This window comes from Salvelinus namaycush, chromosome 8 (assembly GCF_016432855.1).
Source record: "Salvelinus namaycush isolate Seneca chromosome 8, SaNama_1.0, whole genome shotgun sequence".
In the NCBI taxonomy this organism is placed as follows: domain Eukaryota; kingdom Metazoa; phylum Chordata; class Actinopteri; order Salmoniformes; family Salmonidae; genus Salvelinus; species Salvelinus namaycush.
In genome coordinates this window covers 46,868,331-46,940,419 of record NC_052314.1, presented here as the reverse complement: position 1 = coordinate 46,940,419, position 72,089 = coordinate 46,868,331, and the positions used below count along the sequence as shown (strand labels likewise).

Genomic DNA, 72,089 nt, shown 5'->3' with positions numbered 1-72,089 from the left:
CCTGTGGGTTGGGCGACCTGTGTTTGAGGACTCTCCCGGTGTTTCTCTAGAACATTGCACTCTCCTGCCATTTCCTGCTGTATGTTGAACAACACTGTACGTGTGGTGGTATTTTGATTTAATCTGACTTTTTTAACTTGACGCTTTTTCCGCTCTTCCCTTTCCTCTTGCAGAAAGTCCAAGTGTTGATCACAGTGTACGATTACGACAAGCTGGGCAGCAACGACGCCATCGGGAAGGTTTGGATCGGCTTCGGTGCTTCAGGGGTGGGCCTTCGCCATTGGTCAGACATGCTGGCCAATCCAAGACGTCCCGTGGCCCAGTGGCACTCCCTGTGTCCTGAGGAGGAGGTGGATGAGGCCCTGAAGAAACCCATCCGCTAAACGTACACTGACACGTCACTGAACATTCTTGTACATGTTAAAACAAACAACATAAGACCTGAAAACTACACAACAGTGGATAAGCTTCACCCAAAGACCACAATAGTGCTGATCATGACATTACGCACTACTGACAGTAGAAACTCCAAGAAAAGCAAATTTAACTACCACCCAAACACTACAACCCACCTGATATTTCTGATAATTTTTTGGGGGTACTCTCTCCTTCTTTATTATTCTCCATAGAAAATCAAAAGAATGAACTTTTTTTTGCGTATTAACTAATTCTACTGTATGTTTTCACTTTTGTGTCCATTTTGACCATTTTGATGTTAAGTTATGAGTATGGCTGACTGTTTTGTGCTTTTTGTGAGCGAGAGAAGGCAGTATTGTGTTTATGAATGTGTGTGCGTGTGTCTGTGCGTGTGTGTTCGTGTCAAACCATAGTACATGAATGCTTTCTCTGATTTATCTCCTGAATGTAATGTGAGTGGTTGTAAATAACAAAATAAATAATTTCCCAAATTACCAGATGGATGGTCAGATAGATTTGCAAGCTTAAGTATTTATTTATTTAACCCTTATTACAGATGAGCCCTGAATTACATTCGATCACACCGACAGCGTCATTGCATTTTGGTACACCAGAATTACATTTATTTCCAATTAAACGCTGCGTTTGCCTTGCAGCATTGCTTTGCAGAGGCAGTTGCAGTGTCGGTGTGGTGCATACGTTGGATTTATCGAACGTATGTGTCAAACTGTATATGTAGACAGCTTGACAGAAATGGTATCAGATGTTGAATGTTGAACTTTTGTTGCATACATATCCAGATGACGCTGCGTACTATTTTTCGCAAGGAAGCTGTCGGTGTGTTCGAAGCGTAAAGCTCACTGAAATAGAAATGGCATTCAAACTTAAATTTGATCCAATCCCATATCATCATACTATTACTATTTATTTTCTATTTATACAAGTAATCCCACTTAGATCAAAAGAGGGATACCTCACCCAAAATGACAGCATACACATTGGTGGTCATTAAAACAATTTAGAAAGTGTGTTCAGTACTGTATCTTGTAGTATTTTCTATCTTATTAAAAAAGGGGGGTTGAATTTTCCAAAGTTGTCAAGTTATATTTACAATTTGAGCAGCTGAGCGAAATCTGTGGGATGGCTGGATCATTTCTACGTCCTCTACCCCCCCCCCCCCCCCCCCCCCCCCCATGAATGAATTAAGTTAGAGGGCAAACTTTCCAAGCTCTAACAAGTCATTCAACAAAATCACTGCTACTAGCATTCAGCAGTGGCAGTTTGGTGACAAGAGTTAAGGCTCTATTCAATCAGTATTGTGGAAATTCAGTGTTACAGCGTGATTGAAATTTAAAGACAATGTTCTTGCGTTAGCGGAAACCGCATTCACGGTAAATGCTGCATATGTCGGCTCAATCAGAAATTACCTTTACATTTCTATCGCAGAATCTGTTATGCTTCAGTGATACAGATTGAATGGAGCGTGAGTTTATGTGTTCCTCCACACATGTGAGACAGTGTCATTACTGAGCTCACTGCAAGTAGATCAGGCCTATAATTCCCTTCTGCCTGTCTAGTATGTAGTGATGATTACTAGTGTCTGCTGTAATAATGGTTTCTAGTGTCAGGTAATATGTGTGTTGTGTGTTTAAACCAATGAGTGTGTCTAATTAGTGGTTACACATCTCTCCAGCAGATGGCAGCGTTTCCTAGTTGAGTAATGTGGGAGCAGGATGACGTTGGCCAGTTAGACACTGATACAAGGTCGATTTTGAGTCATTATACTTTCTCCCATGCTCCCAATAAAGTAATAAAAGTGTGTGTGTGTGACAATTTCCAGAGGAACATCAAGCTAGCAATCTCACAATTTTATTATCAATACATTATTATAACTTGTATAATATTACATTACATTATTATAACTTGTATTTTTCAAAAACACATTAGGACATGCAAAAGAAGAGGGTGGCCATAATAAGAGAGGAAAGAGGGAAGAGGGGATGGTGGGATCTCCCTCCTTTCTTGTTCCCTCCAAAGTTGTCTTCTCCCTTTGGCCCTATGAGAGCGGGAGCTTCTTTACTTCCACCGACCGCCAACCTTCCCCTTACCATGGACCTTTTTACTACAGGGGAGCGAGATAGGGAGAAAGAGAGCTAAATTCAGAAACAATTACTTGTAGATAAATGCACATACCATACAAACACATGTTACTGAAAAAAGTGCCTACAAAGTTCATATAACGAAACCAAGAATAAGGTTACTGTACTTACATTTGCTGGGCACTCGTGATTCTATTCAAGAGAACGATAATCTGCACACCAAAAAATTATACAAGAGATCACATTGCATCAGTGACTTCACGAATACTACACAACAGACGTACACAGTCGCTCACACACAAGCCTAAACATCTATGGATTCTGCCTTTGGTACATGTGTCCAGGTCTTACCACCTGATATTTCTGTTTCTTCATGTGATCAATGAAGTCAAACTTATCCGACTCCAGCGAGTAGATCCAGTTCCACATCTCCTGAGCTCGTTGCCTGGGAGACCAAGAGAAGTTGGTAAGGGGATTACAGCTGGTAACCATAGCAACACAGTTGGAAGCCAGGTGTGTGGGCTTTGGACATGAATTGTAGAAAACTCTGATGTGGTGGTGTGAGGAAGATTTAGGCCCATGTGTATTTGTCTTGGGGAGGCGTGTGTGATCGGCCGGGACTCACTTCAGGGCGTCCTCTCTCAGGTTGTCGATCTCCAGTGTGGGTCGTCTCTCAGCCAAGGTCTTCTTCTTGATCTCTCTCCCCGTTAGACGCTTCCCCCTCCCACGATGCTCCGCCTGAAACATATGTCAAACACAGCTAGAACTTCACAAACTTAAAACCATATAGAATGTTGTGATTCTATTTCTATGTTTAAAAGTCTGACAGAACATTTGGCCCGCAACTGTAAGTTGACCAACAAAATAGATATTTATCTTCATGAAACACATTTACTGTATGAATCCAAAAATCTGTTCCTAAAACTAACAAGCAAATGACAGTGGACATAAGTACCTTTTGCAGGAAGCCCCCAAAGTTGGCCCCCATGTTGGAAAGAACCTTCTTCTTCTTGGCCTCGTCATCGTTCTTCTTTTTAGCCTCCTCATCTTCCTTTCTCTGCCGTTCTTCCTGAGCATGAGAGAATGATGAAGTTAGAAAGGAAAAATACATTCTTAACCTCTTTGGGCTCAAGGGGCAGTATTGAGTAGCCAGATAAAAGGTGCCCATTTCAAAAAGGCCTCGTACTCAATTCTTGCTCGTACAATATGCATATTATTATTACTATTGGATAGAAAACACTCTCTAGTTTCTAAAACCGTTTGAATTATATCTGTGGGTGAAACAGAACTGGACTTAGAGCAATTTTCCTATGTGTATGTCAGAATGCAGAATATTGCTGGCTGTTCTGAGACCTGTGTATTAATTTGCCTGTCCTCTATTGGTTGAGATGCACTGCATACGCCTTCCCCTGGGTGTCAGCGAATAGGGAGACTTGAAATGGAGTTTCTACGTAGTTCCCAAAGGTTATAAATTGCTTGGAATCGAGGTGTCCCATCTTTCCACTCTTCGCTCTGACGCAGGGAGGGTCTTGGCATGTCATGTTAGAAGCTCTTGTTTTAGCTCCTAGATATATCCGGCTCTGTTTTTATTCGATATAGGTGTTAAAGACATCGTAATGTTGTTATTTTAAACCGAATTATATCAGTTTATGTCAGTATATTGCGATTTTCGGGTATTTATTTTCGTGACGTTGTAGGAAGTTGGGTATCTCTGGCCCACATGGCTATTGTTTACTGCTAATTGCAACGTTGAAGACGACGTTCTCCAACCTAGCAACGATTCTTTTGGACAAAGGACACCTTTCCCAAGATTCTGATGGCAGTTCATCAAAAAGTAAGAACTATTTATCCTGTTTGGGCTGCAGCCCGACACCGGTACACTTATGACAACATCCAGCTCAAGTGCAGGGCGCGAAATTCAAAAGATATTTTTTTAAAATATTTAACTTTCACACATTAACAAGTCCAATACAGCATATGAAAGGTACACATCTTGTGAATCCAGCCAACATGTCCAATTTTTTAAATGTTTTACAGGGAAGACACAATATGTAAATCTATTAGCTAACCACGTTCGCAAAAGACACCACTTTTCTAACTCCATCAGTTTCTTACTCCATCACTAGCTATCACAAATTCGACCAAATAAAGAAATAAATAGCCACTAACCAAGAAAAAACTTCATCAGATGACAGTCTGATAACATATTTATGTATAGCATATGTTTTGTTCGAAAAATGTGCATATTTCAGGTATAAACCATAGTTTACATTTCAGCTACAATCAGAAATTGCACCGAAAGCAGCCATAATATTTACAGACACCAACGTCAAATACCTAATTACTCATCATAAAACATTTCAGAAAAATACATAGTGTGCAGCAATTGAAAGACAGGCATCTTGTGATTCCAGACAATATTTCCGATTTATTAAATGTTTTACAGCGAAAACAAAATGTAGCGCTATATTAGCGTAGCCACAATAGCCAGAAACACTTGGGCGCCCACGACCAGTTCACATGCACGACAGATATATGAAATAACATCATAAATTAGGTCTTACTTTTGCTGATCTTTCATCAGAATGTTGAACAAGGTGTCCTTTGTCCAGATGAGTCGTTGTTTGGATTCAGAATGGCAACTTTCCCTCTTCATTTAGCATGGGCACTAGCCGAGTGGCACGGATCTCTCCAACGTAAATAAAGTCACAGAACGGAACACGGCAAAACTCCCGAAAAAATTTCAATAATCTGATTAAACTATATTGAAAAAACATACATTACGATGATATGGTCACATGTATCAAATAAAATCCGAGCCGGAGATAGTTGTCCTCCATAACGGCAGCAAAACAGAAGGCAATCCGACTTCCAAGTCGCGCGCTTCAGAGTACCGGAAGTGGACGGTCACGTCAAAGAAATAGCTTTTATTCCACCTCAGACCAAGATAAACACAAAATGTATTCTCTCACATCCTCTTGACACCCAGAGGAAGGCGTATGAAGTGTACGTAGGCTCCTACGTGTCATGACCATGTATAGGCAGGAAGTTGAACAGAGCATAGATTTCTGACATTCCACTTCCTGGTCAGGAAAAGTGCTGCCAAATGAGTTCTGTTTCACTCAGAGAAATAATTCCAACGGTTTTAGAAACTAGAGAGTGTTTTCTATCCAATAGTAATAATAATATGCATATTGTACGAGCAAGAATTGAGTACGAGGCCGTTTGAAATGGGCATCTTTTATCTGGCTACTCAATACTTTCCCTTGCAGCCATAACAGGTTATGCTGATAATTCATTGTTCTGTTGGAAAAAGTAAAATGCATAAGACGCCATTACTTGCAGTGTAGCCTTGCTTTATCGCACCCTGCATTGCGCAGTAACGTTAATTTAAAAAATGTAATTCAGCGATTGCATTAAGAACTAATTTGTCTTTCAATTGCTGTCCAACCTGTATTTTTTTAGTCAAGTTTATGAATAGTTTTCGATAAGAATAGGGGCCTTTCCAAGATGGCGCCGGACAGATTGCTTGAGTATTTGGACACTATTTTCATTGTATAAGCACGATTTGTGCCGCTAAATATGCACATTTTCGAACAAACTCTATATGCATTGTGTAATATGATGTTACAGGACTGTCATCTGAAGAATTCTGAGAAGGTTAGTGAAAAAATTAATATATTTTGGTGGTTTCTACGTTATCGCTATTTTTGCCTTGAATCAATGCTGTTGTTATGTTTGCTATTGTGCTAAGCTAATATAACGCTATATTGTGTTTTCGCTGTAAAACACTTGATAAATCGGAAATATTGTCTAGAATCACAAGATGCCTGTCTTTCAATTGCTGTACACTATGTATTTTTCAGAAATGTTTTATGATGAGTATTTAGTTATTTGGCGTTGGTGTCTGTAATTTTTCTGTCTGCTTTCGGTGCAATTTCTGACTGTAGCTGCAATGTAATGTTCGAACAAAACATATGCTATACAATAAATATGTTATCAGACTGTCATCTGATGAAGTTGTTTCTTGGTTAGTGGCTATTTATATCTTTATTTGGTCGAATTTGTGATAGCTACTGATGGAGTAAAAAACTGTTGGAGTAAAAAAAGTGGTGTCTTTTGCTAACGTGGTTAGCTAATAGATTTACATATTTTGTCTTCCCTGTAAAACATTTTAAAAATCTGACATGTTGGCTTGATTCACAAGATATGTACCTTTCATATGCTGTATTGGACTTGTTAATGTGTGAAAGTTAAATATTTAAAAAAAATATCTTTTGAATTTCGCGCCCTGCACTTTGAGCTGGCTGTTGTCATAAGTGTACCGGTGTCGGGCTTGCACGCCAAACAGGTTAACACGACACAAGTCTATCTGTTGCTTAAAACCAGGGGTACCACAGGTGTTTTCCCGGCCCTACCATAATCTGGAGGTATAAGAGGGGTGTATATTCAAGCCTACCGCAATCCTGGGGTACCACAGCGGTGTCTATTTGTCTCTACCACCACAGGGTTGTGACGTTGACCCTATCACAATCCTGATGTAACACAACGGTGTGTTTTGGGCTACCGCAATCCTGTTCTGCCGGTCCCGCTCCTTCTCCGCTCGAACTCGCTGCACCTCTGCCCTCTCAAACCGACGCTTCTCCTGTGGGGATGAGAGAGTGAAAGGATAAGAGGAAAGGACTTTGGACTTTTTCATATCAACGTTTTTGATCATGAGCTTGTGCGCTCCTTGACCAGGGTCGTGTTCTGTTGGGACGAAGCGTAATAACAAAACATGAGCATTGTTATTGGACAATTTCAGGTAGTTAAGGTTGTACTTCCTCTGTTCTATTTTAACACTTCAACATGAAGTAAACAGGGAGTTAACAATTCGGTCCTTCAGCCCAATGAGCTCCTCCTCCTCCTTCTTCCTCTGGTCAAAGTGGACATCAATCAGACTCTGCAACTCCAGGAGGTCCTTCTCCATCCTTTTCCTGTGGATGTCCTGAGAGAGGGAGAGAGGGAAAGAGAGAGGATTGAGATTAAATAGATTATTATTCAGAGATGTGGTGTAAAGCGGAGCTGCAAGCTGCATCTTACAAACATCTATATTAATGTTCAGTAGTGAATTTGAAATGGAAGGGGAACATCCAATCAGATAGTGGGCCAATTCCTTGATATGATATGGCATCACTCACATCAAAGTCCACCCTATCCCCCTCTGGAATCTTGGGAGGGGCTAGCTAGGGCACCATGGGCCTTAGAGAAAGAGAGAGAGAGAGAGAGAGAGAGAGAGAGAGAGGAGAAAGGATGAGAGAAAATAAGTGAAACAGAGAATGAACAGAGAAATAAATGTTTTGACCTATTTGTCACACATGCACACAAAGCAAAATTGCCACACACAAAAGTGAACATACTTGGGTATGGGGAGTTTCTCCTCTGTATAGAGAGAGAGAGAGAGAGAGAGAGAGAGAGAGAGAGAGAGAGAGAGCGAGAGAGAGAGAGAGAGAGAGAGAGAGAAAGAGAGAGAGAGGTATTAACACATGAAAGCACAGAAACATATATTCTTGTTCTCATTCTAAAGACCGTCCTGAAGAAAATAGAGGACACAATTCTCAAACACAGGACAAAAAGACAAGACAATATGTTTTGCATGAATCATAAATTGTACCAAAAAATATTAGAGTTATTCCTACAGATCTGAAGTTAGTATTTGACCTCCAGAGTACAACAGGAGCAACAACATGCACTATCATCGTCATCACCATCATCATCAATGAAGTGTCAGTGTGTGCAGCTACAGCAACAGTACAGCTTTGTTGATGAGGCCATTATTTTTAAATCAATAAAACATCTATGTTTGCCTCAGATGTGTTAGAATCACTCCCACAATCACTCTCACCTTCGTCCTCCTGAGCTTCCTGCTCTGATGTGCCGAAGGCAGAGAGAGCGAGAGAGACAGCGAGAGAGAGAGATAAAAAGAGAGAGAGATATACAGTAGATATTGAGAGAGAGAGAGAGAGAGAGAGAGAGAGAGAGAGAGAGAGAGAGAGAGAGAGAGAGAGAGAGAGAGAGAGAGAGAGGGGAATGGTGAGAGAAAGATAGAGATGGGATAAAAGATTGAAGAAGAAAATTGATAAAAGAAGAAAGGAGGTAAAGACAAGTGGAAATAGGAAAAACAGAGGGAAGGAGGGAGGTGCAAGAAGGGATATATGGAACAATTGAAGAGAGAGTAAGTTTAATGCAGTGGTGCCGACAAGCTTAGGAAAACTCACATTTCCCATCACGCATAGAGGGCCACATCATTGACTACAACTGTGTGACCCCAACAGCTACTAGAGGGAAATGCAGTTTTCGGAGAATTGTACTGTACAATCTTTCATAATTATCTATACACATGTTCACACATGTACATGCAAGAAGTAATTGCAAATGTTCTACATATGAGGATATACACTGAGTGTACAAAACATTAGGAGCCCCTGCTCTTTCCGTGACAGACTGACCAGGTGAATACAGGTGAAAGCTATGATCTCATATTGTCACTTGAAGTTGAAGTTGAAGTTAAATCCACTTCAAGCAGTGTAGATAAAGGGGAGGATACAGGTTAAATAAGGATTTTTAAGCCTTGAGACAATTGAGACGTGGATTGTGTATGTGTGCCATTCAGAGGGTGAATGGGTAAGACATAATATTGAAGTGCCTTTGAATGGGGTATGGTAGTAGGTGCTAGGCGCACAGGTTTGAGTGTTGCAAGAACTGCAAAGCTGCTGGGTTTTTTACTCCTCTTTAGTGTCCAAAGTTTTCATAACTGTGACCTTAATTGCCTACCATCTGTAAGCTGTTATTGTCTTAACGACCATTCCACAGGTGCATGTTCATTAATTGTTTATGGTTCATTGAACAAGCATGGGAAACAGTGTTTAAACCCTTTACAATGAAGATCTGTGAAGTTATTTGGATTTTAAGAATTATCTTTGAAAGACAGGGTCCTGAAAAAGGGATGTTTCTTTTTATGCTGAGTTCATATGAAAACAACAAGAAAATAAAAAATGTTGGAATGAATCCAATTAAGAACCCAAATAGCATTATTGTACTACCTTTAGCCAAAGTCACATGGAGAAAGGCACATGGTTCTAGTCTAAAGGGGTGTAGTGTTATACAGGATATAGGGTGTAATTTGAGACAGCCATTGTTAAGTTAAAGTAGTAGAGTGTTGTAGGGGATATAGGGTGTAATTTGGGACAAGGACAGTTGAAGGTAGTGTTGTGTTGTAGGGGATATAGATTGTCATTTGAGCCACAGCCAAAAGTAGTGCAGTGTTATTGTACGTACAGGATGTCATTTGAGCGACAACTAGTCTTACCTCCTCCATCCTCCTCCTGCAGTTCTTCTTCTGGCTCCTCCTCTGGCTCAGCCTCCTGCTCCTCCTCTGCCTCCTCTCGAGAGAGCGAGAAAGAGAGAGAGAGAAGGGGGGGGGAAATGGAGAGAGAAAAAGTCAGAGAGCAGTTCAGAGGACAAGATAAGGGACATGGGGCACTGACGAAATCAGGGCAATGTGGTAGACAGGGAAAAAATTAAGAAAGACAAGTGTGGAGAAGAAAAATACACAAATGAGAAGGGGATGGAGAGACATTAGAATGATGATTAAAGAGATAGAATATTAAAGGAATGGAGGGAGATGGAGAGTGAAAAGTGAGATGGAGAGTGTGTGGCTAATAGAGGGCAGAGGATTGGGGCTTTAAAAAAAAAATTGTCAGCAGTGTGCTGAAAGCAATAGGAGCTGAGAGAATAGGCTAATAATAACAGGGTCATAGACTTCCACATGCAAGGCCAAGTATGGTCCAACAATGACAACACTAACACCTCAGCACAGCAACCCACTCACCTTCCGTCTGCTCCCCCCTAGCAGAGAGAGTGGGGGAAGCAAAAGTGTGTGTGTGAAAGAGAGAGAGAAATTCAGTTACCAATTCAGTTGGCAATAAATGCCAAATTTAAAGTGGCCATCCCAGCATTATATGTATATTATTTCCATACTCACTCGTATTCCTCCTCTACATCAGACATGGCTGCACTAAAAGAAGACCAAAAGGAGAGACAATATAAATGTCATATATAAATCACCAACCTCTTTACAATACAATACTCTGATTGATTATCTAGCAACTATCACACACTACCACGATACAAAATCAAATAGGTGATTTTCTTTTTTTGAAAGTCAATTTGATGGCTTAATCATTTTTCCCCTGTGCTCGGTTAGGTTTAATTCAGTTCACAGAACTCACTACATCAAAGCAAAATATTTTCCCAATAAACAGATGATGCGTGAAGGATGCTCAATTTCTCCTGCTGATCACACATACAGTTGAAGTCATAAGTTTACATATACTTAAGTTGGAGTCGAGGACAGAGGGCGCTGTTTTCACTTTGGGGGAAAATCGTGCCCAATTTAAACGGCCTCGTACTCAATTCTTGCTCGTACAATATGCATATTATTATTACTATTGGATAGAAAACACTCTCTAGTTTCTAAAACCGTTTGAATTATACCTGTGAGTAAAACAGAACTAATTTTGCAGCAAACTTCCTGACAGGAAGTGGAAAATCTGAAATCGATGCTCTGTTCTAGGGCCTGCCTATAAATGTCCTTGATATTTATTAGTATACATGCACTTCATACGTCTTCCACTAGATGTCGACAGGCAGTGAGAGAAGAAATGGAGTGTATAACTTGATCTGAGGTCGAATAAAAGCTCTTTGTATGACGTGTCACCAGTTTCCTGTTTTCTGGAGCGTGCGCGAAGGGACCTGGTATTGCCCTCTGAAAGGCTGTCGTTATAGACGACTAATATCTCCGGCTTTGATTTTATTTGATAAATGTGACAATATCATCGTAAAGTATGTTTTTTCAATATAGTTTTATTAGATTATTGAAATTTATTCGGGACGTTAGGCGTGTTGCGTTGTGTGCCTTTGTTCAGGAAGGAGAGCTTCGCGCTACTTTGCTAGCTTTCCGTGCTAATTGACTGGAGAAGAGGACATTCTAAAACCAAACAACGATTGTTCTGGACAAAGGACCCCTTGTACAACATTCTGATGGAAGATCATCAAAAGTAGGACCCATTTTATGATGCTATTTCATATATCTGTCGAACATGTTGTACTAGTAGTTTGCGCCCAGATTTTGGGCACGCTCTCGCTATAACTAAGCTGGATGTCGTATTGAAGTTATTTTTAGAATTCTAACACGCCGATTGCATTAAGAACTAGTGTATCTATCATTTCCTATACAACATGTATTTTCTAGTAACGTTTATGAATAGTTATTTGGTCAGAATAGTTGAGTGTCATAAAAATATCCGCACATTCTGGGAAAAATATGCTACGTTAGCACAATGTATAACCACTGATTTCAGCTCTAAATATGCACAATTTCGAACAAAACATAAGTGTATGTATAACCTGATGTTATAGGACTGTCATCTGATGAAGGTGTATGAAGGTTAGTGAAAATTAATATATTTTGCTGGTTTATTCCCTATCGCTAACGTGCCTATTGCTATCGCTAACGTGCCTTGATGAATGAATGCGGTAGTGTGGTAGGCTATTGTAGTAAGCTAATATAATGCTATATTGTGTTTTCGGAAATATTGACTGGAATCACAAGATGTTTGTCTTTAATTTGCTGTACACCATCGATTTTTCAGAAATGTTTTATGATGAGTATTTAGGTATTTGACGTTGGTGTCTGTAATTACTCTGGCTGCTTCAGTGCTATTTCTGACGGTAGCTGTGATGGTAGCTGCAATGTAAAACTGATGTATACCTCAAATATGCACATTTCTCGAACAAAACATAGATTTATTGTATAACATGTTATAAGACTGTCATCTGATGAAGTTGTTTCTTGGTTAGTTTGGTTGGTTCTTGGTTAGTTAGGTTGGCTTTGTGCATGCTACCTGTGCTGTGAAAAATGTCTGTCCTTTTTTGTATTTAGTGGTGAGCTAACATAAATATATGTGGTGTTTTCACTGTAAAACATTTTAAAAATCGGACATGTTGACTGGATTCACAAGATGTGTATCTTTCATTTGCTGTATTGGACTTGTTAATGTGTGAAAGTTAAATATTTCTCAAAAATATTTTTTGAATTTCGCGCTCTGCCTTTTCAGTGGAATGTGGGAGGAGTTCCGCTAGCGGAACCCCGGTGCCAGACAGGTTAAAACTCATTTTTCAACCACTCCACAAATTTCTTGTTAACAAACTATAGTTTTGGCAAGTCGGTTAGGACATCTACTTTGTGCATGACACAAGTCATTTTTCCAACGATTGTTTACTGACAGATTATTTCAAATATAATTCACTGTGTCACAAATCCACTGGGTACATAACTACATAAAAGTTGATTGTGCCTTTAAACAGCTTGGAAAATTCCAGAAAATTATGTCATGGCTTTATAAGCTTCTGATAGGCTAATTGACATAATTTGAGTCAATTGGAGGTGTACCTGTGGATGTATTTCACGGTCTACCTTCAAACTCAGTGCCTCTTGCTTGACATCATGGGAAAATCAAAAGAAGTCAGCCAAGACCTCAGAAAAAAAATGGTAGACCTCCACAAGCCTGGTTCATCCTTGGGAGCAATTTCCAAACGCTTGAAGGTACCATGTCCATTTGTACAAACAATAGTACGCAAGTACAAACACCATGGGATCACGCAGCCGTCATACCACTCAGGAAGGAGATGCGTTCTGTCTCCTAGAGATGAACGTACTTTGGTGCGACAACTGCAAATCAATCCCAGAAAAACAGCAAATGACCATGTGAAGATGCTGGAGGAAACAGGTACAAAAGTATCTATATCCACAGTAAAACGAGTCATATATCGACATAACCTGATAGGCAGCTCAGCAAGGAAGAAGCCACTGCTCCAAAATCTCCATTAAAAAGCTAGACTACGGGTTGCAACTGCACATGGGGACAAAGATCGTACTTTTTGAAGAAATGTCCTCTGGTTTGATGAGACAAAAATAGAACTGTTCGGCCATAATGACCATCGCTATGTTTGGAGGAAAAAGGGGGAGCCTTGCAAGCCGAAGAATACCATCCCAACCGTGAAGCACGGGGGTGGCAGCATCATGTTGTGGGGGTGCTTTTCTGCAGGAGGGACTAGTGCACTTCACAAAATAGATGGCATCATGAGGATGGAAAATTATGTTGATATATTGAAGCAACATCTCAAGACATCAGTCAGGAAGTTAAAGCTTAGTCGCAAATGGGTCTTCCAAATGGACAATGACCCCAAGCACACTTCCAAAGTTGTGGCAAAATGGCTTAAGGACAACAAAGTCAAGGTATTGGGGTGGCAATCACAAAGACCTGACCTCAATCCTATAGAAAATGTTTGGGCAGAACTGAAAAAGTGTGTGCAAGCAAGGAGGCCTACAAACCTGACTCAGTTACACCAGCTCTGTCAGGAGGAATGGGACAAAATTCACCTAACTTATTGTGGGAAGCTTGTGGAAGGCTACCCGAAACGTTTGACCCAAGTTAAACAATTTAAAGGCAATGCTACCAAGTACTATTTAGCGTATGTAAACTTCTGACCCACTGGGAATGTGATAAAAGCATAAATAAATCAGGAAATGTGAAAAGCTGAGTTCAAATGTATTTGGCTAAGGTGTATGTAAACTTCCGACTTCAACTGTATGTTTGATCACACTCATTTGTTTGGTCATGAGTGTGTCATGAGTATTGTTCATCCTTTTTTGCTACCCTCTCTAATGTTATTGGTCTTGGCCTGTTGCCTTGTCCTTTGATAGCTACATTTGGAGTTCCATCTGTGCTGCAGTCTCACCAAAACTAAAGCAGATGTTTTGTGCATACTGTAGCCCACCGACAGATCTTACTTCACTTGATGTCCTCCAAACCACCCACTGTATCAGCCTGGTTGAAAGACCTAATGTATTTTCTTCATTTAGAAAAAAATTAATACACAGAGCATGTACTGATAACTTTTTCCTTAGATGGCGACCTTTACTTTCCTTTTTTAAACAATTACACTCTGTTGATCAGGAGTAAGAATTTGGGCCGACAGGGGAAGGGAGGGGACAATATATTGCGATGTGTTTTAATATTATTTTCATATTGTATGTTTGTTTTTTTGGGGGCTCCTTTTGTTTGTTTTCACTTTGTTGTTTGTTGGGGGGGAGCGCGGGGTGGGGTCTTGTTCCAATTAGAAAATTATGTGTTTGTAGTTATACCACAAATTGTAAATTGTATGCCTTCATATTTCCAATAAAAATCGATATATAAGAAAATAATGGGTGTTCGTTGTTGGGGATGAATCAGAAATGAGTTGGGTAACATAGATAAGATGTTTTATTTTCATAATATGCTTGTGAGATACTTGTCATTAAAATATTTCCCTTTGTCTATAGGGTTGGCAGTTGCAGTTATCACTTCTGAGCTAGGGCTTAGTCACTTGGGGCCCAGAGAGGGGAGAGGTCAGGCTTGTCTTCATATGTCAATGTATCTGTTAAACCATGTGGTGCTATGTAGAATATCAGAAGGGGAGGAGGACAGAATGGAACATTGTCTTCTTATGGGAATGTGTCTGTAACTATTCCTAAACCATGTGAAGGGATGGCGTTATTAATGGGGAACCAGTTAGTTATCTCATACAATGTCTGTACGCCAGTCACTCCCTACTTTTCTCATTGGGGGAAAGAGTATGGCAGTGTCTGGAACCATTGTATGTCCCCTCTGAGGTTGCCCTTATCTTGACATAGTATATGACCTAAGAGGCTCACTGTCTTCAGTGAGTTTGTCCAGGTTTGGGTGTATTTGAGATGGGAGTATCTAGGATGGACAATTGATATATGCCATTGGATGAGGTAATGTTTTAGTACTATAAAGTACCAAGAATGAGATAACAACCTTGTTTAGGAGACCAAACTGAACGATAATTTATAGCGAATGCTGTCTAGCTATGGGATACTCCTCTCTCAAGTAAACGTCTTTCTTTGTGAAGCAGTTCCTATTATCTGTGGTTTGTCATGTCGACAAGGGGGTGGATCTTTGCTATAAAAGATCTCAGTTGCCATTATGTTGGTCACTCTCAACTATTTCATTTGAGATACTGAAATGTTGAAAGTCAAATGCTATTGCAAAAGCTTAATGATTATTAAAGGTGGAGTTTAAGTATAACTCTGATTAGTGTTTGGTTTGCTCTCTCATCATTTGGTAATACAGGAAATTGCCACGACATTGTTCACATGACATAGAGAAAGACACACACACTCACAAGGGGATTGTTTGTGTTGGACCATGGGGGTTTCTGCTATAAATTGTCCCATGGTGCTGACATCTTCCTTGCTGACAAGCAGAGAGATTGACAATGAAATTGAAAATGTTATGGCCCTAAACACAATGGGAGATACAGTTTCTAGCACTTTCTTCAGTTCCCCTTCTTTATTTCTCTCCTCTATTTCCCATTCATATTTGTCATCTTGAACAATAGACCAATAGATTACTTTGTTGTGAAGTAGAGTAAACTTGATGGTACACAGCAAATTGGCTAGTGTTCATTTTTCAGTGTAACATTTCTAGCATTGATTCAGGAACTAATTTCACTCTATAAGAGTGAAATTAACACTCAGTGGTGCAAAATAATCTCCTGCGTTGGTGTTGATAGCCAAAATTAAAACAGTCCCATCAAAACCACCACCATCATTATCATATTTCCCAGCATGCTCTAATGCAGGTAGCTTTTTTAGGATTGTTTTTAATATCTGTGTTTTTGCATGTACATTGAATAATCAATAATCTTATGCTGGACAAATATAAATAACATGTTTTTCTAAATTAATCCAGTCAGTTAGTAGGATTTATTGCACTTGTTACTGAAATGGTTGTTCTGGTTTAAATGGTTTACGTAGTCTTTTTTTTAAATCAAGCTTCCTAACCCTGACAGTCATTCCGAATGCAGGTTAATAACTGTAGGATATTCTGACTTTGTCTGGATTCCAAATAGGAATTACACATGACTTTGCCAGCCAGCATAATATGATTTAGGCCATCAAGGTAAGGCCTTATAATATATGTAATGTAAAGTCATAAAGTCTCATTTGTAAAATATTCACCTGGGTACTAATTTGGTGAAAGTCACAGGCCTTTAAATAGAAAGGTTTCAACAAGAATTTAACACTAACTCTAGATTAACACTGAGTATTAATTACCCCACATTTGAGTAATACTGGCAAGTGTAATACGAAGTGTGTAATTAACATGCAAAATGTAACTGTCACGGCCGTCATCGGAAGGAGACCAAGGTGCAGCGTTGTGAGCGTACATTTTCCTTTATTATTGTAAATGTCGCCAACAAAACAAGAAATAAAGAACGATAGACAGCTGTCCCTGATTGAGAATCATACCCGGCCAAAACATAGAAATACAAAACATAGAAATAAAGAAACTAGAATGCCCACCCTAGTCACACCCTGGCCTAACCAAAATAGATAATAAAAGCCTCTCTATGGCCAGGGTGTGACAGTGACACTATAAACAGAGTTCTTTTTACACTCTGTAGAGTTGGCCCATATGTTATTGGAGGTAGTGTTAAAATGTACTCTAAGTGTTGATATAATACTGCAAAATGTACTGTGATAGTCATGGTTGGTTATACTTGGGTTTGTATAATCAAAACCTATAGGTCTGGTCCTCAGCAATACATTTTGTCATTGAATATAAGGGCTTTATAAAACTTGAAACTTGTGGCCTGGGGTTGGTTTCAGCACATAAGAGTTAATTAGATTGAATTCTGGTCCTTCTTTCACCAGTACTTCTTTCTCATTTTGTCTATCAACCCCTATTATTTGTGTCTATCAACCCCTATTCTCTTCCTCGTCTGTCTATTAACCCCTCTTCCCTTTTCCCAGTGACGTCTCTCCACAGTGGTGTCAGCTGAAAATGTATAGTATAGCATTGCCCAGGAAATATTTATAGTGCACATAGCTGTTGCCACGCCTCTCCCTCACTTGGTTTTGAGCCTGAAACAATGTTGGTCATCCCCCTTTCCAACGGGTGTCATGGGTAATGAGTTACTCAGTGTGATTACCTAGCCAACAGAAGGGACAATGAGACGCACTGACAGATGGACGAAGGGACACATGGTGGGTGACAACATTGGTGGAGGTCCAGTGCTGATAGAGTTGGTCCTGTCGTTACCTTGCTTCCAAAGCTCCACGCCACTCCACTTCTGTTTGACTTCTCGTGATTGTTTGTGGTACTACATTGTCATGAGTTGACTGACGTTTTTTCTTCAGTAGACTGTTTTTCAATGTATTAGGTTAGTTATATGATGTGCTCCTAAAAGCTAGTCCTGGATCTGCTTCCCTCTCCCTAACCATTACCATATTCATTTTAAGACAATTATCAATGCTAGATCAGTACTCCCTGTTTTTACCGGCCTACATATGAAATCCACCAGTGTTTAAGACCGGACTTATGCTAGATCTAGGCCTATACCCAAGATAATTCCACTCTAACCAGGAACAGGGTCAGGTTCATTAGGCACCAAGGTAAAAAACAAAAACAACAGACAAACGGGGAGAGACAATCTGGAATTGTCCAATAAGAAACATCATTTTGTTTTTCTGTTGCAAAACATTTAAAAACATTTTCCATTGTGTGCCCCAATGACCGACCCAGGAGAAGCCAGCATGGATAAGGAAAAAGGGTGTGAACTCAAGCTGAGGGAGGGTTAAGAATGCCGGCCTAGCAATAGCAAATTTCAACTTTATTTAACCAGGTAGGCTAGTTGAGAACAAGTTCTCATTTGCAACTGCGACCTGGCCAAGATAAAGCAAAGCAGTTCGACACATACAACAACACAGTGTTACATGTGGAATAAACAAACATATAATCAATAATACAGTAGAAAAATCTACATACAGAATGTGCAAATGAGGTAGGATAAGAGAGGTAAAGGCAACAAATAGGCCATGTTGGCGAAGTAATTACAATATAGCAATTAAACACTGGAATGGTAGGATGTGGAGAAGATGAATGTGCAAGTAGAAATACTGGGGTGCAAAGATAAATAAATAAATAAATACAGTATGGGGATGATGTAGATTGGATGGGCTAATTACAGATGAGCTATGTACAGGTGCAGTGATCTGTGAGCTGCTCTGACAGCTGGAGCTTAAAGCTAGTGAGGGAGGTAAGAGTCTCCAGCTTCAGAGATTTTTGCAGTTTGTTCCAGTCATTGGCAGCAGAGAACTGGAAGGAGAGGCGGCCCAAGGAAGAATTGGCTTTGGGGGACTTCATACTAAATGTCATGTAGCTTGCTCATTCTTGAAGTTATCAGTCTGAAACTTTGTACATACACTGTTGCCCACTCGTGGACACCATCTAAATTACCTCCAGTTTCTTAGTTGAATGTGGGGCTTTTCTTTTTCATGTAAAGTTGATGCAACAAAAATGGAAAAACAGAAATAGAAAACATTCTTTTCATTGTATTATCTTTTACCAGATCTATTGTGTTATGTTCTCCTTCATTCATTTCACATTTCCACAAACAGCAAAGTGTTTCCTTTCAAATGGTATCAATAATATGAATATCCTTGCTTCAGGTCCTGAGGTACAGGCAGTTAGATTTGGGTATGTCAATTTAGGCAGAAATTGAAAAGGGCCTGATCCTTAAGAGGTTTTTAAACACAGAGTATAGGGGGAGAGGGATGTGTTTAGGACTGGGCTTGTGTCTCAAAACTCCAGGCAACTGTATCTCTGCTATCAGAAACTCTGGATCACCTAGGGGGTTCCACTAGCAGACAGAACTCTGGCCTGGAGATGGATGGAGATAAGAGAGGAGACGAGATGGAGACGGAGAGGGAGAGAGAGGTGGGTTAGAGCAAGAGGGAGAAAGAATGAGAAAATTAATATGTTCCAGTTTGGAATGTGACAATCAAATCCACAGTGGATAACTCAGACAGACCTACCATTTGGCTGGTTCTGGAGGTGTGTTAGTATTTCTGTGGAGAGAGAGAGCGAAAGAGAGATTGAAGGGGAAGGGAGGGAGGGAAGGAGAAAAGATTGAACTCTTCCACATACAGACTGTAGTTCGCTCTAGTGGTGAAGTATTGATAACAGAAGTGAGTTTTGTGTTTTGTGAGTTTTGTGTGGTGTGTGTGTGAGTGAGAGACAAGAAAGAGTGAGAAAGAAAGAGCAAGCAAAAACATACTTAGGGTCTATTTCCTGAATCACCGGTTTGCTCTTGGTGTGAATATTCTGTTCATTCACAGAGCACAGCAACTTCCTGTTCTTCAGAACCTTCCAGTCTGGGAGGGAAGGAGAGGAATACACATGAAGTAAGGAGAGAAACAGAGGAATATTACGTCATCTGGAGCAGAACACACAGAACACGTGTCTGATTAATGCTCACACACACACAAAATGTTTTAATAAAATCCATATTCAAGCTTACACACACACACTAAAGATACAGGCACACACACCTAGGCTGAGCTCCAGGTTGTATTTGTTCTCCGGCCCCTCTAATGACACAGCAATCAGAAACCTCTGGAATAGAGGATCATTCTTCAAACACACAGACAGGAGTTACACACACACACACACACACACACACACACACACACACACACACACACACACACACACACACACACACACACACACACACACACACACACACACACACACACACACACACACACACACACACACACACACACACACACGCACACACGCACAAAAACACACACCTGGCATTTCTGGAAGAACCCTTCACTGATGACCACGTCGTAGGCTGTTCAGCCTTGGGAGTCTGTGGGGACAGGACACAACCAGAGGTGGGCCCAAGTCACTTACTTGAGTTACAAGCAAGTTCGAGTCTCCAGTTGAGTCCCAAGTAGAACGGGTCGAGTATCGAGTCAAGTCCAAGTCATGCATTCTATGAGCAAGTCAAGTCAAAAGTTTTTTCAAGTAAAAAAATTATCTATACCTGCAATGACAGAAAATCTTTATTTATTGAGGCTACCAGACAGCCATTTTCATTATTTTGATGACGTAATTGTAAAATAGGGACCTTGTAGCCGTCAGTAATAAGGGCAGGAAATCAGCAGAAGGCAAGGCAGGTAGAAGTGCTCAGAGTGTAGATATTATTTACAGGTCTTGGCGATCCAATGGTAAGAGGTCCATATCATACAAAATATACAAGACGATTTACCAAATATACACAACCAAAAAATATTGCTTCTGTATCAGGCTTGACCTGTCCTATCTGAACAGACACAGGTAGAGGGAAAAACAGCACAGTCTCCCCTTGAGAAATCAAATCGAATTTGTCTAACAGGAGCTCAAACAGGTAAGTGTCTTCAGAAAGTATTCACACCCCTTGCCCTTTTCCACATTTTGTTGTGGTACAAGGTGGGATTCAAATGGATTTAACTGTAATTTCTTTGTCAACGTTGTACACAAAAAAACACAAATATATCTTTATTACATAAGTAGTCAACTCCCCAAGTCAATACATGTTACAATCCCCTTTGGCAGCGATTACTGCTTTGAGTCTTTCTGGGTAAGTCTCTTAGAGCTTTGCACACCTGGATTGTATACTATTTGCACATTATTCTTCTAAGAATTCTTCAAGCTCTGTCAAATTGGTTGTTGATCATTGCTAGACAGCCATTTTCAAGTCTTGCTATAGGTTTCCAAGCCGATTTAATTAAAAACTGTAACTAGGCCACTCAGGAACATTCAATATCATCTTGGTAAGCATCTCCAGTGTGTATTTGGCCTTGCGTTTTAGGTTATTGCCCTGCTGAAACATGATTTCTCTCCCAGTGTGTAACGGCAGTCTAAGTCGTCCTCCTCCTCAGACGAGGAGAGGCGAGAAGGATCTGAGGACCAATGTGCAGCGTGGTAATTTTCCATGATTTAATTAACACAAAACAAGACACTATACAAAATTACAAAACAAACTAACCGTCACAGTCCTAGCTGGTGCAGACAAAACACAAAGACAGGAAACAACCACCCACAATCCCCAACACAAAACAAGCCACCTATATATGATTCTCAATCAGGGACAACGATTGACAGCTGCCTCTGATTGAGAACCATATTAGGCTGGACACAGAAACAGACGAACTAGACACACAACATAGAATTCCCACCCAGCTCACGTCCTGACCAACACTAAACAAGCAAAACACATAAGAACTCTGGTCAGGACGTTACAGTGTCTGTTGGAATGCAACTCCAGTGCGTATTTCCTCTAGGATTTTGCCCGTGCTTAGCTCTATTCCTTTTATTTTTAGCCATAAAAACTCCCTATTCCTTGCCGATGACAAGCATACCATAACATGATGCAGCCACCACCATGCAGCCACCACCATGCTTGAAAATATGAAGAGTGGTACTTAGTGACATGTTTTGTTGGATTTGCCCCAACATAACACTTTGCATTCAGGATATAAGTACATTTCTTTGCCACATTTTTCCAGTTTCCCATTAGTGCATTATTGCAAACAGGATGCATGTTTTGGAATATTTTTATTCTGTAAAGGCTTCCTTCTTTTTACTGTCATTTAGGTTAGTATTGTGGACTAACCACAATGTTGTTGATCCATCCTCAGTTTTCCAATATCACCTCCATTAAACTCTGTAACTGTTTTAAAAGTTAAAATTGGGAATTTTACATATTCAATTATGTGTGGGGTACAGAGATAAGATAGTAATTAAAAAAATAATGTTAAACACTATTATTGCACAGTGAATCCATGCAACTTATTATGTGACTTGTTAAGGACAGTTTTACTACTGAACTTATTTAGGATTGCCTTAACAAAAGGTTGAATACTTATTGACTCAATATATTTCAGCTTTCCATTTTTATTAATTTGTAAAAACATTATTCTACTTTGACATTATGTAGTATTGTGTGTAGGCCCCAGTCAAAGGTTGTTTGCACTATGAAGCAAGTCGCCATCAAGGATTTGCCTGTATTTGGCTCCATTTATTGTTTCCTCTATCCTTACCTTCTCCTTCTCCAGATATATGCCTCATCACAATTCTCTCGGAGCTCTCCAGACAGTTCCTTGGACTTCATAGTATAGTTTCTGCTCTGACATGCACTGTCAACTGTGGGACCTTATATAGACAGGTGTTTTTTTTTCTAAATCATGTCCAAACAATTGAATTGACCACAGGTGGACTCCAATCAAGTTGTAGTGACATCAAGGATGATCAAAGGAAATTGTATGCACCAGAGCTCAAATTGGAGTGTCATAGCAATGGGGTGTGAATATTTATGTAAATTTGATATTTCAGCGTTTCATTTTCACTTTCATTATGGGGTATTATGTGTAGATGGGTGAGATACAACATATATTTAATACATTTTGAATTTGTGCCTACGCCGATTTTGACATACCAAAAGACCAGTAGGCCTACTTGTTGCTTGCCGCTCCATTGATGGTGAGCTTGCAAAGTAAATAGTTAATATTCTTGATCACCAAACTATTTTTGGAACTGCATATTACTTTGTTATGGCAATCCGCTCTCCTTACAATTTGACGTTTGTGCTGCACCCCATCCTATAGCTGTGCAGCAAATCAGCAATCTATTCGCTAGCTCACCCGACCTGTGTTGATTGACAGTTTGCTGATCAGTCAAAGGGCCATATGTGCGTTTCACTAGCCAATCTGTTGCAAGTTTTTTTGCAAGGATGATGCTGCGGCTGTCTCTGGCTGCGTGGAGAGTAATCCACGGAGACACTGTACCACAAAATACGTGACAAAACCTGGCCAGATAATTTCAAGTCATCAGTCTCAAGTCAAAGATGAGTCCCGAGTCTTATAGGAGAAATGGCGAATGAAACGCATCTATGTGCAAATTAGGCCCGACCCCATTTAGTCGACTGTCGGTCCACCAATATTTTTTTAATGTAGCAGTCGCAAATAGATATTTTTTTTCATGGCACACGAGACATCGGTCTGATTTGCACCTGTCTCAGTGGACTAATCCATTGCGGAGGCAGTGGGGATGGCACTGTCCAAGAACAAGAGGAGTGTGGCTAAGATGCACAAGGCATGTCTCTCTCTCCCGCCATTTTGTGCGCATTCATTGTTTCATAACTTGTGAATTGTTTGTCCTTTGATTGTTAGTGGTTATCAATTCCCCATTACATATCACCAGCAGTACATTTACCGTTAATTCCCATAATTTCTCATTTACAATGTTTGTTTGGTTGCGGTAATTTATGTTAATGCATTCAATATATTATTATTACAGGCATTTACCAATCTCATTGTCGAAGTGGACACATTGTTTGCAGAGCTATACTTGTGAGAAACAAGTTTTGGTTTATTTCATTCCATTTATGAATTTTGTCAATTTTTTATTGATCTTTTGTTTGGATTGCTCCTGTCAATGTTGAGTATGCATATAGAAGTAGGCCTAGGCTACCAGGCCTGTGTGCAAATGTAGGCCTATAAAATGTGCCCATTTGGGGATGTCTAATAGTATTTCTGATTGTCTTAACCCCCCACGTACTAATGAGTTGTGGAGCTTTTCAAACAGCTTCTCGAAGTATTTTTTTCTTCACCTCAAACAGCAAGTAAACAAAGTATGTTTAGAATCCATTGAGAATGACAATAGTTCCTTAATAGTTTTGAAAAATATTTGAATCTCTCTCCCTTTCGATAACGATTCGGCATGAGAGAGAAAAATGTAATGCTCTGATCCAGTGGAAATGTCTTAAAAATACCTGATTACTTCTTATCGCTTGCACGGAAAGCCTGAGGGCCCCAGAACATTTTATACAATGTTGCAAGTTTGCTAGGGCAAGAACCATTTGATAATTTGATAATTGCACAGCCCTACTGCAAATATTGATATGGCATATAATATTATTGATATAACCATCATATCGAAGTAAACTTGGAAGTGACGTGATATGTTGTGTGGTCCTCCAACTACGACTCGGAAAAGCATGCAGTTTATTAGGCTACACATGAAATAAGTTATTTAAAAAATGGTGGTGACATGATGATTGATGCTTGGCTGCCGTTTGACCAAAAAATATAATCTCACTCTTATCCATAATGATCTTGTAGGTAGACTACCCATGCCAGGACCAGAATGGGCATAATTGTGTATATAATGCAACAGTTTTTGTGACAAAACCATTAGTAGGAGTTGATAATGCGATGGAAACCGATTTAACTTGTATTTTTTATTAGATACAAAAATACAACCAGGAAGTGGGAAATCTGAGGTTTGTATGTTTTCAACTCATAGCCTATCGAATACACAGTGGGATATGGTCATTTTGCACTTCCTAAGGCTTCCACTAGATGTCAACAGTCTTTAGAACCTTGTCTGATGCTTATACTGTGAAGGGGGGCCGAATGAGAGGGGATTGAGTAAGGTCTACCATGACCTGAACATGCGCTGACCATGCTCGTTCATGTGAGAGCGAGCTCTGTTCCATCGCACTTCTGAAGACAAAGGAATTCTCCGGTTGGAACATTATTGAAGATTTATGTTAAAAACATCCTAAAGATTGATTCAATACATCGTTTGACATGTTTCTACTGACTGTTACGGAACTTTTTGACATTTCGTCTGCTTTTAGTGAACGCGCTTCGTGACTTTGGATTTGTTTACCAAACGCGCTAACAAAAGTAGCTATTTGGAAATAAATGATGGACATTACCGAACAAATCAAACATTTATTGTGGAACTGGGATTCCTGGGAGTGCATTCTGATGAAGATCATCAAATGTAAGTGAATGTTTCTAATGTTATTTCTGACTTCTGTTGACTGCACAATATGGCGGATATATTTTTGTCTTGATTGGGCTCTGAGTGCCGACCTCAGATTATTGCATGGTTTGCTTTTTCTGTAAAGCTTTTTTGAAATCTGACACAGCGGTTGCATTAAAGAGAAGTGGATCTAAAATTCCATGTATAACACTTGATCTTTGATCAACGTTTATCATGAGTATTTCTGGAAATTGATAACGCGCATAACGCGCCAATGTATACTGAGATTTTTTGATATAAATATGAACTTTACCGAACAAAACATACATGTATTGTGTAACATGAAGTCCTATGAGTGTCATCTGATGAAGATCATCAAAGGTTAGTGATTAATTTTATCTCTATTTCTGCTTTTTGTGACTCCTCTCTTTGGCTGGAAAAATGGCTGTGTTTTTCTGTGATTTGGCGGTGACCTAACATAATCGTTTGTGGTGCTTTCGCTGTAAAGCCTTTTTGAAATCGGACACTGTGGTGGGATTAACACAACGATTACCTTTAAAATGGTATGAGATAGTTGTATGTTTGAGGAATTTTAATTATGAGATTTCTGTTGTTTGAATTTGGCGCCCTGCACTTTCACTGGCTGTTGTCATATCGATCCCGTTGACGGGATTGCAGCCCTAAGAAGTTATGGATAGTGCAACACTTTACAACGGGTTTCTTTACGCTGTAAGCAGTATATAGACAAGGTATGATAGTAATCCATGCCTTGATTTTGCTAAAGTTGTTCCCATTGATTTGCATTGGATTTGTGCAACAAATGCTACAAAATTTGCATTTCAAATAGTGTCTAGGTAAACAAAAACAAAGCATTGATTGCTGTCATACCTTGTCCATAGAATGCTTACAGGGTAAGATTTCACAGACTATGGGCTCTATTCAATCTGTAATCATGAAGCATTACAGATTGCGCGATAGAAATGTTAAAGTAATTTCAGATTGAGTCGACATATACAACATTTACAGTGAATGCAGTCTCCGCTAACGTGGGAATATTGCTTTTAAATCTCAATCATGCTGTAATGCTGAACTTCCGCGATACAGATTGAATAGAGCACTAAACCTAGTCCTGGAGAAAAAAGCATGCTCAATGGAGAATCTCCATGGAAGTAAATGTTTAGTCTTGGATTAGACTTAATCTGTGTCAGGGAAACCAGACCAGAAAGTATGTTAAACAGGTCCTGTGTATATAACAAGCTTTTTAGATGTAAAGATTCTTTACAAATTGCATACATCACGACCATAATGTACCCTTCAATACAAAAGTGTTGGGGTTTTTGAGCCACGCCTATAAAAATATGTCTATGGATAACACTGATAAGGAAAAAACAGCATCTCTCACTGTACCAAAAGAGAACATAGGCCATTTAAACAGTGTTTGCACACACACACACACACACACACACACACACACACACACACACACACACACACACACACACACACACACACACACACACACACACACACACACACACACACACACTCACACACACACACACACACACATACACACACACAGAAATGGTACCAGCCTTTTATGATGTTACTAGTAATGCTTATCACAAGGTGCAGAACACACCTACTCATTCCAGGGTTTTCTGATTTTCTAATTTTAATTTTAATCTTCTACATTGTAGAAATACTGAAGACATCAAAACCATGAAATAACACATATGTAATCATGTAGTAACCAAAAAAGTGTTAAACAAATCAAAATATATTTTATATTTGAGATTCTTCATAGTAGCCACCCTTTGCCTTGATGACAGCTTTGCACACTTGGCATTCTCTCACAACCAGCTTCATGAGGTAGTCACCTGGAATGCATTTAAATTAAAAGGTGTGCCTTCTTAAAAGTGAATTTGTGGAATTTATTTCCTTCTTAGTACATTTGAGACAATCAGTTGTGTTGTGACAAGGTAGGGGTGGTATATAGAATATAGCCCTATTTGGTAAAAGACTAAGTCCATATTATGGCAAGAACAGCTCAAATAAGCAAAGAGAAACGACAATCCATCATTACTTTAAGACATGAAGGTCAGTCAATGCAGAACATTTCAAGAACTTTGACAGTTTCTTCAGGTGCAGTCGCAAAAATCATCAAGCGCTATGATGAAACTGGCTCTCATGAGGACTGCCAATGGAAAGGAAGACCCAGAATTACCTCTGCTGCAGAGGATAAGTTCATTAGAGTTATCAGCCTCAGAAATCATAAATGAATTGCACCTCAGATTGCAACCCAAATAAATGCTTCACAGAGTTCAAGTAACAGACACATCTCAACATCAACTGTTCAGAGGAGACTGTGTGAATCAGGCCTTCATGGTCGAATTGCTGCAAAGAAACCACTACTAAAGGACACCAATAAGAAAAAGAGACTTGCTTGGGCCAAGAAACACGAGCAATGGACATTAGACCGGTGGAAATCTGTCCTTTGTTTTGATGAGTCCAAATTTGAGATTTTTGGTTCCAACCACTGTGTCTTTGTGAGACGCAGAGTAAGTGAACGGATGATCTCCACAGGTGTGGTTCCCACCGTGAAGCATGGAGGAGGAAGTGGGATGGTGCTTTGCTGGTGACACTGTCAGTGATTTATTTAGAATTCAAGGCACCCTTAACCAGCATGGCTACCACAGCATCCCATCTGGTTTGCGCTTAGTGGGACTATCATTTGTTTTTCATCAGGACAATGACCCAAAACACACCTCCAGGCTGTGTAAGGGCTATTTGACCGAGGAGAGTGATGGAGTATTGCATCAGATGACCTGGCCTCCACAATCACCCGACCTCAACCCTATTGAGATGGTTTGGGATATGTTGGACCGCAGAGTGAAGGGAAAGCAGTGAACAAGTGCTCAGCAAATGTGGCATCTCCTTCAAGACTGTTGGAAAAGCATTCCTCATGAAGCTGCTTGAGAGAATGCCAAGATTGTGCAAAGCTGTCATCAAGGCAAAGGGTGGCTACTTTGAAGAATCTTCACTTCTTTGGTTACTACATGATTCCATATGTATTATTTCCTAGTTTTGATGTCTTCACTATCATTCTACAATGTTGAAAATAGTAAAAATAAAGAAAAACCCTGGAATCAGTAGGTGTGTCCAAACATTTGACTGGTACTGTATATATACACACTTTCTACATCAAACAGTCTTCACTTCATTTCTTTCATCCTTTTTTCCACTGATTTACTCCTTTGATATTTTTCTGATGTCCCTCTCTCACAATCCCCTTTCAACAGGTAACACAGCCACATCATCCAAACACAGTCAGGAATGGATGCAGGTATAATAATACTAAATTTCAGACCATCTTAGTTCCAATGTATGCCCCTAAAGGGTTCATCTTGTTGTTCATCACACTGTTTTCTTCCAATTCACATGAATATATTTTCTTTGACCTGAACGGACAGCTGAAGGCAGGGGGTGGTCATTCAAGACCACCGTTGTTCCCTTAATCCAACTCTTGACAGACTGACATTTATTAGTTCTCCCATTCTCCTCATTAAAACACAAGGAAGGGAGCTTTTATTATGACGTTCATAGGCTTTTATTATGAAGTCCAAATGCTTTTATTCTGAAGTCTCTTATTCAACAGTATCTCCAGAATGCCAGTGGCAGGAGAAGAAGAGTTGTGGCCTCAGCCCTGGAAGTGTGAAGCGTGTGTATGAGAGCGAGAGCGACAGAGAGGCAGGACTGTTAGCTCCATTTCTCTGGCTCATATATTTGTCAATTTTCGTCTGGGAAAGCGAGGGGAAAATGGCGGCAGATGGAAGAGAGATGGATTATTCCTCTGAAAGGGGTCAGTGCTGCAGAGCATCTCTGTTGCCGTTCTGAGAGAGAGAGAGAGCGACATAGAGACAGAGAGAGAGAGAGACTTTGTTGACTACATGCATATCCAAACGCTCTTGGGTTCAATTGATTAGTTCCCCAAGTCATCAGTCACCAAGCCGTGGCATTCTGAGAATATTACCTGCATCAGAATATGTGCCTCTAATGCATTCAATAATGTCAGTTCAGGCATTGCAGGGGACTGAAAAATACAAGAAGCACTTTAGCCACATAAAGCACACACTGATGCGCGCGCACGCACACACACACACACACACACACACACACACACACACACACACACACACACACACACACACACACACACACACACACACACACACACACACACACACACACACACACACACACACACACACACACTCACCATGCCTTCATGCTGGCGTTTCCCCCGGGTCCACAAGTAGACAACACCCAAGAGAAGGATGATATTAGCTATCAGAGAGATAGCTAACAACGTACTGACTGATATGACCTTCCCTAGGAGAGAGCAAAGAGGAGAGAGATGAGTATACAGTATCTATCTATCTTAGTATCTACAGTGCATTCAGAAAGTATTCAGACCTCTTCACTCTTTCCACATTTTGTTATGTTACAGGCTTATTCTAAAATTGAATAAATCTTTTTTTTACTCATCAATCTACACACAATATCCCATAATGACAGAGCGAAAACAGTAAAAAATGTTGGTGCAAAAAATTGAAAAAGAAACTGAAATACCTTATTTACATAAGTATTCAGACCCTTTGCTATGAGACTTACAATTTGAGCTCAGGTGCATCCTGTTTCCATTGATCATCCTTGAGATATTTCTACAACTTGATTGGAGTCCACCTGTGGTAATTTCAATTGATTGGACATGATTTGGTAAGGCACACTATATTAAGTCCCACATTTGGCAGTGCATGTCAGAGCAAAAACCAAGCCATGAGGTCGAAGCAATTGTCCGTAGAGCCCCGAGACAGGATTGTCTCGAGGCACAGATCTGGGGAAGGGTACCAAAACATTTCTGCAGCATTGAAGGTCCCCAAGAACACAGTGTCCTCCATCATTCTTAAATGGAAGAAGTTTGGAACCACCAAGACTCTTCCTAGAGCTGGCCACCTGGCCAAAATGAGCAATCGGGGGAGAAGGGCCTTGGTCAGGGAGATGACTCTGACAGAGCTCCAGGGTTCCTCTGTGGAGATGGGAGAACCTTCCAGAAGGACAACCATCTCTGCAGCACTCCACCAATCAGGCCTTTATGGTAGAGTGGCCAGACGGAAGCCACTCCTCAGTAAAAGACACATGACAGCCCGATTGGAGCTTGCCAAAAGGCACCTAAAGGACTCTCAGACCATGAGAAACAAGATACTCTGGTCTGATGAATCCAAGATTGAACTCTTTGGCCTGAATGGGAGACTAGTCAGGATCGAGGGAAAGATGAACGGAGCAAAGTACAGAAAGATCCTTGATGAAAACCTGCTCCAGAGCACTCAGGAACTCAGACTGGGGCAAAAGACTTGTACCCGATCAAACATCTCCGGAGAGACCTGAAAAATAGGGGAGCAGCGAAGCTCCCCATCCAACCTGACAAAACTTGAGAGGATCTGCAGAGAACAATGGGAGAAACTCGCCAAATACAGGTGTGCCAAGCTTGTAGCGTCATACCCAAGAAGACAAAAGGCTGTAATCGCTGCCAAAAGTGCTTCAACAAAGTACTGAGTAAATGGTCTGAATACTTATGTAAATGTGATTTCAGTAATTTATTTTTAATACATTTGTAAAAATGTATAAAAACCTGTTTTTGTCATTATGGGGTATTGTGTGTAGATTGATGAGGAAAATAATTGTACATTTTAGAATAAGACTAACGTAACAAAATGTGGAAAAATTAAAGGGGTCTGAATACTTTCCGAATGCACTGTATCTATAGTATCTTAGTATCTATCTATAGTATCTTAGTATCCATCTATAGTATCTATCTACACTATATATACAGTTGAAGTCAGAAGTTTACATACACCTTAGCCAAATACATTTAAACTCAGTTTTTCACAATTCCTGACATTTAATCCTAGTACAAATTCCCTGTCTTAGGTCAGGTAGGATCACAACTTTATTTTAAGAATGTGAAATGTCAGAAAAATAGTTGAGAGAATGATTTCAGTTTTTATTTCTTTCATCAAATTCCAAGTGGGACAGACGTTTACATACACTCAATTTGTATTTGGTAGAATTGCCTTTAAATTGTTTAACTTAATGTAACGGCAGCCTTCCTCCTCTTCACGAGAAGAGAGGGTGTAACAGGTATCGGACCAACACGCAGCGTAGCCAGTGCTCAACATGTTTAATAAAAAGATAAACAGTGAACACTTACAACGAATACAAAATAACAAATGTGGCAAACCGATACAGCCCTATCTGGTGCAGAGAAAACACAAAGACAGGAAACAACCACCCACAAACCCCAACACAAAACAAGCCACCTATATATGATTCCCAATCAGAGACAACACAAAACACCTGCCTCTGATTGAGAACCATATTAGGCCAAACATAGAAACAGACAAACTAGACACACAGCATAGAATGCCCACCCAGCTCACGTCCTGACCAACACTAAAACAAGCAAAACACACAAGAACTATGGTCAAAACGTGACATGAATGTGGCAAGAGAATGGTCGTGCACAGGCAAAAGGTCAAAACCAGTTCAGAGTTCCAGAGGTACAGAATGGCAGGCAGGCTCGAGGTCAGGGCAGGCAGAATGGTCAGGCAGGCGGGAATGGAGCACAGAAAAACAGGCAAATGTCAAAACCGGGAGGACTAGTAAAAGAGAATAGAAAAGCTGGAGCACGGGAAAAACATGCTGGTTGACTTGTCTTTGTTATTTTTGTATTGTTGTAAGTGTTCACAGTTCGTATTATTAAATATGTTGAGCACCAACTACGCTGCGTCTTGGTCCGATCCCTGCTACACCTCCTCTTCAGACGAAGAGGAGGAAGGCTGCCGTTACACTTAAGTCAAACGTTTCGGGTAGCCTTCCACAAGCTTCCCACAATAAGTTGGGTGAATTTTGTCCGATTCCTCCTGACAGAGCTGGTGTAAATGAGTCAGATTTGTAGGCCTCCATGCTCGCACATGTTTTTTCAGTTCTGCCCACAAATGTTCTATAGGGTTGAGGTCAGGGCTTTGTGATGGCCACTCCAATACCTTGACTTTGTTGTTCTTAAGCCATTTTGCCACAACTTTGGAAGTATGCTTGGGGTCATTGTCCATTTGGAAGACCCATTTGCGACCAAGCTTTAACTTCCTGACTGATGACTTGATATGTTGCTTCAATATATCCACATAATTTTCCATCCTTATGATGCCATCTATTTTATGAAGTGCACCATTCCCTCCTGCAGCAAAGCACCCCCACAACATGATGCTGCCACCCCCGTGCTTCATGGTTGGGATGGTGTTCTTCGCCTTGCAAGCGTCCCCCTTTTTTCTCCAAACATAACGATGGTCATTATGGCCAAACAGTTCTATTTTTGTTTCATCAGACCAGAGGACATTTCTCCAAAAAGTACAATATTTTTCCCCATGTGCAGTTGCAAACCATAGTCTGGCTTTTTAATGTTGGTTTTGGAGCAGTGGCTTCTTCCTTGCTGAGTGGCCTTTCAGGTTATGTCGATATAGGACTTGTTTTACTGTGGATATAGATACTTTTGTACCTGTTTCCTCCAGCATCTTCACAAGGTCCTTTACTGTTGTTCTGGGATTGATTTGCACTTTTCGCACCAAAGTACGTTCATCTCTAGGAGACAGAACGCGTCTCCTTCCTGAGCGGTATGACGGCTGCGTGATCCCAAGGTGTTTATACTTGCGTACTATTGTTTGTACAGATGAACGTGGTACCTTCAGGTGTTTGGAAATTGCTCCCAAGGATGACCCAGACTTGTGGAGGTCTACAATTTTGGCTGATTGGCTGATTTCTTTTGATTTTCCCATGATGCCAAGCAAAGATGCACTGAGTTTGAAGGTAGGCCTTGAAATACATCCACAGGTACACCTCCAATTGACTCAAATTATGTCAATTAGCCTATCAGAAGCTTCTAAAGCCATGACATCATTTTCTGGAATATTCCAAGCTGTTTAAAAACACAGTCAACTTAGTGTATGTAAACTTCTGACCCACTGGAATTGTGATACAGGGAATCATAAGTGAAATAATCTGTCTGGAAACAATTGTTGGAAAAATGACTTGTGTCACACACAAAGTAGATGTCCTAACCGACTTGCCAAAACTATAGTTTGTTAACAAGAAATTTGTGGAGTGGTTGAAAAACGAGTTTTAATGACTCCAACCTAAGTGTATGTAAACTCCGACTTCAACTGTGTATATATATATATACACACAAAAGTATGTGGCTGAATGGAAGCAAGTCCCCCCAGCAATGTTCCATAGCAGCGAAGGGGGGATCTTCGACGAGCAGGTGTCCACATGCTTTTGGTCATGTAGCGTATCTGTAAACTTGGCTAAAACGCTTACTTTGTAATCGCTGCTCTTGTGACTCTAGAAAAAAAGGAAAGAGATAATATCATGTCATGATGCACCACATTATTCATTTGGATTCAACATCTGAGAAGAGGTAAGAGGAGGTTTTAACTTGGCTGACACAATGTCAGACATTCTTCACACTAACTGAGTCCTAATAATCATTAAAGGATTAAGGAAACATTACAAAGTGTGGTACCCATGTTGCTGCTGTTTGATATTGTTGACAATGTTAATGATGATGCTGGTGGTGGTGTTGTTGTTGTTGCTGTTGATGATGACATTTTGGGTGGGATCAATGATGTTTCTAAATCAAATGTTAGAAAAAAGATGGGATTTCACCTAAAATATTATTTTATCAAGATTTTGAATTCAGATTTTGAATAAAGAAGTTACATCATTGTATGACAAAATGTAGAGAGATGCTTACTATAATTTATGGTGGGTAACGTGGTTGTATATATTGTTGGAGTTTTTTTATCTAAAAAGATGTAAAGAAAAAGGTATGTATACTGAACAAAAATATAAACGCAACATGCAACAATTTTCATTGAATTTAATGAGTTACTGTTTATATGAGGAAATCAGTCAATTGAAATTAATTTGTTAGGCCCTTATCTATAGATTTCACATGACTGGTCATCATGGTATTTTTGTGCATTCTAATTGCCATCGATAAAATGCAATTGTGTTCGTTGTCTGTAGCTTATGTTTGCCCATACCACAACCCCACACAACGCCAAATATGTGGTCTGCGGTTGTGAGGCCAGTTGGACATACTGCCAAATTCTCTAAAACGACATTGGAAGTGGCTTATGGTAGAGAAATGAACATTCAATTCTCTGGCAACAGCTCTGGTGGACATTCCTGGAGTCAGCATGCCAATTGCACGCTCCCTCAAAACTTGAGACATCTGTGGCATTGTGTTGTGTGACAAAACTGCACATTTTATTTCAACTCATGAAACATGGGACCAACACTTTACATGTTGCGTTCATATTTATGTTCAGTATAGTTAACATAATTATTCACTAATCATTGATGCCTTTGAGACTGAGATCAGACTTAGCAGGAAATATCAAACAATTGACCTCTACACACTCACATGTCCACAGATTCCACACCCATTGCTTCCATACACACACACACTGACAGCCACCGTGCTTCTACACCTGCATTGCTTGCTGTTTGGGGTTTTAGGCTGGGTTTCTGTACAGCACTTTGAGATATCAGCTGATGTAAGAAGGGCTATATAAATACATTTTATTTGAGTACACACATATAGTGGCGGGCCTTCTGGCAACGAAAGCAGTGAAGAATTCCCAGCCCAGCCAAGACAATACTGTAACTAACCAGAGAGTTAGAGAGAGCAAAAGAGAGAGAAAGCGAGAGAGCGAGAGTGTGAGAGAGAGAGCAGAGAGAGAGATGTATGTAACAGTATTGATGGATGTCAGGATGTCATGATGGCTAACAAAACAGTCCTTTGATAATGTCTGGCCCCTGGTCATCATGGAAAGGGCCGCTTGGACAGACTAATGCGCTCAAATGTGGGAAAATCAACATTGTTTGTCTCAGTTGTAGTGCGGCACACACACACGGTCACACTTTTGTATAGTCTATAGGCCTTTTCACACTGCATTGTTCTTAGCCCGGGCTAAGGATTAACACCTGTATTCCAAAGGGCTAAAGGACAAACATACATGCGACCAACACATATCTCTACCACGCGACCAATGTTATAAGAAATAAGACATTTATTTAACACATTATTTCCTAATGATTCTACCCTAGCATTTTATTCCCAACATTAATGGTTTGTATAAACCTGCAGTTTGTAGGGTGTCCACCCACTCTGCCCATCACCTTTGGTGATGAAATGTCACTTTCCCAAGACAAATATGATTCTACAGGTTCTGAATCGTTCAGTGGGGTCTTTCTCTAACAAAGCATTAACATTATATCCCAAAAGTCAGATTTCGTAACCTAATAAATCCGATAATAAGCACCGAGCTCTGTTGACATACTGTAGCAGCACGGCTTTCTCGCAGCAACTTTTGAGCTTTTTACATGTTGTGTTGGTTGTCTGCAAAGTTGCCTCCACGGGTCGCTAAAAGTAAAATTAACATAACAAGAGCTGAATTAAATGTAAAAGGTTAGAAAGCTTGCGATACGCTAAGTGCTCCGTTGAAACTTAACAAAGCTTGATTTGTAAGAAATCTTCAAAAAATGTGAGAAATTTCCCATTAATAGGAAAATCATATACTAAAATATGAAAATACTACAGGTCATATACATCTTACCCCAATATTGCTTTATGTCCTCCATATTTGAGAAGAAAGCTGACGAGTTCAACGGTGAGCATGTCAGTTTGCCTTAATTTTCAAACAGCATCCAGCCTAGCTAACACAATGCTATTTCCAGATGTTTTACCAGTTTTGTTCTCTGGCCTCAATTGAATTATTTTGGCCATTCTGCAAGGAAAAAAACTCCAATAACCTTTGAACGGATTATGATATAGACATGATGTTTGGAATATTGGTATCTATACAATTGACATATTATTTTACCCATTGGTCAAAAGATGCATTTTTGATTGGACACCCTACTATGTGCCTGTCCATCCTCGGAAACATTTCACCTTTGAAATGAAAAAGTTGTTGACCGATGCCGGTTCAATTATTTGAATTCCATTCCATTTCGTCCATTTTTTTTCTGTGAGCTAGATGCTCAGTTTCTGTAGAGTTAAATCAGATCAATCCCAAACTATGCAATGTATTAAGGACTTGTAGTTTCCAACATGCCAATATTCTACATAGTGCAGAAAACTTGGTAATTAATTACAAACTGAGACGGAGAGAAGAGAGAACGCGCGAGGGATAGAAAGCAGGTGCTTTGCAAGGTATTTCCACCTGAAAATGCATGATCTAAGTGACTGACAATTGGTATTCAGCAATCATAAAAGTATGCCTTATTTACTTTAAAGAACTATTCAAATTGTGATTTTATCAGACAGCATTGGCAGCAGCTCTATAGAGATGAGATGACTTGGATGTAAATAATAAAGTATCAAATATTTTATTAAAGTAATGTGAATGAGACTTGTATTAATTGTAAGGGTTAAGTAAAATACTTTCAAGTACTACTATGGTGGAAAATTGAAAGATTATGTTATAATGCTACTATTGCATCAAATGGTTGTTTTATGCAACAGAATAAGGGGTGGTTAGAACGCTCATCTGTGTGTGTTCTACTGAGGATGGGCCTCTGGGAGATAGCACTGACAGGAGATTTATGCTGTCTTTTGGGTGATGAAACCTAAAGAGACCGCATTCCAGAGCATGAGTTAATGTTTCTGTTCTATATGGTACCAAGGAGAGATGACCCCAGGGCCAGACCCTGGTCTATACAATGAAAGATACCTGTTGACAGCAGATACTGTCTTCTGTGAATTATAATTCTCTTTCATACAAATCTTAACCTTGTGACCCATTCTATACATCTGTTGTTCGTCATGTAGGTTGAAAGGGGTGTATCTTGGCTATAAAATACCTTTGTACTTTTTTCTCGGGGCTCTCAACGAATCATCTGAGCGTGATTCGTCGACCAGCCATCATTATCGTAGAGCACTCAATCGATTCACTTTATATGTGTGCGTTGTATTGACCTGCTCCCTTATTAATAAGTGACTCAAGATTTAGTTTAAGTATAACTCTGACTCGTGTGATGAGTTTGTCTCTCCTCATTTGATAGTAAAGAAATTAACCACCACACTACTTCATTATTTTTTTGGGGTATCTGTACTTTACTTTTATTATTTTTGACAACTTTTCCTTGTACTTTTTACTCCGTACATTTTCCCTGACACCCAAAAGTACTCGTTACATTTTGAATGCTTAGCAGGGCAGGAAAATTCACACACTTATTGTCACGCCCTGACCTGAGAGATCCTTTTTATGTCTCTATTTGGTTTGGTCAGGGTGTAATTTGGGGTGGGTATTCTATGTTCTTTAGTTATATTATTTGTATTTCTATGTTTTGGCCAGGTAGGGTTCTCAATCAGGGCCATCTGTCTATCGTTGTCTCTGATTGAAAACCATACTTAGGTATCCCCTTTTCCCATCTGTCTTTGTGGGAGGTTAACTTTGTTTGTGGCACATAGCCCTTTAGCTTCACGGTTGTTTTGGATTGTTTATTGTTTTTGCCGGCATCATATAAATAAAGTAATATGTACGCTCATCACGCTGCACCTTGGTCCACTTCATTCAACAGCCGTGACACTTATCAAAAGAACATCCCTGGCCATCCCTGCTACCTGATCTGGCGGATTCACTAAACACAAATGCTTTGTTTGTAAATTATGTGCGCTGGCTATCCGTAAAATAAAAAAATAAAAAAATGGTGTCGTCTGGTTTGCTTAATATAAGGAATTTGAAATCATTTATTATTTTACTTTTAATATTTAAGTACATCTTATCAATTACATTTACTTTCAATACTTAATTATATTTAAACCCAAATACTTTTTAGACTTTTACTCAAGTAGTATTTTACTGGGTGACTTTCACATTTACTTGAGTCATTTTCTATTAACGTATTTTTACTTTTACTCAAGTATGACAATTGGGTACTTTTTCCACCACTGGGGCTAGTAGATAGTTGTTTTATATTCTGGGTGAAACTTGGAACATTGTTATACGCAAAAGCACAGTATATAAAGGAGTGAAAGAGACTGGTTTTTACATCAGAAGTTAATGGTTATCTGTAGGCGACAGATGGCTTTGGAATGTGTTGGGTGGACGAGAGAAAGTCACAGTATTGCTATAGGGGAAGCGGATGGACATCTGTGGATTAGGCGAAGGAGAGGTTGAGGTCAGGTCAGATCCCCTGAAGGGAGAAATTATGGTTTATTACCCTACTACCCTCTTCCTGTCAAACCATATGATGTAAAGATTGGAGAGAAGGAGGAGGGCCTAAAGTGGAGAATATATACTTGAGGTGGTGGAAACATGTTTTTGTCTAAATTACAGCTGTTCCCTTTGGGAAGAATTAAACTAGGTTAAGCTTCTCTAGTGTCCGTGAGTTATTTACACTAAATCTTTATTTATTTTAGCTTTATTTAACTAGGCAAGTCAGTTAAGAACAAATTCTTATTTTCAATGACGGCCTAGGAACAGTGGGTTAACTGCCTTGTTCAGGGGCAGAACAACAGATTTGGACCTTTTCAGTTCGGGGATTCGATCTTGCAACCTTTCGGTTACTAGTCCAATGCTCTAACCACTTGGCTACCTGCCCCCCCGAAAATAAGAACCTAACAGTTGAAATGTTATTGATCGTCTGTAGAGCATCTATAAATGGACAACTCAAATAAAGTGTTACCCCCCCCACACACACACACACACTTACCAAGTGTAGTTGCTTTTTGGCATCGCACTGCATCAACTAGAGAGGAAAAGAGAAAGGTGAAGAACAATGGGTTAAAACTGCTAGTTATTGTTCATAAGCATATTTCACAGACACGTATGTACAAAGAGCACACATACGTACGTACATACGCACACACACACACACACTTAAAAGGCGTAGTGTCTTTTGGCCATCTATCTGCATCACATAGAGAAGGAAAGGTTAAAACCATCCCTACCAGTTATTTTTAATAAGCATATTTCACACACACAAACACACACAGACACACACACACACACACACACACACACACACACACACACACACACACACACACACACACACACACACACACACACACACACACACACACACAGGTCCTGGAGAGTGCATGCTTTAGTTCCAGCCCAGCACTAACTCACCTGATCAAAATAGACCTGACTGAAAGACCATGGTTAGACACACACACACACACACACACACACACACACACACACACACACACACACACACACACACACACACACACACACACACACACACACTTACCAAAAACATCATCACATTCTGTAAAAAAAAAGACAGGGCATATAGTAAGGAAGGGAGATGTGTTGACAATATAAAACATGCAGTGCCCTCGGAAAGTATTCAGACCCCTTGACTTTTTCCACATTTTGTAGGTTACAGCCTTATTCTAAAATGGATTAAATCGATTGTTTCCCTCATAAATCTTCACATAAGACCCCATAATGACAATGCAAAAACAGTGTTTTCAAAATGTTTGCTAATTTATATACACTACCGGTTATATACACAACACCTACTCATTCAAGGGTTTTTCTTTATTTTCACTCTTTTCTACATGGTAGAATTATAGTGAATAAATCAAAACTATGAAATACCACATATTGAATCATGTAGTAACCAAAAAAGTAGTAAACAAATCCAAATATATTTTAAATTTGAGATTCTTCAAATAGCCACCATTTGCCTTGATGACAGCTTTGCACACTCTTCGCATTCTCTCAACCAGCTTCATGAGGTAGTCACCTGGAATGTGTTGAAATTAACAGGTGTGCCTTCTTAAAGGTTAATTTGTGGAATTTCTTCCCTTCTTAACTTCTTATGGCTGCAGCCCGAGGCCGCCCACAATATGACAACAGCCAGCTCAAGTGCAGGGCGCGAAATTCAAAAGATATTTCTTTTAAATATTTAACTTTCACACATTAACAAGTCCAATACAGCAAATGAAAGGTACACATCTTGTGAATCCAGCCAACATGTCCGATTTTTAAAATGTTTTACAGCGAAAACAGCACGTATATTTATGTTAGCTCACCACCAAATACAAAAAAGGACAGACATTTTTCACAGCACAGGTAGCATGCACAAAGCCAACCTAACTAACCAAGAACCAACCAAACTAACCAAGAAACAACTTCATCAGTTGACAGTCTTATAACATGTTATACAATAAATCTATGTTTTGTTCGAAAAATTTGCATATTTCAGGTATAAATCATAGTTTACATTGCAGCTACAATCAGAAATTGCACCGAAAGCAGCCAGAATAATTACAGACACCAACGTCAAATACCTAATTACTCATCATAAAACATTTCTGAAAAATACATAGTGTACAGCAAATGAAAGACAGGCATCTTGTGATTCCAGCCAATATTTCCGATTTATTAAGTGTTTTACAGCGAAAACAGAATATAGCGTTATATTAGCTTACCACAATAGCCAAAAATACAAGCCATTTCCCAGCAGTAAAAGTTAGCGATCGTAACAAACCAGTAAAAGATATATAATTTTTGACTAACCTTGATATTCTTCATCAGATGACAGTCCTATAACATCAGGTTATACATACACTTATGTTTTGTTCGAAAAAGTGCATATTTAGAGCTGAAATCAGTGGTTATACAATGTGCTATCGTAGCTACTTTTTCCACAACGTCCGGATATTTTTCTGACACTTTTTCTGACACACATATTCTGACCAAATAGCTATTCATAAACATAACTAAAAAATACATGTTGTATAGGAAATGATAGATCCATTAGTTCTTAATGAAATCGCAGTGTTAGAATTCTAAAAAATAACTTCATTACGACATCCAGCTTCGGTATAGCTAGAGTACCCAAAAGTTGGGCGCCGACGACTAGTTCACATGTACGACAGATATATGAAATAGCATCATAAAATGTTTCTTACTTTTGCTGATCTTTCATCAGAATGTTGGACAAGGGGTCCTTTGTCGGGAACAATCGTTGTTTGGATTTAGAACGGCCACTTTCCCTCTTGAATTAGCAAGCACACTAGCCAAGTGGCGCGAATCTCTCCATCGTCAACAAAGTCAGAGAACGGAACACGGCAAAACTCCCGAAAAAATTTCAATAATCTAATTAAACTATATTGAAAAAACATACTTTACGATGATATGGTCACATGTATCAAATAAAATCAAAGCCGGAGTAGTCGCCTATAACGGCAGCTAAACAGAAGGCAAATCCAGGTACCTCCTCGCGCTCTCCAGAAAACAGGAAATGGGGGACACGTCATACAAAGAGCTTGTATTCCACTTCAGACCAAGATAAACACTAAATTTCTTCTCTCACCGCCTCTTGACATCCAGGGGAAGGTCTATGAAGTGCATGTATACTAATACGTATCATGCCCATTTATAGGCAGGAAGTAGAACAGAGCCTCAATTTCAGACTTTCCACTTCCTGGTCAGGAAGTTTGTGCCAAATGAGATCTGTTTGACTCACAGATATAATTCAAACGGTTTTAGAAACTAGAGAGTGTTTTATATCCAATAGTAATAATAATATGCATATTGTACGAGCAAGAATTGAGTACGAGGCCGTTTGAAATGGGCACCTTTTATCTGGCTACTCAATACTGCCCCTGCAGCCCAAACAGGTTAATGCATTTGAGCCAATCAGCTGTGTTGTGGGTTAGGGTTAGGGTTAGGGTTGGGGTTAGGGTGGGGGGGTTTATTCAAGTGCAGTTGCAAAAAACATCAAGCGCTATGATGAAACTGGCTCTCATGAGGACCGCCACAGGAATTGGAGACCCAGAGTTACCTCTGGTGCAGAGGATAAGTTCATTAGAGTTACCAGCCTCAGAAATTGCAGCCCAAATAAATGCTTCACAGTTTAACTAACAGACACATCAACTGTTCAGAGGAGACTGTGTGAATCAGGCCTTCATGATTGAATTGCTGCAAAGAAACCACTGCTAAAGGACACCACAATTATAAGAAGAGACCTGCTTGGGCCAAGAAACACGAGCAATGGACATTAGACCTATGGAAATTTGTCCCTTGGTCTGGAGTCAAAATTTGACATTTTTGGTTCCAACCGCCGTGTCTTTGTGAGACACGGTGTGAGTGAACGGATGATCTCCACGTGTTTTTCTCATCGTAAAGCATGGAGGAGGTGGTGTGGGGGTGCTTTGCCGGTGACACTGTCTGTGTTATTTATAATTCAAGGCACACTTTACCAGCATGGCTACCACAGCATTCTGCAGCGATACACCATCCCATCTGATTTTTGCTTAGTGGTATTATCATTTGTTTTTCAACAGGACAATGACCCATCACACCTCCAGGTGATGTATGGGCTATTTTATCAAGAAGGAGAGTGATAGAGTGCTGCATCAGATGACCTGGCCTCCACAATCCCCCGACCTCAACCAAATTGAGATGGTTTGGGATGAATTGGACCGCAGAGTGAAGGAAAAGCAGCATATGTGGACCCTCCTTCAAGACTGTTGGAAAAGTATTCCAGGTGAAGCTGGTTGAGAGAATGCCAAGAGGGTGTGTAGGAGTACATGAGACACATAGATAACACATAGACGTATAGGACAGCTGAACATTAAAAACAGACCACAGGAAGACAGGGAGACACATAGGCGCCTAAGACAATTGGACACACTAAGGATAGGGGAAACACAGAGTCTGCTGACTCCCGTAAAGGCAAACAAAACAAAGAGTACATTGACACATTAATGAAAGGAAGAGCCACATGGTCTGCTGACACACTAATGATAGAGGGACCCATAGTCAGCTGCTTCTAAAAAGACGTAGGCCTATAGGTTAGATAGACATATATTATTTTTAGGACAAGCAAGGGTCTGACCACCATTATAATCTAACTGAAAGCAGATATGGGCGTTAGTAGGCGTGAACAAGCAGGAAGCCTGAACTAAAAAGATAATAGTGGCAGAGAAATTAGGGGAATAATGCTTATTTGCATATGGGTTGGACCCATATGCTATATGTGTATAAAGACTGGAGCCGGGGCTGGAAAGCGGGGTGTGTGTTTCGCGGACCATTCCGGCTTTGATATACTTTGTATTAAAAGCCTAATTGATTTCACAAGTTCTTGTCAGCGTTATATTTGAACCGATTGTCTACGACATAATTTGGCGAGCTAGCCAGGAGGGACAGGGACTGCGGAATGGCGTTCAGGGCTGGTGATAGTTTCTTTGGACAATCTTGCAAACAATATGGCCACAACTATAAAAAGGTGAGCCTGTTCTTACATAGTTGAAATGTTTGTATGGATTGCTTCAGAGATCCTGTCTCAGCGAGAGGGGCGCCATGTAAGTCTCTCTTTCAAATTTCCTAAAAAGAAACCAGTAAATACTAAAGAACTTTTGAATTCAATGAATTTGCATGTATGTGTAATTTGGGGAATTGTATTAAATATAAATGTATGCGTATGTATAGAGACTGAGTGAATAGGCGCTGTAAACTTTGCTTGTGTTGGGTGTTTAGCGGAGCATGCGCTCGTTCTGATCGGACCGTTCGAAGGTGTAGCTTAAATGATGCGGTTGTTTGCGCCATCTGGCTGAGATGGCTGGCTATAATGTGGGACAGCCCATACGGTCAAAACAGATAATGTAGGTAGAAAATCCTGTGATACCTCTTCAATAAAATTAGTAGAAGGAACGCTTGGACAGGTTACTTATGAATAACGGCTCTAAAAATAATAGAGAACTGCATAAATAAGTAGTTAGGAAGCCACGATACCGCCCTTTAAAAAAGGAACATTTTTAAAGGGGTCTGCTTGGGTGGGATATTCACGGCAGGAGAATCTGTGGGTGAATATTTAGTAAATAAATATTTCATGGCTACCGCCCCAGAACGGGGGACTGAACGGATGAATATTTAGAAGGCAGGAAGAACGTTGGCCCGATTGTGCGGCGTTCAACTGCAAGCGAAATCCTACGAATAAGAAACGCTCCGTCTAGCTAAACGGGGGTTTGTAATTCAGTAGGTCACGCCACGATATTGCTCTAATATAAAATAGAGATCAGTACGGGGTGGGTGAATATGATATGAAGACAGGCTGATCCGATTAGACAGTAGTCTCGTCATATTGTAGAAATCCTAGCAGTCTAGACTTATGTGGAGGAAGTGAATTAAGTCAATAAAGAAAGACTGTAAGTTGTTTTGAGGTAAAAACAAAGGGATTGAATGAACGGATGAAAAATAAAAGGATTAATGAGAATGTTGTAAGAAATGAGTAGATCTGTGTAAAAATAGAACATTAAAAAGAAAGAAAGGACAGGTTGTGTGTGTGTAGGCAGAACGTCCAGAAGAGGGAGCGCGCAGCCCTCCTGTGAATAGAGTATAGAGTTAAAGAAGGGTGCCGTTAACTGCTATTAGGCAGAGGGAACGAAGTTGAGAAACATCGAAGTAAAATAAGTTATAAGCAAGGATAAAAACACTGATGTGATAAAGTGGTAAGCGACCGCGGTAAGAATAACAAAAAGGTGTCAAAACAAATAATAAATAAAAATACTTAAGAAGGCGTTAACAGAATAGTATAATACGGATAGAGCAGTGGGTAACAAAAGAGAAAACAGAATCGCCAATAAACTGAAATTGTACTATAATGTTAAAACGAATCTAGGGTAGCTAAGATAAAGAGTGATAAATAGGTAAAATCCAGGACACATTAAGAATTCATAAACAGTGTAAACGGAGTAAGGGGAAAAAACAGGCGCTAGTCACTCTGTGGTCACAGAAACTACGGTCTAAAAATAGTCTGAAGGACAGAGAGGGGTGTAAAAAATACTGAGGCTTGCCTCACTAGTAAATTGACCATAGGATCAAACAATAAGAATATAGAGTAGAGGTAAGAAAGTATAGACAATATAAATAAATAAAGGTAAAAGTAAGACGTTAGATAGAGATCTTAAAAATTGATTAGAACTGTAATAACAGAACAAACCAAACGAATAAAATGAATAAATAATGATATCTGTAAAGGGAAAAACACAGTGATATTTGAAGTACTGTACTAGAATAAGACATTAAGTCATCTGTAGTATTCAGAAATAATGTCTGTACTATATAGAGTAGGCTTTGATAAGAGAAATTAAGTGATGTGACAAATGAATTATTAATTGGAAAGGGGATTAGCTCAACCTCGGAAAAATAGTAAATAAAAGGTGTATAATACATGGGAGTATTTAGGAAAAATAAATAAATAGTGGCATGAAAACAAAAGGACTGTTTCTCCATAGCATAGAGAGATGAGGGATTTTTTTAAAAGCCATGGAGTCACTGAAAGAAGCGCACATTAGTTCTACCGAATTCGGATTGAATATGAAAAAACTGGATAATGGGGGACGCCATTACCCGGTAACATTCTATCATCAGAAAATACATTACTATAAAAGACAAATGTGGTTCCACTCGTCCTCGCAGACGTGCGGGTGATTAGCAGAACTATTGACAATATCTAAGAACAAATAAGAATATAGCTCCCTGTTTTGGATATGGGTATAGCGGGTATGGGGAAAATTAGTGTAAGGTGACACTAGAACTTAGTGCAATAGCAGGAAATGCCGCTATACAAGAGTTTGTATCTTTGTCAAAATAACAAACAAATAATTGGTTTGAGGTTAGTAGGTATGGAATTTTCACTTGGCGGTGTATAGTCTCTAATTGATCAATGAGTGGTTCATAGAGATTACAGTTTATATGTGATGAAAAAAGTATTAGATCATGTTTTTACCTAACTTCTAGTAGAGTACCGATGGAATTTTAATTGTTAGACATTCTATACAGCCATTCTCTGGAACGGTTAAGACGCTTATAGAATAAAATCTATGTATAAGTAATACTATTGTTTTGCTGATTAAAAGGTAACATTGTGAATATTAACGATATGTACACTTTCTTTTCCAGAAAGAATAAGAAAAAAAAGGGTTTTAATCTTCTCTGGTCAAAATGTCATTGGAGACTGCATTACTGTGGAAAGCAGTTAGTTAAAGTCAGCCGCTTTAAAAATAAAAATATCTGGATAAGGCTAAAAATGGAGTTCTGGATAAGTGAGTCCAGTCCCTTTGTGTTATTGGCCTATGGTTCACTAGTAAGTACACCATGTACTGGGAATGAATATGCATTAGTAGATTTATTGGAAGGGTTTTCTCCAATTCAGTTTCAAATTGGGTATGCAGAAGGATGGAAATGTTTTTTGAAAAATGTATTTAAGTTGTTTCTAAAGAAAGGGGAGTGGAAACATTTGAATGGTGTCAAAATGCCCTGAATCCTAAGAATTTCCTGTGAAAGACTGATCACCTTCACTAGAAATTGTTGGAACAGGTGGGATTTTATCATAAAATAATTAAGAAACACCAGACTCTATTCAAAGTGTATAATTACTTTGAAAAAATATCAGTTCCCTGGGGTTATGGTCTTTGGGTAAATACACAAATGTGCTTTGTTCATTCTGCATATAAAAAGTGATGAAAGTTACTCCAAAGGGTTTATTGGAGTGTGGGTCTCTGTGAGGGTTATGTTGATAAATACATAATCTGTAATTCGTCTGAGAGATCACCAGTAGAATAAGGGAGTTATCATGGAAGGTGACGTCAGAATGCTTTAAGGCATGGGAGAGAATATCACCACAAGTGGGTGTGGAGCTCAAACCCACCCTAACCGACTGAATAGTGAGGGACAACTGTGTCTGATGACCTGTGAACTGTATCTAAAAATAGACATGCTGAAATTATATTTGTTGGGAGATTAATGACTTAAAGGAATTGGGGTACTGACCTTTTATTACCAGGCCACTCATGAGAGAAAAACTGAGACAAAAGGGCTATTGGGAAAATAGATAATACTGGTAATAAAAGTGTTTAGTATAAATGTTAATTATTAAAGGGATGATGTGTATTGAATAGATAAGGTCAAATTTGAGTTAAAGTAAACACTAAGGACTGTTATCCTGAATATTGGGTTGGAAAATGTATTTAAAAAATAACTGTTTAGTTATTTAGATATAGAACTGTTTAAATTTAATAGGCCTAGGGAAGCTCTGGAAACTAATCCTGAGACAGGGTGGTTGACAAAACTTACAGAATATTAGATTAAAGGTTTTTTGTTTCTTTCGTTTTATAATGTCATTGGAATTGTAATGATAAAATGTAATAATATAATTGAATAAAAAGGTAGTCTGTTGTGCGATGATACCCAAGGATGAAGAAGAAAGAGACCAACAATAACATTGGCATAGAATGAAACGGATGGACGTTTTCCCCAGGTTTAATTACATTACAAATAGTGATAATATTGCAAATGTGCAATTATTATATATTTTTTTCTCTTTTTCTCGTTTGGTCAATTTATTTTTGTTTTGAGGAACATAAGGTTGTGTATATGTTCCTGAGGAGGGACTGATACTGATATAAATGATATATAAATTGATTTAAGAATGTTTTAACCTGTTTGGGCGGCAGCCCGACGTCGGTACACTTATGACAACATCCAGCTCAAGTGCAGGGCGCGAATTCAAAAGATATTTTTTTTAAATATTTAACTTTCACACATTAACAAGTCCAATACAGCATATGAAAGGTACACATCTTGTGAATCCAGCCAACATGTCCAATTTTTTAAATATTTTACAGGGAAGACACAATATGTAAATCTATTAGCTAACCACGTTCGCAAAAGACACCACTTTTCTAACTCCATCAATTTCTTACTCCATCACTAGCTATCACAAATTCGACCAAATAAAGAAATAAATAGCCACTAACCAAGAAAAAACTTCATCAGATGACAGTCTGATAACATATTTATGTATAGCATATGTTTTGTTCGAAAAATTTGCATATTTCAGGTATAAACCATAGTTTACATTTCAGCTACAATCAGAAATTGCACCGAAAGCAGCCATAATATTTACAGACACCAACGTCAAATACCTAATTACTCATCATAAAACATTTCAGAAAAATACATAGTGTGCAGCAATTGAAAGACAGGCATCTTGTGATTCCAGACAATATTTCCGATTTATTAAATGTTTTACAGCGAAAACAAAATGTAGCGCTATATTAGCATAGCCACAATAGCCAGAAACACTTGGGCGCCCACGACCAGTTCACATGCACGACAGATATTAGAAATAGCATTATAAAATGTTTCTTACTTTTGGTGATCTTTCGTCAGAATGTTGGACACGGTGTTCTTTGTCCAGAAAAGTCGTTGTTTTGAACTGGAACGGCAAATTCCCCTCTTCATTTAGCATGGGCACTTGCCAAGTGCTACATATATCTCCAACGTAATCAAAGTCAGAGAACGGATCACGGCAAAACTCCCGAAAAAATTTCAATAATCTGATTAAACTATATTGAAAAAACATACTTTACGATGATATGGACACATGTATCAAAAAAAATCTAAGACGGAGAAGTTATTCGTTCATAACAACAGCTAAAAAGAAGCCAAATCCATGTCCCCTTTGCGCGCTCCAGAAACCGGAAGTGGACGGTCACGTCAAAGAAAGAGCTTTTATTCCACCTTAGACCAAGATAAACACAAATTTTTTTCTCTCACCACCTCTTGACCAACCAGGGGAAGGTGTATGAAATGTACGTAGGCTCCTACGTCTTATGCCCATGTATAGGCAAGAAGTTGAACAGAGCATCGATTTCTGACATTTCACTTCCTGGTCAGGAAAAGTGCTGCAGAAGGAGTTCTGTTTCACTCAGAGAAATAATTCCAACGGTTTTAGAAACTAGAGAGTGTTTTCTATCCAATAATAATAATAATATGCATATTGTACGAGCAAGAATTGAGTACGAGGCCGTTTGAAATGGGCACGATTTAACTGGCTACTCAATACTTTCCCTTGCAGCCATAAGAGGTTAATTAAAGTTAGTTTTGCCTTCTAAAAATAGAATCATTTTACAAAAACATGTTAGGTAACAGAGGGTATTCCGGTTACAAGTGTCTACGGACCATGTCTTTAATCATCTAACAAAGGTTGGTAGGTGTCTGCAAGGGAGGATAATGTTGAAATGTTTGGTCTAGTTAGGTTTTCTTTAATGTTTCTGATTGGATCTTTTACTCCTATTTAACATTAACTAGTTGGAGATATTTGGTCCAGTTGGTTTATATGCTTTACTTTTTTGTTTATTTTATTGTCCATCATAGGTATTCTCATTTACCATTCCAAAGTCATATTTGCATAATGTATGTGGCTAATTAGCCCCAGAGGAGGGATTTGTAGGAGTACATGAGACACATAGATAACACATAGACGTATAGGACAGCTGAACATTAAAAACAGACCACAGGAAGACACATAGGCGCCTAAGACAATTGGACACACTAAGGATAGGGGAAACACAGAGTCTGCTGACTCCCGTAAAGGCAAACAAAACAAAGAGTACATTAACACATTAATGAAAGGAAGAGACACATGGTCTGCTGACACACTAATGATAGAGGGACCCATAGTCAGCTGCTTCTAAAAAGACGTAGGCCTATAGGATAGATAGACATATATTATTTTTAGGACAAGCAAGGGTCTGACCACCATTATAATCTAACTGAAAGCAGATATGGGCGTTAGTAGGCGTGAACAAGCAGGAAGCCTGAACTAAAAAGATAATAGTGGCAGAGAAATTAGGGGAATAATGCTTATTTGCATATGGGTTGGACCCATATGCTATATGTGTATTAAGACTGGAGCCGGGGCTGGAAAGCGGGGTGTGTGTTTCGCGGACCATTCCGGCTTTGATATACTTTGTATTAAAAGCCTAATTGATTTCACAAGTTCTTGTCAGCGTTATATTTGAACCGATTGTCTACGACAGGTGCAAAGCTGTCATCAAGGCAAAGGGTGTCTATTTGAAGATTCTCAAATACCAAATATATTTTTTATTTGTTTAAGACTTTTTTGGTTACTACATGATTCCATATGTGTTATTTCATAGTTTTGATGTATTCACAATTATTCTACAATGTGGAAAATAGTAATAAAGAAAAACCCTTGAATGAGTAGGTGTTCTAAAACTTTTGACCGGTAGTGTATATTTAACAAAACGTTTAAAAAAAAAATCACAATTATATAAGTATGGAGTCCTTTTACTCCGTACTTTGTTGAAGCACCTTCGGCAGCGATTACAGCCTCGAGTCTTCTTGAGTATGACGCTAGAAGCTTGGCACACCTGTTTTTGGGGAGTTTCTCCCATTGTTCTCTGCAGATCCTCTCAAGCCCTGTCAGGTTGGATGGGTAGAGTTGCTGGACAGTTATTTTCAGGTCTCTCCATAGATGTTCAATCGGGTTCAAGTCCAGGCTCTGGCTGGCCATTCAGAGACTTGTCCTGAAGCCACTCCTGCTTTGTCTTGGCTGTGTGTTAAGGTTGTTGTCCTGTTGGAAGGTGAACCTTCGCCCCAGTCTGAGGTCCTGAGCGCTCTGGAGCAGGTTTTCATCAAGGATCTCTCTGTATTTTGCTCCGTTCCTCTTTGCCTCAACCCTGACTAGTCTCCCAGTCCCTGCCAGTTAAAAACATCCCCACAGCATGATGCTGCCACCACCATGCTTCCCCGTAGGGATGATAACAGGTTTCCGCCAGACGTGAGGCTTGGCATTCAGGCCAGAGTTCAATCTTGGTTTCATCAGACTAGAGAATCTTGTTTCTCATGGGTCTGAGAGTCTTTAGGTGCCTTTTGGCAAACTCCAAGCGGGCTGTCATGTGCCTTTTACTGAGTGGCTTCCGTCTGGCCACTCTACCATAAAAGCCTGATTGGTGGATTGCTGAAGAGATGGTTGTCCTTCTGGAAGATTCTCCCATCTCCACAGAGGAACTCTAGAGCTCTGTCAGTGTGACCATCGGGTTCTTGGTCACCTCCTTGACCAAGGCCCTTCTCCCCCGATTGCTCAGTTTGGCCCGGGCAGCCAGCTCTTGGAAGAGTCTTGGTGATTCCAAACTTCTTCCATTTAAGAATGATGGAGGCCACTGTGTTCTTGGGGACCTTCAATGCTGCAGAAATGTTTTGGTACCCTTCCCCAGATCTGTGCCTCAACACAATCCTGTCTCGGAGCTCTACGGATAATTCCTTCGACCTCATGGCTTGGTTTTTGCTCTTAAATGCAATGTCAACTGTGGGATCTTATTTAGACAGATGTGTGCCTTTCCAAATCATGTCCAATCAATTGAATTTACCAAAGGTTGACTCCAATCAAGTTGTAGAAACAATCTGAATACTTTCAGTCTGAATACTTTCCGAAAGCACTGTACTTTATGTAATATTATTATTTTATGCACTAGAGGTCATGGATCAAAGGTATTTTAAACATACCTTTATCTTGTTCTCTGACTTCTTGTAATGAATTATATTTGTGATTGAATGCATCTGTAACCAGACACTTGAAGCCTTTCAAACTGACCAACTCCACCTCAGCTAGACTGTATGAGACATTGGAGACACACTCAGGTTCCTGTTATAGAGTGGGAGGAGAAAGAAGAGGCTCAGTACTAGAGGAACACACACACAGTAGGACCAATGCACATGCATGTGCACACACACACACACACACACACACACACACACACACACACACACACACACACACACACACACACACACACACACACACACACACACACACACACACACACACACACACACACACACACACACACACACACACACACACACACACACACACACACACAGACTTACCTCCCCATCCAGACATTCCAATAAGTAACATACTGCTGAATTTCTTTTGTCTTCAGTGTAATCTTTGCATTTGAAGTCCTTCTTACAGTTCTCCCTGTAGAGCCTGCTAAGGGCTTTTTCAACACTTTCAAACGTTTCCTGTAATAAACGTGGAATTGACAGAAATTACGTTTGTAATCCTTTAGGGCCAAACCATAGCTTGAGATAAGCTTGCATAAAATTGACCTTTTCATAACATTTTGCATCTATGTCAATGGATTCAAGATCAATTTACACTTGCAGATTTCAAGTTAGGAGTCAGGCTTTACAGATAGAATGTGCAGAAATGGAATGGAACCCATACCTCAATTTTGTTCACTCTGAACAAATAGTCCCTTGGCAGACTTTCTACCTTGAAGGTAAAAAGGCAACCAGTTACTTTAAGGTTCAACATCATATTACGTATTAAAATGCACACAAAAGTGAGAAACATTGTGATGAGTAACTAGTGACTATCATTTACCATTTCTGTCAAAAATTCATTATACATGCAGATAGGCTCTTCACACAGACAAGCTCTCCACAGGCACACCTGCTGAGGAGGGAGAGGAGAGAGAGTGTAGAGGATGGAAGGAGAAGAAAGAATCAGTCAAGTATACTATCCGTAATGAACCTGAATGTGCAATGTGCATGTTTAAATAATCATTACATAATAATGAATACCTAATTTATGTTGTTACTGAAACAATTATATGCAATTACACTACCATCACATCATATAGAATTCAAACTTTATTTCATTCATATATAGCTAAACAATGTGCACATAAGTAGTATGTGCTGTATGTGTTTCAGGGTTGCGGTCAAACCTTTTCGAGTCAATTCAGGGTATCAAAGATTCATGGTCCACTGTTTCATATGATAACATTTGAGCGAAATCCAGATGGGTAATGATATCTCCAGCTACAGGTTTGACTGTCAGTGCTGTGACAGCTTGAATAGTATCAGTGAGAGATGAGGCAGCATAGATTCTAGAACTCACAAAGAGACAGGCTCTGATAATCCATGCCAAGCCACTTGTCATGTTGCCTTGGTAACCATCAGGATTTCCCCTGGACAGAAAGAGAGAGAGAAAAAGGGAGAAATAAATATTCTTCCTTCAACTTTAAGATGAGAGAGAAATATTTTTCCTTCTGTCACGATCGTTGGTTGAATTAATGGACCAAGGCGCAGCGTGCATAGAGTTCCACATGTTTATTGGATGAAACTCACAGAAAACAATAAAGCGCAAAACGAAACGTGAAACTAATGTAGTGCTCGCAGGCAGCTAGATATAGACAAGATCCCACAAAAACCCAGTGGGAAAAGGCTGCCTAAATATGATCCCCAATCAGAGACAACGATAGATAGCTGCCACTGATTGGGAACCATACCAGGCCAACATAGAAATGAAAAAACTAGACTACCCACCCTAGTCACACTCTGACCTAACCAACATAGAGAATAAAAAGGATCTCTAAGGTCAGGGCGTGACACCTTCCTCAACCTTAAGATAAAGGAAAATACCACGCTGACAGTTCTCCCTGCAAAACTTCCTCAACGTTTAGTTAGAGGGCAAAGTACTGGTTTATCCTGACAGAAACATTAATGACAGACACTTTTTTGTAACTGCCTGACTACCATTTGAGAGAAAGAATGTTTTTGAAGCGTCACCGAATAAAATAACATTTTATTTCCTCCATTCTTTCTGTGTTTCATCAGTGTGGTTGTCTATACAGTTAGGCATATTTTCTAGGTTGTATTGGTCATTATCATACTGTAGATATTTCTTGATATTTCATGAGATAGGATAGGCCTACAAGTGGCATAACAGTAGGCATGGATTTATCTCACTTTAAATGTGTAACCAAGCAGTTAATACTCTACCAACTGAACATAATGTGTATTCATGCATGACAAAGTTGTCTTGACTACCAAACTCAGGATCATATACTGTACATCACTGTCAGAAGTCACTTGGTTATTTCTTGTCAGATCAATTGACTTATGTTCTTACCTGTTTTACTCAAGAGATGGTAAAGTAATGTATCTGAAGTTAAACTAAGAGAATAGTTTAAATTGAATTAAATATATTTTCTATTTGAGATTCTTCAAAGTATCCACACTTTGTCTTGCTGACAGCTTAAACGTGCCAGCAAAAGCCCACGATGTGACGGTCTTAATAAAGCCAAGTGAAATATACTTCCAAGAACATCCAATCATACATCAAGAATAGCATGTGAGATGGCTGCTTCCTCCTCCATGACAAATATGCATTTGTCTAATAAATAAGAGACGATGGAAACCTTGTCTGTGATGTCATTCACCATACTCAAACTGACAACTTCTTTATTCTTCGATGTGCCTCCAAAGACCTCAACATCGCAAGTAGCAGAAATATCCACAAATGCAAAATACAACAGATTTATCCCGAGGACCTCATCAGCAAAGCTGTGTCTGCCCTAACATAGGCTACATAGTGATCCCTCTGTTGTATAGTTTGCCAAGTAAGATCAGATCTATTGGAATAGATTTGTTTGCAATTATGGCTTATATTATGCTGTCTAATAATGTCTATTGACCCAGGTTTTAATGTCAGAGGATGTGGGCCAGAGATGTGTGGATGGAAAATGAGAAGGAAGTAGGTGTTATTCCAGAACACTGGATCAAAGATCAAACTGTGTGGTGGCTCCCAAATAAATATTACAACGCAATAAAGGATTGGTCAACACCCCCTCTGAAGTCATTTCAGCTTCCGAGAATAAAACTGACATCAGGTAAATAGCAGATACATTATAATTTGTAAAAACAACTGCTGGTTGTTAAAATTACTGTTAAATTGTTAAAACCACCATAAACCCACCATTCAGAATCAAAACAGCAATGTGAAGACGTCTTCACATTGCTGTTTTGAGGAGTGGAGGAGATTTCCAAGAGAAACCGAAAGAATTTACAACTGGTATGTTTAAACCCACATTGACAGTTTGTGTACATTCAATTTACTTGGCATGGTTTTTATTCTGTATATTGTTGTGTGTTTAGAATCGCATGAGGAATGTAATCTGCCACCTCCAGCCACTACTGCCTCCAAGTTATGTAAGTATATTAACCTGCAATGCTGATTATTAAATTGACCCCTTGTACCTAAACTCTAGCCACTGAACAACCACCTTGCCTTTTGATAGACTGGGAGGACATATTACCGTATTACTGATCCTTTCAAATCTACAAGAGTGTGGGTAATGGGAAGATAGCCTCAATCCAGACAGAATCCCTCCATGTTGCGCCATTGTTAGAATAGTGAAAGTGAGCTGAAATAAGTATTGATTTCCAGGCTAGGGCTAGGGAGGTTAACTATGGCATGTTGTAGAATTTTTGTTTAAAGTTTGGTAATCTGTTTAGGTTGTCTTTTTCCACATCAAGAAAACTTAAACGCATGACAAATGTGAGTAGAAAAAGGCTGCATAAAACTTCTTCATTTAGAATTTTCGTTTAAAGTTTGGTAAAAATTTTACTGTGTTTAGGTTGCCTTACAAATGTGTAGAAAAATGCTGGATGTTATTTTACACTTGCATGGGTTATTTTTTAGACCTACCCAAGCCCCCACTAAAATTTGCTCCGAGGCGCCAGAAAACCTGTGCTAGTGCCACTAAGAAATGCTAAAAGCTGCGCAAGCCACGAAGTGATTATAATGAGGAGGACCCTCCACAACATAAGCCAAGCAACCCCTTATTCTCATTCTTGATCAATGTATTTGGGAAAGGTTTTCTAATTGTATCCAGAATTGCCATAATGTGGTCCAATATTTTACTGCAGAGAATCTTGAGCCTTCATGCTCCAGGGATAGGTAATGTGGGAGACTCATCAAAGTGCTGCATAGGCTCAGACCCGTTACCTCTGCCGGGAAGCAAGTATGACACATTCTTTTAAAATTATTTTAATGCTATTGAAATTAAATTGTTATATTTGGAAGTGAACAAATGTAAAACTACATACAGTACTTTGATCTCCTTTGTGAGATCTGTGACCTTTTAAAGTACAGTCACTCGAGTTCGGTTGAGGAATTCGACTTCAACCTGAATGAGACAGAGGAAGATGTACTAAGGACTTGGTATTTTATTAGGATCCCCATTAGCTGTTACGAAAGCAGCAGCTAATCTTCCTGGGGTCCACACAAAAACATGAAACATGACATAATGCGGAATATTAATAGACAAGTATAGCTCAAATAGGGGAGAGGAGTTGTGCCGTGAGGTGTTGCTTTATCTGTTTGTTTTTTAAACCAGGTTTGCTATTCATTTGAGCAATATGAACTGGAAGGGAGTTCCATGCAAAAATGTCTCTAAGTAATACAGTACGCTTTCTTGAATTTGTTCTGGATTTGGTAGACTGTGAAAAGACCCCTGGTAGCATGTCTGGTGGGGTAAGTTTGTTTGTGTGTGTGTGTATGTGTGTAAGTTGACTATGCAAACAATTTAGAATTTTCAACACATTCATGTTTATTATAAAAAGAAGTGATGCAGTCAGTCTCTCCTCAACTCTTAGCCAAGAGAGACTTACATGCATAGTATTTACATTATCCCTCTGATTGTTAGATTACTTGTTAGATATTACTGCACGGTCGGAACTAGAAGCACAAGTATTTCGCTACACTCGCATTACAATCTGCTAACGCAACCAATAAACGCAACCAATAAAATTTGATTTGATTTACAATGAAGAGCAAGACATGCCGCTCTGTTCTGGGCCAGCTGCAGCTTTAAAAAAATTCTCAATAGGGGGGCGCCATTTCGACTTTGTAAAAATTCGTTCCCAAATTAAACTGCCTCGTACTCAATTCTTGCTCGTACAATATGCATATTATTATTACTATTGGATAGAAAACACTCTCTAGTTTCTAAAACCGTTTGAATTATATCGGTGAGTAAAACAGAACTAATTTTGCAGCAAACTTCCTGTCAGGAAGTGAGAAATCTGAAATTGGGGGCTCTGTTCCAGGGTCAGTTTATTAATTTGCATGTAATCTATGGGTCTACATGCACTGCATACGCCTTCCCCTAGATGTCAGTAAGCAGTGAGAATTGGAATGGGGTGTCTAGGTAGATCTGAGGCCGAACAAGAGCTCTTGGAACCGGGTGTGCAGTCTTTTCTACGTTCGTCATGACGCGAGACAGACCTCAGGATTGCGTCCTGAAAAGCTGTTGTTATAGGCGCTAGATATATCCGGCTCTGATTTTATTCGATATACGTGTTAAAAACATCATAATGTAGTTATTTTAAAACGAGTTATATCAGTTTATATCAGTATATTGCGATTTTGGGGATTTTCTTTGTTCTGCGTTATGCTGAGTTGGATACGTCTGCACCACATTGCTAACGTTTGCTGCTAATTCCACAGTTGAAGACGACCTTCTACAACCGAGCAACGATTATTCTGGACAAATGACAACTTGTACAAGATTCTGATGGAAGCTCATCAAATAGTAAGAACTATTTATGATGTTAATTCGTAATTTCTGTCGAAAAAGTTAAACTATTATTCCGCCATTAATTTCGGTGCGGTCTCGCTTTAAATCACGCTGTATGTCGTAGTAACGTTAATTTTAAAAATCTAACACAGCGGTTGCATTAAGAACTAATGTATCTTTCATTTGCTGTCCAACCTGTATTTTCTAGTCAAGTTTATGATTAGTTATTGATTAGATTAGGTGCCTCTCCCAAGATTTCTCCCGACATTTTGTTTGCAGTTTGGCTACTATTCTCATTGTATAACCACGATTTTTGCCGCTAAATATGCACATTTTCGAACAAACCATATATGTATTGTGTAATATGATGTTATAGGACTGTCATCTGATGGAGTTTGAGAAGGTTAGTGAAAGAATTAATATCTTTTGCTGGTTTATTCGCTATCGCTAACGTTATGTTGAATGAATGGGGCTGTGTGGTAGGCTATTGTAGTAAGCTAATATAATGCTATATTGTGTTTTCGCTGTAAAACACTTAAAAAATCTGAAATATTGTCTGGATTCACAAGATGTTTGTCTTTCATTTGCTGTACACTGTGTATTTTTCATAAATGTTTTATGATGAGTATTTAGGTAATTCACGTTGGTCTCTGTAGTTATTCTAGCTGCTTTGGTGAGATTTTGTGATGGTGGCTGCAATGTAAAACTATGATTTATACCTGAAATATGCAAATTCTTCGAACAAAACATATGCTATACAATAAATATGTTATCAGACTGTCATCTGATAGAGTTGTTTCTTGGTTAGTGACTATTTATATCTTTATTTGGTCGAATTTGTGATAGCTACCTATGCAGTAAAAAAATGGTGGGGAAAAAAAGTTGGGTCTTTTGCTATCGTGGTTAGCTAATAGAAATACATATTGTGTCTTCCCTGTAAAACATTTTAAAAATCAGAAATGATGGCTGGATTCACAAGATGTGTATCTTTCATCTGGTGTCTTGGACTTGTGATTTCATGATATTTAGATGCTAGTATTTACTTGTGGCGCTATGCTAGGCTATGCTAGTCAGCTTTTTTACTGCTCCCGGATCCGGGATGAGTACCAAGTAAAAGTTAACTAGGTTTTTCAAGATTAGACAAAGCTAGAGCCAGTAGGCTTTTTCGAGAGTGGTGTCATAAAAGCAGAGCATCTCTTTATTAGGGACAGATCTCTCCCCATCTTTGCAACCATTGAATCTATATGTTTTGACCATGCCAGCTTACAATTTAAGGTAACACCAAGTAATTTAGTCTCCTCAACTTGTTCAACAGCCACACCAATCATTACCAGATTCAGAAGAGTTCTAAAACGTATGGAATGATTTGTACCAAATACAATGCTCTTAGTTTTAGAGATGGCCACCCATTCCAAAACAGACTGCAACTCTTTAAGGGTTTCAATGACTTCATTAGCTGTGGTTGCTGATGCGTATATGGTTGAATCATCAGCATACATGGACACACGTGCTTTGTTTAATGCCAGTGGCAGGTCATTGGTAAAAATAGAAAAGAGTAGAGGGCTTAGAGAGCTGCCCTGCGGTACACCACACTTGACATGTTTGACATTAGAGAAGCTTCCATTAAAGAAAATCCTTTGAGTTCTAATAGATAGCTCTGAATCCACAATATGGCAGAGGTTGAAAAGCCATAACACATTTGTTCTCTGAACAACAGGTTATGGTCAATAATGTCAAAGGCTGCACTGAAGTCAAACAGTACAGCTCCCACAATCTTCATATTGTTATTCACTCGCCAACAGCCAGTGAAATTGCAGGGCTCCAAATTCAAAACAACAGAAATCCCATAATTAAAATTCCTCAAACATACAAGTATTTTACACCATTTTAAAAGATAATCATCTTGTAAATCCAGCCACAGTGTCTGATTTCAAATAGGCTTTGCGGCAAAAGCACACCAAACAATTATGTTAGGTCAGCACCTAGTCACAGAAAACCATACAGCCATTTTCCAGCCAAGGAGGGCTCACAAAAATCAGAAATAGCGATTAAATTAATCACTAACCTTTGATGATCTTCATCAGATGGCACACAGGACTTCATGTTACACAATAAATGTGTGTTTTGTTCGATAAAGTTAATCTTTATGCCCAAAAACCTAATTTGAAATTGGTGTGTTATGATCAGAAATGCATTGTCTCAAACAAACATCCGGTGAAAGTGCAGAGAGCCACATTAAATTACAGAAATACTCATAATAAACATTGTTAAAGATACAAGTGTTATGCATGGAAATATAGATAAACTTCTCCTTAATACAACCGCTGTGTCAGATTTGGCTTTACGGCGAAAGCACACCTTGCGATTATGTTAGGTCAGCGCTTGTCACAGAAAAATATCCAGACATTTTCTGGAGAGGTGTCAGAAAAGTCAGAAATAGCGTTATAAATATTCACTTACCATTGATGATCTTGATCGGAATGCACTCCCAGGAATCCCAGTTCCACAATAAATGTTTGTTTTGTTCGATAAAGTCCATCATTTATGTCCAAATACCTCCTTTTTGTTTGCGCGTTTAACTCAGTAATCCAAATGAATAATGCGCGATCAGACCAAATGTCAAAAAAGTTATATTAAAGTTCGTAGAAACATGTCAAACGATGTTTAGAATCAATCTTTAGGATGTTTTTAACATAAATCTTCAATAATGTTCCAACCGGAGAATTCCTTTGTCTTTAGAAATGCAATGGAACGCAGCTACCTCTCACTGGCGCCCGCGTGATCAGCTCATGGCACTCTGCCAGACCTCTGGCTCAAACAGCTCTCATTCTCTCTTCCTTCACAGTAGAAGCCTCAAACAAGGTTATAAAGACTGTTGACATCTAGTGGAAGCCTTAGGAAGTGCAATATGACCACATAGACACTGTATATTTGTTGTTTTTGTTGTTTCAGTGTTCAGTTTATTTATTAACCTGTTTGGGATAGGGGGCAGCATTTTCACTTTTGGATGAATTGGTGCCCATAGTGAACTCCCTCCTACTCTGTCCCAGATGATAATATATGCATATTATTATTACTATTGGATAGAAGACACTCTGAAGTTTCTAAAACTGTTTGAATTATGTCTGTGAGTATAACAGAACTCATATGGCAGGCAAACAAATTCTGAGAAGGGTCGATGTGAAAGTCATCGCCTATTCAATTCCCTGTATAATATGGATCTGTTTGCACTTCCTACGCCTTCCACTAGATGTCAACAGTCAGTAGAACGTGGAATGAAGTATCTAGTGTGATGTGGGGCCGGATGGGAGCTATTTGAGTCAGTGGTCTGGCAGAATGCTAGTTCCTGGTCATGCGCGCTAGTCATGGAATGGCCATGTCTGCCATTACTTATACAGACATGAAGAAATGCTCCGGTTGGAACGTTATTGGATATATATGATAACAACATCCTGATGATTGATTCTCTACTAAGTTTGACCAGTTTATTCGACTTGCAATATAACTTTTTAAAGTTTTCGTCTGACGTTTGCCTGCATCTGCGCCAGCGTTTGGACACGTGTACTACACATGCTAGCTAAAGTTGCTAATTGGACATAAGTAATGGACATTATCAAACAAAACAACGATTTATTGTGGAACTAGGATTCCTGGCATTGCATTCTGATGAAGATAATCAAAGGTAAGGGAATATTTATGATGTAATTTCGTATTTCTGTTGACTCCAACATGGCGGAGAAATTTTGTTAAATCTGAGCGCCGTCTCAGATTATTGCATGGTGTGCTTTTTACTAAAGTTTTTTTTAAATCTGACACAGCGGTTGCATTAAGAATAAGTGTATCTTTAATTATATGTAAAACATGTATCTTTCATCAAAGTTTATGATGAGTATTTCTGTTATTTGACGTGGCTCTCTGTAATTACTCCGGATATTTTGGAGGCATTTCTGAACATGGCGCCAATGTAAACCGAGATTTGTGGATATAAATATGCACATTATCAAACAAAACATAAATGTATTGTGTAACATGATGTCCTATGAGTGTCATCTGATGAAGATTATCAAATGTTAGTGATTCATTTTATCTCTATTTCTGCTTTGTGTGACTATCTTGGCTGGGAAAAATGTCTGTATGTTTTTTGGATTTGGTGGTGATCTAACATAAATATATGTTGTGTTTTCGCTGTAAAACATTTTTAAAATCGGACACGATGGCTAGATTAACAAGATGTTTATCTTTCATTTGCTGTATTGGACCTCCAGCGACGATCCCCAGTCCGGAGCCTCCAGCGATGATCCCCAGCCTCCAGTCTCCCTCCTGTCCGGAGCTGCCAGAGTCTCCCTCCTGTCCGGAGCTGCCAGAGTCTCCCTCCTGTACGGAGCTGGCAGAGTCTCCCTCCTGTCCGGAGCTGCCAGAGTCTCTCTCCTGTCCGGAGCTGCCAGAGTCTCCCTCCTGTCCAGAGCTGCCAGAGTTTCTCTCATGAAGGACAGGAAACACTCATTACCGTGTCTTTGGTTGTGTACACTTCATAATGATTGGGTTTACGTCTAAATATTGTGAAATGTATGTAATTAAACATGAAACTACTGTGAAAAGATGTAATGTGATGTTAACAATGTAAATTGTCACGTCACCCCGCTCCTCCGCTCTCTCCACTGGCTTCCAGTTGAAGCTCGCATCCGCTACAAGACCATGGTGCTTGCTTACGGAGCTGTGAGGGGAACGGCACCTCCGTACCTTCAGGCTCTGATCAGGCCCTACACCCAAACAAGGGCACTGCGTTCATCCACCTCTGGCCTGCTCGCCTCCCTACCTCTGAGGAAGTACAGTTCCCGCTCAGCCCAGTCAAAACTGTTCGCTGCTCTGGCACCCCAATGGTGGAACAAACTCCCTCACGACGCCAGGACAGCGGAGTCAATCACCACCTTCCGGAGACACCTGAAACCCCACCTCTTTAAGGAATACCTAGGATAGGATAAAGTAATCCTTCTAACCCCCCCCCCCCCCTTAAAAGATTTAGATGCACTATTGTAAAGTGGCTGTTCCACTGGATATCATAAGGTGAATGCACCAATTTGTAAGTCGCTCTGGATAAGAGCGTCTGCTAAATGACTTAAATGTAAATGTTAAATGTAAATGAGAAAATATGGGTTTTCATATAAAGTTAACCAAATCAGTGGCCACGCCCACGTGAGCATAGACATTACGTCGGCGTCATGGACCGCCCTTTTCTCAGAAGTGTATAAAACACACTATTGACGAAATGTACATTAGACTAGAAAACATGGAGCTGACGCTACATGTTGAAATTGTTAAGAACTACAACTCTATAGGCCCAGGAGACCATACAGCGTGGAGCATTGGCTACGCGGCTGGAAATGGTTCAACTCTAAGACTATCAGTTCACTACATTAGTAAGAATCCTAGGCCGTCGAACTACCAGTCTGCAGCCGGAAATGTACGTAGCCTAGGACGAAGAATACCGAGAACCGTCAAAACATATATTCTACATCAGGGTATGCCTGGCGTATCCACTAGGAACGCAACCAGAGACTTTTTTGTCAACTCTCTCCAGCAGACGGACCGGCGACCACAGAGAGAAACAACAAGACATACACTTGTAAATATGTAAATAGAATTTTATTTTAGAATGAGCGGTCGTTGATGTAAAGTATTAGCAATTTCTATGAGTGTAGTTATCAGTTTTGAGTTTCCCGCTCTTGAGCGGTCCACACCCCATTTCCTTTGTCTACCAAGCTGTCATATCGGTTTCGTCCATGAGGGACTTTTTCTTTGTATCATGTAATACCCCATATATGAACTAATTCTGTGTGTTTCATGTATTTCTGTGACTTGATTAGTTAGTAAGTAAATAAATAATTAAACCAATTTGTATATCGCCGATTCATAATTTAGTCTAGGGTTTGTGCAGATATCCAAGGGTTTGCGACATTCAGCAATGAGAACTAATGAGGTACAATTTATTAATAAGCGACTGTTTTCATAAGATATGAAAATATCTGAAGAGTCGATTCGGGAAATAGAGACTCTATACACATTTTCCCATGGTGCCCTGACTTCCTAGTTAATTAAAGTTTACAGGATTAGTTTAATCACGTAAAAATAATTACGCATAGAGAATTGATTTGATAAAATAACAGTCTTCACTTTAAATGATAGTCAACGACATGACACTATCATACAGTATTGCACAGTGTATACTATAGACACAGTAATATTACACTGTTGGCTTCATTTTCCAGTTTTGGTTTGAGTTTATGTTAGCCCAACCATAGTGAGATTACACTGGTGTTTTTTTCACACAGTTGCTGTGTTGCGATAGTTTTTGTTACACTATTTTACAGTACAGACAGTTTCTATCATAGTTTCCCTTGGAAACTCACAACTCAGCTCTATTACACTGAGGGTTTCAGTGTGTAGCTGTGTTTACTATAGTTATATTGCACTACTTTACAGTACAGACAGTAACTATCCTTTAATTGGAAACAGACAGCTCTATTCCACTCAGTGGTGATTTTAGCATGAATCTCTGTGGGGCAAAAAAATAAACAAATAATTATGCATGCCAGCAAAGACACTACACAACAGTAAACAATTGTGTTTTCCACGAACTGTTTGGGCCTACATAAAGCTGTCCCAACAGCAGAGTCCCAACAGCAATCTCAACACCTTACCACTGCTACACCTGGCTATCGGCGGAGCCTTGTCTGGTAGCGAAACAGTTAATTCAGTCACTTACTGTCTTTTTAAAAAACATAGCTGATATGGCTGACTTGTTTAAACGATGGTTGTTTCTACTGACAATTGAGATGTACAAAATATGGCATAAGGGAACGTCGAGCAGATAAGAGGCAATCTGTAATTTTGATTGAGACAATGAGCGAGCTAGGACGGACGTTGTCAATATAACTATTTGTTCAGCACTTTTGAAATGTACAGGGATAGAATTCAGAACATGGGCCGTATTCTCCCTGTACACCAACTCAGAACCGTAGGATAAATAGCGGGGGCATATAAACAGACAACAAAAGCTTGTACAATATTCAATGATTACATGTCTCTAAAAAGCTATAGGCTACATGTGCACCACCAATTCCAAATAGTAGGTGAAATTAAGAGGGGAAAAGGGACCAAATTATTAGCGTAAGGCACATGGGCTACTAACAGCTTACTACACAACATACACTTAAGTATTACTTTCTTAGCTACAGTATACATATCTCCCTGGCATATTACATCATTTATGCAGCAGAATACAGTACATTTTTGGACTCACCTTGTTGTGCTGTGCTCACTTCCTTCTAAACCACTCATTGTTGAATTTGCGATTTCCAACTTGTTGTGTAATGTGTCTGGCCAATGGCAGATGACCGGCGATACGTTTTATCAATCATTTCTCTTCATTATTTCTCTTCATATGACAAGGACTGAAAAGGATTTGCCAGTAGATTGTCAACTTGATTCGTGATGACTGCAAAAATATTATTTGAAGTTAGTTAGTAAGTAGCGGGGGCATACAACAAAATAATAATTACAGGATAAGCTATTTCTCATATATCTCAGATAGGACCCAATTGTCAGTAAATACACCATGACAGCGCAATACACAAGGGGTGGAACAGTGGCAAAGGTACCCACAGGACAAACAGAATAATATTAGTCTGAGGAGAGATTAAATAGCATTAATACAACAAAAATAATTCTAAACACACCTTTAGTTTACAAAGTTAAACAGATGTATTTTTTCTTCATAATAAGCAGGAGTAATATTCTTAGATCAGAATGACAGCAGACTGTACTTCTATCCATGTCACTAAAGACTAACAGAAACAAAAGACAAATTTAACTAGAATGGCTTATCTTTATCAAAGATTTTGAAAAGATGATGTTGACATGATCAGTCCAATCAAAGCTAATGTACAAATAACGTGATTTGACGTCATTTTATCTTAAGCCTTCTTGGATGGGCACTTCTAATGTAATTCTATGTCAGCACCCAAAGGGCTAGAATTTTCGAGGTCTCCCCTTAGACTTTGCAGTGACGTAATGTTCCCATGAGTGACAGAACACTGAGCCAATCACGGCGCAACACTCTGTATTTTCTGCTGGCTTGCCCCACCGCCACAGAAAGCACTGGGCTAGGCTGAAACACCTGCATTTTGGAGCTGCCTTACCCCAAAAAAACAAAAAAGAGAGACCATGTTTGTATGCGGCTTTATTAACTCAATGATATACTGTATATATTTTTTTACATTGATTGCAAACTGATGTGACATGTATTAATGCTAAAATAACATGCAAAACAGGCATGCCCCCCCCTGCCCTGAGTGACGGGTCACCACCGATTACACTACTGTTTTTTTTCACACAGTGTGTACTGTAGCTGTAGGTAGTTTTTCAGTTGCACTACTTACAGTAGTCTACAAACAGTAACTATCCTAGGATACTTGGAAGCTCACTTTTCAGCTATTACACTGCGGTCTCGCACAATGTGAAGCTGGGGTTACTAGTTTTCTGTTGAACTTACAGTTAAGACAGTAACTATCCTAGTTCCCCCTGGAAACTCACATCTGTTACACTGAGGGTTTCAGTATATAGCTGGGTTTACTATAGTTTTGTTACATTAGTTTACAGTACAGACAGTAACTATCCTAGTTTCCCTTATAAACTCAGATAACAGCAAGATTACCCTCCTGGTCTTACACATTGTGGAGCTAGAGTTGCCATATTATTTTGTTATACTGCATGGAATAAACTACTCATCTCTTCTTCCCACAAAGAGAATGCACCATTTCCAGTATGGTTTTTCGCCTTCAGAAATGCAAGCTGTCCCTGCCCACAAGAAGTGTGGCACTCAGCAGTCACCATGAGGTGCTTGCCGCTGTCATTGGCAGCTTCTCACAGGCCCAAAGGCAAAACTGAGAGAGGCAAGTGGAGTCTCCATGGGTACTGAATACAGTGATGGAAGGCTACGAACTCCAATTCCGATGCTGGCCACCGCTATAGTTATGGCGCCTCAAATGTCTCAGGGTCTTCTCGTGTTGACACCCTGGTTGACTGATTGTTTCCGAATGAGTTCAGATGGAGTGTCAACCTACATCCAAACCCCTCATTCTGGCCAAGGGTTTTGTCTGACAGACACGTTAACAGGCCTTTACAGTTGTTCATACACGCCCCTCTCGCTGTTGGGGGTGAAATAGGGGCTTCCCCCAGTGTGTTGTGCCCGGCTAGGGCAATGGACACTTTTCATAGACACAGGCAATACGAGTGTTGGGCCAGGGTCTATCCGACCAGACTCTCACATTGCATGGTGGACACTGTTACTGCATCATTTTGGCTGGCCCGCCGGCCTTTGCCTTTTGCTGTGGTGGCACATTCTACTGGGGGAGTAATTGCCTTACTTGGACGATTCAATAGTCTGCCCCATCCAGGCAACAGGCCACGACAAACACGAGGACCCTCTTGAACCACATTTGAGTTCTGGGCCTCACCCTAAATGAGGAAGAAGAGTCACCTGACCCCCTCACGGAAGGTGATCTACCTCGGGATGTCCATAGACTCGACTCTCATGAGGGCATGTCTCCCTCAGGTGAGAGTAACAAAATCCTTTCCTACCTCACCTGTTTCCGGCTCGGACGAGCCATGTCAGTGTTAGTCTGCCAACAGTTACTCGGACTACTGACAATGGCTTCACTGTTGGTTCCGCTGGGCATTCTCCATCAGGCCACTCCAGCGATGGTTCAACTCCCATGGTTCAACTCCCATGGCCGGCACCCAAAACAACACAGACAACTGTTGGTGATTTGTGCATGTTTGAGGATTCTATCGAAGTGGCTATCCAGCTCCTTCATAGTAAAGGGTTGAGCCGGATCAGAGTCCAACACAGAGGGTTGGTGTGCACTGAAGCCTCTCTGACGGGTTGAGGTGCCGTGTTCAGAGGCAGATAACCGCTGGATCCCCCCATGGAGTGGTCAACACATCAATGTGCTGGAACTCAGGGTGGTTTGCCTAGATCTTCAACTGTTACATTCCTCCCTGGAAGGACAGCATTTCCTGATCAAATGGCTCGGGAGCTCTTGCCGTGGGCCTCGACCCGCTTGGCATCGCTGCAAGCAGCACATATCCCCGGGGTCCTGAACAACACAGCGGACATGCTCTCGAGAGACGGCCCGCTGGGGGAGGGGGGAGGGAACTAGAATCTACACCCTCAGGTGGTGCTACAGCTTTGGGACAGGTTCAGGAGAGCACAGGTGGACCTGTTTGCATTTCAGGAGAACACTCATTGGTTATTGATGTCGGACCCTATGGGTCTAGATGCCCTCGCTCAAGGCTGGCCAGCAACGCCCTTTTACGCTTTCCCACCATTTCCCCTGATCACAGCTACACTAGACAAGGTAATCTTGATTGGGAACCAGCTGCTCTTGATAGCTTCATGCTGGCTGAGACCATCATTGTTCAGTCTTCTGTTGTCTCTCCTCTCGGGGACCCCATGGCAGCTGCCCCTCAGGCCCCACCTCATCAGGCTGGGGGGACACTGTGGCATCCGGACCCGCTCCACCTCCAGCTTCAGGCTTGGCCTCTGAAAGGCGTTAGTAGACCAGTCTAGGCCTGCAGGACAATGTGATGAACATGTTTCGGAGTGCCAGGGTTTCTTCCACCAATGCGTCATATCAAATGTGGTGGGGCATGTGCTGTAACTGGTTTGAGAGCCATATGTGCAAATAGTTTTAAGTTTTTCACAGTCACTGCATGATGCGGGCCAAGCAGCATCCACATACGACTTGGGAAAGCATGCAGTTTAGGCTAAAGATGAAATTGGCCTACATTTTGAATTTATGAAAAATGTGCAGTTTTACAGCTAATATCCTGCAATTCGACACATTATTGCCATAGGATGGAGGCAAATGTTATCTGTTTTCAATATGATAATGATCATGGTAATTCGACCATGCTTACTACAAGTTTAGATAGCTGGACTAACTTACCAATAAAACATTGGTTTTGGTGACATGGGCTAATTGAGTGACTGCTGATGCACAACAAAATTATGAAATTGCACCTTGTGTATTCTATTATTCTAACTGTCAACAGTAAATTGAGACTCGAGTGAGATACAATTTCTATGCATTTTTTATTGTGAAATTGGTCTGTGGTCCTACAAAAGAGGGGGCATGCGACCATCCCTGATGTACCTGCACTGTATCTGCTAGGTGTTGGCTAGAGTGCATGTGCCAATCCCAGAGTGGGTACATTCGATATCTAAAGCAACATTTTCACATCAGTAGTTGTATTTTTTATTCTGTACATGGGAATTTAACCCTTGCAAAAAAACATGCGGCCTACACGCCAAAACCGTCCTGCAAGTAATTATTTTGACCCCCATCTACCCAAATCAAAAGCCAATCACCAGGAATTCAGCTAAAAAATTGTTTAATTTAGGAAATCTGTTCCCATGTATTCCCATGAATGAAAAGAGACGTGATTGTGTCTCAATGTAATCAAGGTATGACATTTTTATTTTCTAATACAATCTCTTTTGGGGCTTAGATGTGGTCAGTTTGCAGTGTAGGCCTACCTACACATTATTATAATTAGGTTCCAGCCCCCCGACCATTCGCTCCAACAAAAACCGACCTGCGCCTTAATCTAGCTGCCTAAATGCCTACCCCTGGCATAATAGACAATTACATTTATGATATGTGGAAAATGTTATTATTAACTAGCCTATAAAAATTACACAGATATTGGCATGGAAAAACAAATAGATCGAATATCAGCAACACCTTACCTTTTTGTGTCTGGTCTAGACGTCGTACAAGAGCGCATTTTGACTTTACTTTCACTTTTGTAGACTACAGCGTTGTTGTAGCCTATGCTGCCGCCCTGGCCCCCCTCTTCCCCCTAAAAGTTCCACTTGGACATTCTAGGGACTTGTTATGTCCCCCGGACGGTCTGCATTGAAACCTCACAGACTCTTATAGCTCCACTAGGCTACATTCACATATCGTGGACGGAATATGATGTTATTGGAGTTCAAATCCAGCGTTATAAACCGAAGTAGATATTGCTAACCTCCCCGCAAATATATCAACTAGTGAAAATAATCGGCCTGCTTAAATGTCATTCGCAGAATCGCAGTTCAGGTCTTTTGCTGTCCGTGCAGGGGGCTGTAAATTCAGAGCTGAAAAAGCCTACACGTGGTGGCCTCGATAGCATTAGTAACAGTTTCCGCAAGGGTGAATAATGCATGAAAACCACACGGAATGATGAAATCTTTCAATGTTATTATTTTGAATGTCTTTATTATTATTATTTTGAATGTCTCCGAATGTTATTTTGCATGTTATTTTGGCATTTAATACGTGTCACATATCAGTTTGCAAACAATGTAAAAAAATATATATATACACTACCATTCAAAAGTTTGGGGTCACTTAGAAATGTCCTTGTTTTTTTTTTAAAAGCACATTTTTTTGTCCATTAAAATAACATAAAACTGATCAGAAATACAGTGTAGACATTGTTAAAGGACTATTGTAGCTGGAAACGGTTTTGCGGGTACTACTTAATGAAGCTGCCAGTTGAGGACTTATGACATGTCTGGGGAGCAACTTCTCTGGTGACAAAAGTTAACAAAAAACTTCACAGTAGAGGAAGATATGGAGTGGAGCGGCATGGGTGCGTTTTGATATCACAACATCTACCCAAATCATCTTAGTTTGGAGCAGCTGTGTGTCCATGGCAGCTCATGCTCATATATCAAGGAATGATATACACACAGAGTCATACTCACAGGGAAAATCACAACACAGAACCAATTAATTTGTTGCATTTTTGTTTATAGGCAGGACAGCAACATGTTGATTCATAGATTTCATATTTTTTTAATTGCCTGCAGTGTGTTTTTGGATACACCATTGCTACTGCAAAAACCAGCAACTGGCTCTAGGTTCTCGTTCTTTTTTACCTGCAAAGTTTAGTGTCAATTCCTCCTTAACAATACCACCACCAGTGAGTGCTGTCAAATCAAATCAAGTTTATTTTATATAGCCCTTCGTACATCAGCTAATATCTCGAAGTGCTGTACAGAAACCCAGCCTAAAACCCCAAACAGCAAGCAATGCAGGTGTAGAAGCACGGTGGCTGGGAAAAACTCCCTAGAAAGGCCAAAACCTAGGAAGAAACCTAGAGAGGAACCAGGCTATGAGGGGTGGCCAGTCCTCTTCTGGCTGTGCCGGGTGGAGAATATAACAGAACATGGCCAAGATGTTCAAATTGTTCATAAATGACCAGCATGGTCAAATAATAATCAGGAATAAATGTCAGTTGGCTTTTCATAGCCGATCATTAAGAGTTGAAAACAGAAGGTCTGGGACAGGTAGCACGTCCTGTGGACAGGTCAGGGTTCCATAACCGCAGGCAGAACAGTTGAAACTGGAACAGCAGCAAGGCCAGGTGGACTGGGGACAGCAAGGAGTCATCATGCCCGGTCGTCCTGACGCATGGTCCTAGGGCTCAGGTCCTCCGAGAGAGAGAAAGAAAGAGAGAAGGAGAGAATTAGAGAGAGCATACTTAAATTCACACAGGACACTGGATAAGACAGGAGAAGTACTCCAGATATAACCAACTGACCCTAGCCCCCCGACACAAACTACTGCAGCATAAATACTGGAGGCTGAGACAGGAGGGGTCAGGAGACACTGTGGCCCCATCCGATGATACCCCCGGACAGGGCCAAACAGGAAGGATATAACCCCACCCACTTTGCCAAAGCACAGCCCCCGCACCACTAGAGGGATATCTTCAACCACCAACTTACAATCCTGAGACAAGGCCGAGTATAGCCCACAAAGATCTCCAACACAGCACAAACCAAGGGGGGGGCGCCAACCCAGACAGGAAGATCACGTCAGTAACTCAACCCACTCAAGTGACGCACCCCTCCCAGGGACGGCATGAAAGAGCACTAGTAAGTCAGTGACTCAGCCCCTGTAATAGGGTTAGAGGCAGAGAATCCCAGTGGAGAGAGGGGAACCGGCCAGGCAGAGACAGCAAGGGCGGTTCGTTGCTCCAGAGCCTTTCCGTTCACCTTCACACTCCTGGGCCAGACTACACTCAATCATATGACCTACTGAAGAGATAAGTCTTCGGTAAAGACTTAAAGGTTGAGACCGAGTCCGAGTCCAATTCAAGGGAATAGGATTCAGGCCTATATCTGGCTGGTAAATGTAGACCTGTCATTCAACTAGACCACTGGGCTGTTCAATTCCGGTCCAGGAGGGCCAAAATGCTTCTGGTTTTTAATTGCACTCACCTGGTGTCCCAGGTCTGAATCAGTCCCCGATTAGAAGGAGAAGATGAAACCCAGAAGTGATTTGGCCCTCCAGGACCAACATTGAATAGCCCTGATAGGGCATTGCTCCAATCCAA

The 72,089-nt window shown here is 40.0% G+C and overlaps 1 long non-coding RNA gene and 1 pseudogene across 1 annotated transcript; both read right to left on the bottom strand.

Moving 5' to 3' along the window:
• Positions 1-2,493: 2,493 nt before the first annotated feature.
• LOC120051947 lies at positions 2,494-10,565 on the bottom strand (annotated as a pseudogene).
• A 28,571-nt stretch (positions 10,566-39,136) lies between these two features.
• LOC120051945 lies at positions 39,137-51,895 on the bottom strand. Its single transcript, XR_005477342.1, has 3 exons — positions 51,766-51,895; positions 39,686-39,703; positions 39,137-39,172 (listed from the first exon to the last, which is right to left on the bottom strand). It is a non-coding gene; the product is annotated as an uncharacterized LOC120051945 (long non-coding RNA).
• Between the last annotated feature and the right edge of the window lie 20,194 nt (positions 51,896-72,089).